This window comes from Cetorhinus maximus, unplaced genomic scaffold, assembly GCF_964194155.1.
Source record: "Cetorhinus maximus unplaced genomic scaffold, sCetMax3.hap1.1 HAP1_SCAFFOLD_1665, whole genome shotgun sequence".
Lineage (NCBI taxonomy): Eukaryota > Metazoa > Chordata > Chondrichthyes > Lamniformes > Cetorhinidae > Cetorhinus > Cetorhinus maximus.
The window spans coordinates 11,826-73,334 of NW_027597605.1; the positions used below are offsets into that span (position 1 = coordinate 11,826).

At 44.9% G+C, this 61,509-nt stretch overlaps 4 protein-coding genes, 1 pseudogene and 1 gene segment (V, D, J or C); 4 read left to right on the plus strand and 2 right to left on the minus strand.

Annotated features, from left to right (window-relative positions):
- The window catches only part of LOC144676524 (Ig heavy chain C region, membrane-bound form-like), a 12,174-nt gene extending 5,285 nt beyond the window's left edge, over positions 1-6,889 (plus strand). Inside the window, 6 exon segments of the C gene segment in view lie at positions 252-569; positions 770-1,081; positions 1,701-2,009; positions 2,726-3,055; positions 6,149-6,276; positions 6,405-6,889. Coding sequence covers positions 252-569; positions 770-1,081; positions 1,701-2,009; positions 2,726-3,055; positions 6,149-6,276; positions 6,405-6,413 — 1,406 coding nt within the window.
- Positions 6,890-24,296: 17,407 nt separating this feature from the next.
- On the plus strand, positions 24,297-34,726 carry LOC144676527 (uncharacterized). Of its 4 annotated transcripts, none has more exons than XM_078536920.1 (4): positions 24,311-24,369; positions 24,783-24,907; positions 30,569-30,668; positions 32,960-34,726. In XM_078536920.1, exon 4 carries the CDS (start codon positions 33,069-33,071, stop codon positions 33,822-33,824), a length of 756 nt encoding a protein of 251 aa, XP_078393046.1. In that variant the 5' UTR covers positions 24,311-24,369; positions 24,783-24,907; positions 30,569-30,668; positions 32,960-33,068; the 3' UTR covers positions 33,825-34,726. The 4 variants fall into 4 exon arrangements, with proteins under 4 accessions (XP_078393050.1, XP_078393046.1, XP_078393049.1 ...); XM_078536921.1 differs by having other exon boundaries at positions 24,331-24,343; XM_078536924.1 differs by lacking the exon at positions 30,569-30,668 and having other exon boundaries at positions 24,297-24,656.
- LOC144676526 (uncharacterized) lies at positions 28,202-28,893 on the plus strand (annotated as a pseudogene).
- Positions 34,727-37,626: 2,900 nt separating the features above from the next.
- Positions 37,627-39,552, plus strand: LOC144676528 (uncharacterized). The gene has a single exon (XM_078536925.1). It carries the CDS (start codon positions 37,665-37,667, stop codon positions 38,460-38,462), a length of 798 nt encoding a protein of 265 aa, XP_078393051.1. The 5' UTR covers positions 37,627-37,664; the 3' UTR covers positions 38,463-39,552.
- A 5,957-nt stretch (positions 39,553-45,509) lies between these two features.
- Positions 45,510-50,570, minus strand: LOC144676523 (uncharacterized). The gene is made up of 2 exons (XM_078536919.1): positions 50,334-50,570; positions 45,510-48,192 (listed from the first exon to the last, which is right to left on the minus strand). The coding sequence occupies exon 2, from the start codon at positions 47,880-47,882 to the stop codon at positions 47,064-47,066; it is 819 nt and encodes a 272-aa protein (XP_078393045.1). The 5' UTR covers positions 47,883-48,192; positions 50,334-50,570; the 3' UTR covers positions 45,510-47,063.
- Positions 50,571-52,092: 1,522 nt separating this feature from the next.
- LOC144676529 (uncharacterized) lies at positions 52,093-60,563 on the minus strand. The gene is made up of 3 exons (XM_078536926.1): positions 59,891-60,563; positions 55,843-55,848; positions 52,093-53,285 (listed from the first exon to the last, which is right to left on the minus strand). The coding sequence occupies exons 1-3, from the start codon at positions 60,522-60,524 to the stop codon at positions 52,216-52,218; spliced, it is 1,710 nt and encodes a 569-aa protein (XP_078393052.1). The 5' UTR covers positions 60,525-60,563; the 3' UTR covers positions 52,093-52,215.
- Positions 60,564-61,509: the final 946 nt, after the last annotated feature.

A 61,509-nucleotide genomic window follows, 5' to 3' on the forward strand; every position in this document is an offset into this window, starting at 1 on the left:
TCAGATGACATCAAAATGTTCTATTTTAGTCATGGGATAGAGGCGGGAAAAGAGGTGTGGGTTTCTAAAGAGGGAACCGACAGATGAGGATCACCAAATGATGGAAATAATAAATGATCAAATGTGGATGTGGGTTTTAGTTGGAATATATTAGGATATGTTTAGAGTTATAGTCAAATTTTGAGTTGTTTGGTTACTTAATGATCACAAATCACAGAGTCTAAATTTTTCAATCGGCCATTCTTTCCCAGCGACACCGTCTTCGCCCACTCTCTACAGCCTGGTCTCCTCCTGTCAGCAACACAACCCCGAAGGCTCCGTCACCTATGGCTGTTTGGCGATGGACTACTCCCCAGAAATCACCAGCCTGACCTGGAAGAAAGATGGGCAGCAGATCACCACTGGATTTAAGACTTACCCGTCAGTGAGAAACCAGAAGGGAACCTTCACCCTGAGCAGCCAGTTAACCATCACCGAGTCAGAGGGAGAATGCAGCAAAATCAAGTGTGAGGTTCGACACAGCGGTTCAGACAAGAGCATTGGAATGCAATGTAAGTGTTGGGGAACCTGTGAGAAACAGAAAGGCTGTGATTAACCTGTATAGGGCCTTGGTTATAACACATTTATAGTGCTCTGCATAGATTTGATCCCTGCAAATTCTAGGGTTAGTGTCTATTAACGGAAAAGAACCTATTAAAATGTAGGAATTAATTGTGTCTGTTATCAATTTCTTCTGCAAGAAATGTTTAACCTGTGTTTCTTGAATGTCCTCCTGACATCGTCCCTCCAACTATTCTCCTCACCGTGAGTTCCCGGGAAGAAATCACAACCAACAAATTTGCCACCGCCGTCTGTTCAATCATCGATTTCCGACCAAATCCAATCACCGTGAAGTGGCTGAACAATGGACAACCCATGGATTCAGGAATTGTCACCTCTCCCGCCTTTGAAGTGAACGGGAACTTCTCGGCGACCAGTCGGCTGAAAGTCTCCGCTGGGGAATGGTTCAGCGACGCGGTCTATACCTGTCAGGTCACTCACCAAGGGGTCACCCAAAGTCGAAACGCCACCAAGTGTGAGGGTAAGAAATACAAACCGAGGAAGCAATAGATCATTCTGCTCTCCGATGTTACTCAAATCAGGAATTTATTGGAGTTAGTAGACGGAACAACTTCTAATTTACTATCATGTAGTTATTGTTTAATTCCGATGTAATGGCTGCATTCGGATTGTTCACCATTCAGGATTTTATCACGTGATGTCTCGACATTGACGTCACAGAGTGAGTGAGGTGGACTTGACATTACCTTTACCCTGAGTCAGCTGATCATATTTGGAGAGGCAGAAGGTGTCTGGAACCCTTCACTGGTAACAGCTTCGGGAGAGAGTGTTGGAAAGTGCATCCACCCTATTTATAAAACGGCTTTCAGTACTGCATTCCAGGGCCCAGGAATGGTATATTTGTATTGGGACTGGGACAACATAGATTCACGAGAATGTTACCGGGGCTGAAGGACTTAAATTATGAGAACGATTTACAAAGGCCAAGCTGGTTTTCCATTGTGTAAAGAAAATTAAAGACGATATTTAGAGGTTTATATGTCCAAGGTGATTTATTCTCCTTCAGGGAGTGAAGGCTGAATACTGCTGTCCTGATTCTGAATGTGAAACTTTGGTTGATTTTCATTTCTGTCTCACAGGTGATTCCCACTGCAACGATCCCACAATTACTCTACTGCCACCGCCAATAGAACAGGTCTTACTGGAGGCGACCGTGACCTTAACCTGCATCGTTTCTAATGCTCCTTATGGAGTCCTCGTGTCCTGGAAACAAGAGAAGAAGCCTTTGAAATCAGAGATCGCCGTCCAACCGGGAGAGGATCCCGACAGTGTGGTCAGCAACGTAAACATCTCGACACAAGCCTGGCTGAGTGGGGCTGAGTTCTACTGCGTGGTGAGCCATCAGGATCTGCCGACTCCTTTAAGAAGTTCCATCCACAAGGAACCAGGTGAGCGGTGAGATTGAAGCAATAAGTAGTTCAATGTGTCTATTTCCAGTGTAAGTGTAAGAATAAATATTTACTATTCAGTGTATTTATGGTCTACTCTGATTAGCAATTTCGCCAACTAAACGCTCTGGGCCTGTGGACTTTCAGGGGGAAATTGATAAGTAGATGAATGAACAATGAACTGAAGGCTGTGCCATTGGGTTTAGATGAAGCAAGATGGGAGGAGCCTGGTGCGAAGCTGAAACACCAACACAGACCAGTTGGGCCGAATGGCCTGTTTCTGTGCTGTAAACTTTGAGAAACTTTCTCGTCCAACCCCATAAGTTCTCAGGGAAAAGGATTGTATCCACCTCTGCCCCGAGCTGGAAAACCGGACAGATCCCAAAGATTTTTATTTATTAATTCATGGCATGTGGGCGTCGCTGGCTGGGCCAGCGTTTATTGCCCACCCCTAATTGCCCTTGACAAGGTGGTGTTGAGCTGCCTTCTTGAACCGCTGCAGTCCATGTGATGTAGATACACCCACAGTGCTGTTAGGGAGGGAGTTCCAGGATTTTGATTCAGCTATAGTGAAGGATCGGTGATATATTTCCAAGAAGTGGATAATGAAAGCCCTTAATATTCATCACAAAACACGTTTCTCTCACATCTAACCAGCGGTTTCATTGTCTACGAAATTATCCAGTTTATTGACATTTATTGTACATTTTCTGCAGCTAAAGACCTGCGGGAACCGTCCATGTCTGTCCTCCTGCCCTCGGCAGAAGATGTCTCCGCTCAGAGATTCGTCTCCCTCAGCTGCTTAGTGAGAGGTTTCTCACCCCGAGAGATCTTCGTCAAGTGGACCGTCAATGACAAGCCGGTGAATCCCGGGAACTACAAGAACACCGAGGTGGTGGCGGAGAACGGCAATAGCTCCTTCGTCATGTACAGCCTGTTATCCATTGCAGCGAAGGAGTGGGCCAGCAGCGCTTCTTACTCCTGTGTGGTGGGACATGAAGCGATCCCCTTGAAGATCATCAACAGAACGGTTGATAAATCCAGCGGTAAACCGAGTTTTGTGAACATTTCCCTTGCACTGATGGACACCGTTAATTCATGTCAATGAGAATCTCTCAGTTACATTTCAAACTTCAATAAAAAATAATAAAGTCCTTTTCTCCAATCGTGATTTAAATGCACAGTCATTTAATCAATGTTGTTTTCCACTTTTGCTAATGTTAGAGCTGTTTAGTTAAAATCGGATATTTACAGGGCTCACACCCTAGACTTGTACACCCGGTGCTCCCAGATCAGATACACCCTGGGTTAGAGACAGAATAAAGCTCATTCATTACGGGATTCTGCAAAATAACATCACCAACTCTCCTCCCACTGAGGAGAAATCTGACCATTCCCATTTCTAACAAACAAACACAGCACATTTAGATCTCGGTGTTCCTGCTTCTCTTATTATCCATCCCTTTAAAATAGATGTCAGCTTTAAGCTGCTGCACCACACCCACTGGGAACTGAAGTGGTGTCGCACAGAAACATGTCCCAATAATCCCCCATCAGGGAGAGGGGGAAGAGAAATTGTTAGCCCACTGCACCTCCTCTTCCCCAACAGAGAGAGGTGGAAGGGAAGTTGTTAACCCACTGTACCCCGACTTCGCTAAAAGAGAGTTGGAGGGGAATTTTTTAACCCACTGTACCCCACTTCCCCAACAGAGGGAGGAGAAGGGAAATTGTTAACCCGCTTTACCCCCACTTCCCCAACAGAGAGAGCGGAAGGGGACATTGTTAACCCACTGCACCTCCACTTCCACAACAGCGGGTGGGGGGGAATTGTTTAGCCACTGTACTCCACTTTCCCAACAGAGAGTGGGGAAGGGAAATTGTTAACCCGCTGTACCTCCACTTCCCCAACAGAGAAAACTGAAAGGAAAATTTTAAGCCAATTTTACCTCCACTTGCTAAACAAAAAGATGAGGAAGGTCATTGGTTAACCCGATGTGTCTCCACCTTCTCATCAGAGAGAACCGAAAGGGAAATTGCTTAGACAACCAGACAGAGCAAAACTATTAGCTCACTGGACCCTCACTCACCGAGCAGTGAATCTGGAAGGGAATGGGTCTCTACTCAGTTACCAACAGTCCAAGTCGGCTTCCAGCTTACTGGCCACAGATTTTAAACTCCCATCATGCTTAGGATGTTGTAAAAACATATATTTATGCAACATAATTTGAAGATGTTTTAACACTCTTGTTCCTGTTAAGATTATGCTAAGATTGATTTCCCATAATCCGAATCTAAACTGGTGATTGACTCCTCCCTGGGTTGTTCAAGGTGCTGTCCCTGAATTTTATGAGACAGATGGTTGATTGTTTGCATTCGTTCACCTGATATCACCTTGCATCTCACAGAAAACACGTTTATACACAGAACATTGAAAATATTCACCAAAACTTTCACCATCAAGGTCAGACTCGATCATTGGTACTGGTGAAATTCGGAAAAATAGTAAAAATACACACAGCTGACAAAAATGGACAGACACAAACACGCGTACACACACACATAGGCACAGACACACAGACACAAACACACACAGGTACAGGCAGACACATTTACACCCACACATGCGCAGTCACACAAACACAGGCAGACACACATAGACAAATACAGACACACGTGCACACACACGTGCACACACGTGTGCACAATCACAAACACATGGGTGCAGATGCACAAACATACACAGACACACACGTACATAAAATCACACACATAAGCAAATACACACGCACACAATCACACACATGCAGAAATACACACACAGACACACTCGCTCACACACATACCCACAAACAGATAAAACCAGACAAGCAGACTCATACAAGGACACAAAGCACAAATGTAACTTTTAGCATATGCATTATCACACGTTCACAATGACATAAATACAGACATAACACTATCGTACACATTAAAACAAATGCATGGACACACATTAACACATGCACACATATGAGCAGGCGACACCCAGACACAAAAACACAGAGGAACAGACTAACACATTCACAGACACACATGTAGACACAAACATGAATATACTCATACACACTAGAAAACAAAAAACAAACGTTAGTACATATGAAAACATAAACACACGTTGATACATAGTTCTAAATATCGATCAACACACAAATGCACATGTTAAAAACTCTCTCTCTCTCGCTGTGTTACACCCACACACACATACACACACAGATGCTGTGACACAGACATTAATATGCTGACATATACGTGGAACACAAAAAGAAACATTAACACTCATATTAGCAGGCACACATTAAACAGGTAAACACACATTAACACAGATAGTAATAAGTAAATATGGAAATCAAAACATAAACACACACAATAACACACTCATACATCCACATTGGCAGAAAAACAAAACATACGTTAAGACGCAGACACAAAAATACACAAATCAGCACACATTGGCACATGAACACACATATTAACACATATGCACACCTATGGACACACAAACAAACAGTAATGCAAAGTGCGACATACTCATGCAGACACACACAAAAGCTAAAGCACAACACAAACGCCAGGCGATTGAAGAAAGTATAATTCAAATGTACTTTTTAAAGGGCATATCTTCTGGCGATTGTCTCTATTACCCAATAAACACACTGAAAATATGCTCTTACTGAGAAACTGATTTAAGTTAATGACGCACCAAACATTCCCATCACAAATAAACAAACAAGATGGGAAATCGCATCCGAGATTTTAAAAAGCAACGTTCACAGTTTCCAAATAAGTTGCTCAGTGAATCTCTCCCGATACCCATCATAATATTCTCCAATAATAGATCGTATGAAATTGTTCGAAAATGAACTGATACTGGAGAAATGTTGCCATATTTTCCGACACGGACTGTACAAAGATTGCAAAGGAAGAACAGCTGTGGAGATAGTTACAGAAATGGGTTACTGAGTGTCACGAACTTAATAGTAGATATACATTGAACATTGAATACATTAATAACTTAGGAAAGAGTAAAGGAAATGTTTAAAAAATGATATCCTAGATGAATAAACAATCTTAATTATATCTCCTCGGCTATATCCCTGTAGATTCCACAGATCGCATCTGGACTGAAGACTCTGAGGATGATAACGGCAATATCTGGACAACCGCTTCTACATTCATCATCCTGTTCTTCCTGAGCATTTTCTACAGCGCTGCCGTCACTCTGGCGAAGGTGAGAAGATTCAATCCATTCACACTTCAAACTGACAGGAGCGGTTTGAAAAATCTCTCAATGTTTCATTGATTAAAACTCTAACTAGATCATAAACATCTGCTTCATTATTTCATTCTCTTTTACAGATCAAGTGACCGGTTGAATTTTGGACACCGTAGATTTTCCTCAGCTCTTTATTGAGATCTCTGTATTCCGAATTTAAAATATGTCCTCTCGTTGACTCTAAAAATGAAATACCTTCAGTTTATGTTTCCGAATTTGTAACGGAGACAATCTTGGACGATATTTCCGTTTCTCTGTTTCAAATGTGCGAGATAATTATTATTGCATTGCAATAGCAGCATATAATTTCCCAGTAGTTTGAATTCCCTGTGTAAATAAGTAACTTTTCTCTTTCTTCATTCACAATTATTCCCTTCCCTTTATATTGAGCTCCTGTTTTCTCTTTCTGGTCTCTGTTACAGTTGTACACACAGTTGGCAGCTCAGAGCGAATGTGCTCTGTTCTCAATGTGACTCACAGTCATTATATTCACTTCAGTTAACTTTAAAATAAACTTCCCTGTAAAATGTTCTCTGAAATTGTTAATAAATCATGAATGTGAAACGAACTGACTTTGCTGAACTCCTTTCTCCAAGGCCCATCGACACCGCTCCATTTTCCCTATTACACTGTTTTCCCCCCTTTCCCAGGCAGGTATTTTTAACCAGTCCTGTCTGGGATGTGAAACAAAAACAGCAAATGCTGGAAAAACTCAGCAGGTCTCACAGCATATGTGGAGACAAAAAACAGAGTTAATGTTTCGAGTCCTTCTGACTCTTCTTCAGAACCCAAAGTCCTTCAGTGAAAGAGTCACCGCGCTACCCAGCGACCCATTGGTGTTACTACAGCTTTACCTCTGCCTTTTTATGGCAAACCCCAGAGCAGAATGATTGCACAGCGAGGAGAACCTCGGTGATTTCACTCATACTCAGGCCTGTCACAGTCACATGTCAGGTAATAGTAAACAGCAGGGGTCTGCTTCATCAGATGCCCATACAGGACAGCATATGGAGGACTAAAGTTTCCTTTACACTGTCCCATTAAACACTCACAGTGTCCGTGTAGCAGGGGTTAGATAGGGAGTAAAAGATTTTTTTTCTCTTTATCCTTTCATGAGATGTGGGTGTCGCTGGCAAGGCCACCCAGAACAGCCCGGCTTCCGAGGCCAATTCAGAGGGCAGTTAGGTCACATTGCTGTGGACCTGGAATCACATAACAAAAACAGAATTACCTGGAAAAACTCAGCAGGTCTGGCAGCATCGGTGGAGAAGAAAAGAGTTGACGTTTCGAGTCCACATGACCCTTCAACAGAACTGAGTGTAGTTAGGAGAGGGGTGAAATATAAGCTGGTTTAAGGTGGGGGGCGGGGGGAGAGAAGTTGAGGGTGGGGTGGTTGTAGGGACAAGCAAGCAGTGATAGGAGCAGATAATCAAAAGATGTTACAGACAAAAGGATCAAAGAGGTGTTGAAGGTGGTGATATTATCTAAGAAAAGTGCTAATTAAGAATGGATGGCAGGACACTCAAGGTACAGCTCTAGTGGGGGTGGGGTGGAAAGGCTGACAAGGTCTTAGTTGTAGATTTAAAAATAATGGAAATAGGTGGGAAAAGAAAAATCTATATAAATTATTGAAAAAAACAAAAGGGAGGGGGAAGAAACGGGCTGGGGATGGGGGGAGGGGATTTTAAGATCTAAAGTTGTTGAACTCAATATTCAGCCCGGAAGGCTGTAAAGTGCCTAGTCGGAAGATGAGGTGCTGTTCCTCCAGTTTGCGTTGGGCTTCACTGGAACAATGCAGAAAGCCAAGGACCGACATGTGGGCAAGAGAGCAGGGTGTAGTGTTAAAATGGCAAGCGACAGGGAGGTTTGGGTCTTTCTTGCGGACAGACCGCAGGTGTTCTGCAAAGCGGTCGCCCAGTTTGCGTTTGGTCTCTCCAATGTAGCGGAGACCGCATTGGGAGCAACGAATGCCGTAGACTAAGTTGGGGGAAATGCAAGTGAAATGCTGCTTTGCTTGATGTCGGCCAGGCCGGATAAAGATGGCAGATTTCCTTCACTAAAGGATATTAGTGCAGCAGATGGGTTTTTACGACAATCGGTGATAGTTGTCATGGTTACCATTACTGAGGCCAGTTTTCAATTCCAGATTTTATGAATTGAATTCAAATCCCAGCAACTGCCATGTTGGGATTTGAACCCATACCGCCAGAGTATTCGCTTGGACTCTCTCTCCCTTGTCCAATCAAACACTCACAAGGCAGAGACGTCACAGGCCACCTTCTCAAGGCAATTAGGGATGTGCAATAAATGCTGGCCCAGACAGCCACGCCCACATCGCATAAATGAATAACAAAAAGTACACATATAAGACAGAAGGAACAGCTGACACAAACCCAAGGATGACTCCCAGAAGCTGGGGCTGCTCTGACAAAGACACATTATCGAGCAGTAATCCTGCAAATTATTACCACAGTTTGGGGTTTATCAGGATCACCAGGGAACACAAATCGTGGAAATTCTCAGAACCTGCGGCCTGCCTGACGCAACAAACTACTGAACTCACTCAACATTACCCCAGGGATCCTCTCTCCCTGCTCCATTCCCTCTGATACAATCCTCCTGAACTCACTGAATATCACCTCAGGGACCCTCTCTCCCTGCTCCATTCCCTCTGATACAATCCTCCTGAACTCACTGAACATCACCCCAGAAATCCTCTCTCCCTACTCCATTCCCTTTGATACCATCCTGCTGAACTCACTGAACATCACCCCAAGGATCCTCTCTCCCTGCTCCATTCCCTCTGATACCAGCTCTGACGCGAATCTTCAACTCTCACTCCACTGATTTGCCACTGTGTTTTCAGTTTTTAACCAATAATATAAACTCTCTGTTTAAGCAGTGTGGACATGAGCAAAGAACCCTCATTCCCACACAAGGCCGAGGCGGTGAATGTGCTGAATCCTGTCCACTCGGACACCAGGGGCGTTATCACTGTGCTTTAATCAACCAGAAATTGAACCCAGGCCGCGGCAGTAGAAGTTCCGAACCCTAGCCACGAGGCCAGCAAGGAGGTTACCCCTGCAGTTTGATAAACGATACTTTTGCCATTTTTTTTTTCATTTTACACCACTTTCTCCAGAGGCAAAATGACCTATTCAGCCAATTAAAACAACCACTGCCATTGGCTAGAACATGAAATTGACAGGTTGGTGAAATAGTACCAAAAGCTGTGAAATGCAAAATTCAATTTCCAAAACCCACCAATCAAATCACTGCGGTTCTTGTAAATCTTTTAAGGCAGCACACGGCAGATATTCATGACGGAAAGTAATTGACCAACACAAAATTCTTCCACTTTCATGTCATATTTTTTAATTATTAATCTCCACCTCAGACATTTCCAGTTCGATTTAATGCCCACAAGGAGCTTTAACTCTGTTTCTCGTTGCACTGATTATGGCCGGCTTGCTATGCATTTCATGTTTTATTAAAGCCAGGAATTGGTGCTCTAATAAAAACAGGGGGGCGCTGAAGTTCACAGCAGGCCTGGCAGTATCTGTAGAGACAGAAACTGAGTTAACTTTTCCAGACAATATGATGTCTTGAGAACTGAAGGGAGATAGAAATGTGATGGGTTTTATGCTGCTGCCGAGGGAGGGTGGAGCAGATGGAGCAAAATAGAGGGTCAGAGATAGGTTGGAGGTCAGGAGGGATTCAATGACAAAAATATCATGGAACACAAGTCAAAGGAAATGTTTATGATATCATTAAAGACTAAAGCATGTGTTAATATCTAAACAAAGGTCAGCACTGACTGGAAGCAAAATAGCAGAATGTGTTAATAGCAGGAAAAGGGTCAGCGTTGTCTGAAAGCAAAACGTGAGAACAAGACGCAGACTGGCACTTGGGGTGGTGGGGGGGGGGGGGGGGGGGGGGGGCTGCAGGGAAATTAAAATGGAGGATGGAGTTCATAATGTGAACTTGTTGACCTCAATGTTGAGTCCAGAAGGCTGTAAAGTGCCTAATGAGAAGATGAGGTGCAGTTCCGCCAGTTTGCATTGGGCTTCACTGGAACATTGTAGAAGGTCGAGGACAGAAATGTGAGCGTGAGAGCAAGATGGTGACAGGCAGGCCTGGGTCATGCTTGTGGGCTGTGAATGTGTTTGGCAAAACAGGCAGTCAGTCTGTGCTTACTCTCCCTAGTGTAGAGGAGACCACATTGTGAGCAGTGAATACAACAGCCTGAATTGTAAGAAGTGCAAATAAATCTCTGCTTCATCTGGAAGGAGTGTTTGGGGCCTTGGACGATGAGAAGGGAGGAGGTAAAGGGGCAGGTTTTGCACCTCCTGCGATTGTATGGGAAGGTGCCATGGGAAGGGGATGAGGTTTTGGGGGTAACTTTTTCAAATCAGTAATTGGTTTCTGGTTGTGATATTTTTGCACAACGGCGAGACCGGGGATCAAACCTGGGCGATGAGAGCGCCGAATCCTAACCACTAGGTCACCAGGGTATTTGTGTAACATCTTGTTTCGCAAATGCAGCTGTCAACCCAAACATTGATGGTTTGATAACATCTAGGGCCAGTGGATTCACCCTATTCCGGCTTCTACGTATATTACTGACATAGTTCTGCGTTGTGTCCTTTGGCTACAAGAAAATATTGTCCAAACTTTGCCAGCCCTGCTGTTATCCCAAGTACCTTCCCAGACAAATAGTTTTACGAATGTTTATTTCAAAGAAAATAAGATAAATTAGATCAAACATATGCATAACATCCAACCCATTAGAAATATTGGGTTCAAAGCAACAAATAGAAATTGATTCTATGATTGCACATATCCATAAGACCATAAGACATAGGAGCAGAAATTAGGCCATTCGGCCCATCGAGTCTGCTCCGCCATTCAATCATGGCTGATAAGTTTCTCAACCCCATTCTCCCTCCTTCTCCCCGTAACTTTTGATCCCCTTACCAATCAAGAACCCATCTATCTCGCTCTTAAATACATTCAATGACCTGGCCTCCACAGCCTTCTGTGGCAATGAATTCCATAGATTCACCACTCTCTGGCTAAAGAAGTTTCTCCTCATCTCTGTTCTAAAAGGTCTTCCCTTTACTCTGAGGCTGTGCCCTCGGATCCTAGTCTCTCCTACTATTGGAAACATCTTCTCCACATCCACTCTATCCAGGCCTTTCAGTATTCTGTAAGTTTCAATCAGATCCCCCCTCATCCTTCTAAACTCCATCGAGTATAGACCCAGAGTCCTCAAACGTTCCTCATATGTTAAGCTTTGCATACCTGGGATCGTTCTCGTGAACCTCCTCTGGACCCTCTCCAGGGCCAGCACATCCTTCTTGAGATACTGGGCCCAAAATTGCTCACAATATTTTAAATGTGGTCTGACCAGAGCCTTATGAAGCCTCAGCAGCACATCCCTGCTTTTATATTCTAGTCCTCTCGAAATAAATGCAAACATTGCATTTGCCTTCCTAACTACCGGCTCAACCTGCAAGTTAACCTTAAGGGAATCCTGGACTAGGACTCCCAAGTCCCTTTGCACTCCAGATTTCTGAATTCTCTCCCCATTTAGAAAATAGTCTATGCATCTATTCTTCCTACCAAAGTGCATGACCTCACACTTCCCCACGTTGTATTCCATCTGCCACTTCTTTGCCCATTCTGCTAACCTGTTCAAATCCTTCTGCAGCCTCTCCGCCTCCTCAATGCTACCTGTGCCTCCACCTATCTTTGTAGCATCTGCAAACTTAGCCAGGACGCCCTCAGTTCCTTCATCTAGATCATTATCGAACTGGAACATACCATCGCATTGAATGAATCCACTGTCTGTTTACATGTTCCTCAGTGAAAATGTCAATCATCCTTTACTTTATGGCATATGGGCACTGAAAGCAGCCTGGATTCAAAGAACATGTGAAGATATGAACTAGGAGCAGGAGTAGGCAACTCGGCCATTCAAGCCTGCTTTCCGCCATTCAATAGGTTCATGCCTAATCTGATTGTAATCTCCCACCGACCTCCCGATAACTTTTCACCCCCTTGTTGCTCAATAATCTATCTAGCTCTGCCTTCAAAACATTCAAAGACTCTGCTTCCACTGCCTTTTGAGGAAGAGAGTTCCAAAAACTCAAGACCCTCTGAGAGAAAAAAAATTCTCTCATCTCTGTCTTAAATGAACGATCCCTTATTTTTAAACAGTGATCTCTAGTTCTATGTTATCCCACAAGAGGAAACATCCTCTCCACATTCACCCTGTCAAGGCCCCTCAGGACCTGAAAGATTTCGGTCAAGTTGCCTCTTAGCCTTATAAACTCCAGCGGATACAAGCCTAGCCTGTCCAGCCTTTCCTCATAAGACAACCTGACCATTCTTGGTATTAGTCCTGTAAACCTTCTCTGAACTACTTCTAACGCATTTACACCTTTCCTTAAATAAGGAGGCCAATAATCTACACAATACTCCAGATATGGTCTCACCAGTGTCCTGTACAACTGAAGCATAATCTTCTTACCTCAATTCCCCTCACATTAAATGATAACATTCTATTAGCTTTCCTAATTACTTGCTGTACCTAATAGTTCAGCTTTTTAAAAAATTCTTTCAGACCTTCTGAATCGCTTCGCACATCCCGAACCTATACTCCATGTTCCATCCTTGTTGCCCTGATCTGTCCTAAATCTCTTTACAGTCTATATACTCCCCTGTATCTTCCCCAAAGCTTACATTTCCATCGCTTTCATCAGCTAAACTTTAACCACAGGCACCAGCCATGACCGAACCCACAGCACCTGGTTTCCGAGATCAGTATTTTAACCACTGGGCTATGCCAATGGCTCTGGTATGTACAAAAAGGTCAATCCCGTCGTGCAACTTTTAAGCCGGCTGATTTTCTCTGTACCATTTACCATGAAGATACATAACGAAAGTGAATAAAGTTTGCGATGGTAAAAATGCATTTAATCGCTCAGGGAACTGAACCACACTGACACATGGCGAGGAACACACACAGACATAGACACCAATAGTGACAGAGGCCGAAGGAGAGACAAACATTCAAAAATCAAGGATGTCGCCAAATTGGCTCCATTTTTGTTCCATTTGCAACTGCAAATTTGGCGAATGCCTACGGAAATGAAAAATACACGGGATCATTTGAAAGATTCTTTAGTCAATTTCATAGATAATTAATTCTGTAACTTAAGCAAATTGATATAGGGTGTGAAAAGGTATTGGAGGTACTGGCAGGCTTAAAAGTGGACAAATCTCCAGGCCAGGGTGATCTGTGTCCCAGACTGCTGAGGGAGGCAAGGGAGGAGATCACAGGGGATCTGACCTAAATTTTTAATTCCTCCCTGGCCACGGGGGAGGTGCCAGAGGACTGGAGAACAGCTAATGTGGTTCCACTATTTAGGAAAGGTTGTAGAGATAAGCCAGGGAACTACAGGCCAGTGAGTCCCACGTCAATGGTAGGGAAACTATTGGAGAAAATTCTGAAGGAGAGTATCTATCTCCACTTGGAGAGGCAAGGTTTGATCAGGGATATTCAGCATGGTTTTGTCAGAGGGAGGTCATGCCTAACAAATTTGATTGAATTTTTTGAGGAGGTGACCAGGTGTGTAGATGAGGGGAGTGCAGTTGATGTAGTTTATATCGATTTCAGCAAAGCCTTTGACAAGGCCCCACATGGGAGACTTAGAAAGAAGGCGAATGCACATGGGATACAGGGTACTTTGTTAAGGTGGATTCAAAATTGGCTTAGTTGAAGGAGGCAGAGGGTGATGACAGAAGGATGCTTTAGTGACTGGAAGCCAGTGTCCAGTGGCATACCACAGGAATCTGTGCTCGGTCCCCTATTATTTGCCATTTATATAAATGACATAGATGACTATGTGGGGGTTAGGATTAGTAAGTTTGCGGATGGCACAAGCATTGGCCAGGTGGTTAACAGTGAGGTTGAGTGTCTTGAGCTACATGAAGATATAGATGGGATGGTCAAATGAGCAGAGAAGTGGCAGATGGAATTTAACCCTGAAAAGTGTGAGGTGATACACTTTGCAATGAGTAATTTGATAAAGAAGTATTCAAAGAACAGCACGGCACTAGGAAGTTCTGAGGAACAAAGGGATCTTGGCGTGTGTGTCCATAGATCTCTGAAGGCGGAGGGGCACGTTAGTGGGGTGGTGAAAAAGGCATATGGGACACTTGCCTTTATCAATCGAGGCATAGATTACAAAAGTAGGGAGGTCATGTTGGAGTTGTATAGAACCTTTGTGAGCGCCACAGCCGGAGTACTGTGTGCAGTTCTGGTCGCCACATTATAGGAAGGATGTGATTGAACTGGAGGGGGTGCAGAGGAGATTCACCAGGATGTTGCCTGGTATGAAACATTTAAGTTATGAAGAGAGGTTGGATAGACTTGGATTGTTTTCATTGGAGCAGAGAACACTGAGGGGTGACGTGATCGAAGTGTACAAGATTATGAGGGGCATGGACAGGGTGGATATGGAGCAGCTGTTCGCCTCAGTTGAAATGTCAGTCACAAGGGGGCATAAGTTCAAGGTGAGGGTCAGGAGTTTTAGGGGGGATGTGAGGAAAAACTTTTTTACCCAGAGGGTGGTGACGGTCTGGAATGCACTGCCTGGGAGGATGGTGGAGGCGGGTTCCCTCACATCCTTTAAAAAGTACTTGGATGAGCACTTGGTTCGTCAGAACATTCAAGGCTATGGGCCAAATGCTGATAAATGGGATTAGGTAGGTAGGTACGGTGTTTCTCACGTGTCAGTGCAGACTCGATGGGCCGAAGGTGTGATTCTGTGATTCTGTGAATTCATTCCTAAAACAGGAACAGTGAGAAATGTAGTTTGGTATGATTTGATCCTACATCAGGAAAATCCAAACGATTTCCAACCCATTTCCTGAGCAACTCAGCTCTGTACTCAGGCGCCATGTGCCTCTTAATGCTCTGTACACAAAATCAAAGAATGGCTATAGCAGAGAATGAAGACGTGGCCCTGGCTGGCCTGCAATTCCTACTGCCTCTTTTCGATCTTTCCTCCAGAATGGAGCACTGTACTTGTACCGAGCACACACTAAAGGATTTGGCTAAATTGACTGAAAATATGAACTGTCTGAAACTCTGTCAAACCCCACGCCTCCATAGAAACTGGAGCTTAAATCCAGCGCCTTCAGCCGTTCAGCTTCGCCACCACGATCAATTCCGAAATTGTCATTGCCTTGACAGAAAATTTCAATCATCCTCCACTTTGTAGCATATGGGGACTCGGTAATGGAACAGTCTCCACTGAAAAAAAACATACAGAAAGAAACAATTTCCTCTTGCATCTTTCCAACCTGCTTTTTCTCTCTGAACTTTTTTAATATGAAGCTACACAACTAATGTGAATGAAGTTTGCGATGGTAACTGTGTCCACCCCCTCGTGGAGCTGAACCACATTGATTCATTCCTGATCCGAACCACTCGCTGTGCAACACAGAAGCCCCTTTAAAATTGCAGACTTTATTTTCTGTTATCTCTCCTCTCCGACCAAAATGAATCACTTCACACTTCCTCCCATTAAATTTCAGCTGCCACTTGTCCATCCAAATGGATTTGTTGAAGGGGCCGAAAGGAGAATCGACTCGAACTGGGAATGAACGAGTGAGAATGAAAGATGAAGTGACGGGTTTTAAAGATCCTGGGGGAAAGAGACTCCGGGATCAGTTCATTGTGACAGTTCACACAGCAACAAGAAAACAACATTCCCTGATGAGGGCCAAACCCGGGCGGCAGGAGTGGGAGCGCCGAATAACAGCGTATTTACATAAAACGCAGAAGACTTGTTCAGCCAATAACAGCATCGAGTGTGTTCGACATTAACATGAAGTGAACAGTGAGGGGAAAATAGTGCCACAAGCTGCGGATGGACAACTTTCAATTTCCAAACCCACCAACAAAATCAATGCGGCTCCGCTGAAACTTTCAAGGCAAATATTGATCCTTTATAAGGTGCCGTTCCCAGAACTATCCACAGTCCTCCAGGTGTGATCTAACCAGGGCTTTGTCTCGCTGCAGCAAACCTTTCCCTCTTTTCTATAACAGCCCCTGTAACAGGTTGTATAGATTGTACAGAGCGACTGAGAAAAATGAGGACATGCTTGAACTGAATAAACTTCTTTTGAACGTTCGGTATGAAATCAGCTGCATAAGTACATTTCTTGATTCAAAAACTATATGAGAATCTCGAGTCCGACTCTTGATGTCATTGGGTCAGGGAAACTTTGTTAATGATCACACAGTGCGCATGGGCATTGCAGAAACTCCTGCACCTCTTTCAATATTGTTTCTCTTCACTCAGAGTTTACAAAAGGGAGTTGGACAATAACTTGAAAGCAAGAAAAACCAAGATTATGGAAAGCTCTTTGTAAAATGCTATCATAGACACGATGGGCCGAATTGTCTCCTAATGTGCTGTGTAATTTTATGATGACATTGTTGGATCAGTCTGACTCCAGCATTCCTATTTATAACAGCTGAATCCATTTCTTCAAAACAAAGACCCAAAGTGCTGCTGCATGGCCGCACAGGTTAACATTGTGGACAGGTCCATTGTGATCTCAGCAGTCTGTCGTTTCTGTGGTGTAGTGATTATCATGCGCACCAAACACACAGAAAGTCCTTCATTCGAAGCTCGGCAAAAAAGAAGCTTTGCCAAAAGCCGTTTGTAAAGTGTGAAGGGAAGTTCTCTAATTTACTTGTGTTATGAAAGACAGCATCATACAGCCACGCGACACGTCTTGTCGAGGTGAATAACATCCAACAAAATAAAAACAGCCGCCATTCCACCACACACGAACCACTGGAAGTTATTGAACATTTTCAACCGTCACTCGGCAGGCCGATTAGTAGTTTGTGCAGTCAACAAAAAAGGATTATTGATGCAGATTAACATACTTACTCCCCGTCTCAAAGAGTGGCTAACAGCAATGTGTGCTCCTGAAGAAAGGTGCAAGGATACTGTAACTGAAACTGAGGAAATGGCAGACATGCTGCAGAATCACTTTGCATCGGTCTTCAGAATAGAGGAAGAGGAAAAACTACCAGGGAGCCGAGGAAACCTAGACTCAGTGTAGGTCTGGTGAAACCCCTCCTTTCCTATTCAATCGGGAAAGAAGAGACATGACGGGATTTAGGCACCAGAATGTAAAAGATGCCATGAGCCTATTTGAAAGAAGAGCAGGGGAGTTCTCCCCGATTCCTGGGCAATGTCTATCCCTCAATCAACTGTTTCCATGTATCCACAATGAATGTCCCACTCTTTTGTTTGGAAGAAGGAAACTTTTTAGAACAATTGCTAATGTGGTAGCGACGATCTGAAGTTTTAAGTGGGTATCTTGCCAAGTTGCTTTGCATCAGCTTCTGTGGTGTACTTGTTCAGTATTTTGGCTATTTAGTTGGTGGTTCGAGTCCATCCACGGGTTGAGTTTTCACTTCATCGGCATTCATTCCCCCACAGCTCTGGGTTGTCAGGGTCCACTTTACCTGCAAGAAAATATTTCACAATCGAGGAAAGTGTTTCTGTTATTTAGTGAATTCCCGCACAAGCAGTTTTTTTTCTCATGTATATTCACGTCAAGTTTAATGATAAAACGATTAGACCAATTAGACCAACCATGTACCGATATCTAACCCATTGGAAATCTATGAAGTCATTGGATTCAAACAAGCCCATTCACTCCTCCTCCTCCAGCTCCACAGTGAGTGGGACAGGGAAAAGCAGAAAAGCAGCAATATTCCGGCCCCACACTCTCCAATCACCCGCTGCCAGCAGAAAGCGGTGACAGCAGCTTCAATCAACGGGTTACTGCCCATCCCTGGGATGCAAGATACTCCAACCCGGGCTAAACCTCCCAATACACCGAGCACAGGTTCAGGGAAACACAGATAGATTATATCCCGGTCACTAAACCTCCGAGCGTCATTTACAGAATACCTGAGTGAGTGAGTCACAAATAAAAACAACAACAACTTTCTAAATCTTTTCACTACGAAATTCTTTCCTTTCATTTAAAAGCTGACTGTGGTGGACCTGAAAATGAGCACCATGGGATTTGTATTACCGACTGACTTGTTTTCCATTGTTTGTCCATCAGGCTTGCAATTCAACTTGTGTTGGAGATTGAAGCGAATCTGATTTCAAAATGTGGCCACAAAGCAGGTAAATATTAAATCCAGGAACAGATCCCGAGGAAAATGGATCACAATGTTTGGAAGGAGGTGCAGCTGGGAAGCAGAAGCTGTGAATGATGTTATTGATGATTGAGGGGAAAGCATTGGAATCTTGGGCTTCTGGTGGTCAATTTCCTTCTCTACCATTGCATTCAGACAGTTATCTCATTGTGATAAGGGATATGGACATGTCATCACCACATGTCCCGCTAGCTCAGTCGATGGAGTTTGAGACCTTGAAATGTCCTCGGTTTGAGCCATTCCTCCAAGGTATCACGGGGCTCAAAGTAACTCAAAGTAAGCATTCCATTATTCATATCACAATTGCTGGTTTATGAGTTAAAACTGCCCCCAGCTTCACTGGAAGCACGGCAGACATGTGGTCCAGTGTACAATGAAAGATGATATTTGAAGGGGCAATTTCCAGTCAAACCGCTGCACCAGCAAAACTGCTCAGAGTCAAAGAGTTAGAATCGACATTTCGTGGGGAACTGAGAGAAGTGAGTGCAGTTCAAACACAATCCAGCTGAGAAAGATCAGATTTATATGATTAGGGGAAAGTATTGGAAAACTCCTGCTGAACCTTATTCACATCAAAATGAGCGAGGAGGAAAGATTGGATAGGATGGGTCTGTTTTCTTTGAACAGAGGAAGCGAAGGAGATTTAATTGAGGAATATAAAATTATAAAATCGAGATGGAGAAGATAGAAAGGACTTATTCCCGTGAGCAAAGCGATCAATAACCAGGGGCATGGATTGAGAAAGAAACAAATCTTCATATTCGTAAAGTGCCTTTCACCACCACCGGAATCCCAAAGGGTTTTATAGACAATTATGTACTTTTGAAGTGTATTCACTGTTGTAATGTAGGAAATGAAGCAAACTCCCACAAACAGCAGCGCATTGATGACCAGATAATCTGTTCTTGTAATGTTGATTGAGAGATAAATATTGGACAAGAAAAGGGACCCTGTTACAGAGTCATAGAGGTCTACAGCACAGAAAAAGGCCCTACAGCCCATCGAGTCTGTGTCGGTCAAACAAGTACCTAACTATTCTAATCCCATTTTCCAGCACTAGACCCAGAGCCATGTATGCCATGGCATCGCAAGTGCACATCCAAATACTTCTGAAATGTTATGAGGGATTCTGCCTCTACCACCCTGTCAGGCAGTGAGTTCCAGATTCCCATCACCCTCTGAGTGAAAAAAATCTTCCTCACATCCCCTCTAAACCTCCTGCCCCTTACCTTAAATCTATGCCCCCTGGTTATTGATCCCTTCAACAAGGGGAATAGTTCATTCCTGCCTACCCTATCTATGCCCTCATAATTTTATACACCTCAAACATGTCCCCCCTCAATCTCCTCTGCTCCAGGGAAAATAACCCTAGTCTATCCAATCTCTCCTCATAACTAAAACTCTCCAGCCCAGGCAACATCCTGGTAAATCTGCTCTGCACTCTCTCTAGAGCAATCACATCCTTGCAATAATGTGGATTCCAGAACTGCATGCAATACTCTAGCTGTGGCCTAACCAGCGTTTTATACAGTTCCAGCATAACCACCCTGCTCTTATATTCTATTCCTCGGCTAATAATGGCAAGTATTCCATATGCCTTCTTAACCACCTGTTCTTTGTCAAAATTGTGATTTGGGATCTTGTACATCCAAGGGCAGACGAAGCCTTAGTTTAGCATCTCGTCAAAAAGGCATATTACACTCGAAAGTGCGGGACTCCCTCCGTATTGCACTGGAATCTCAGCCTAGACGGTTATGCTCATGTCCGACAATGGTATTTGAGCTCACAATTTTCTAAGTGAGAATAAAGGGCGGTACCAGCTGACCCATGGCAGACTAAATAATTCAAATTAACGTATCTGGTGGAAGAATTAGAGAAAAGCTGTAGAGTAATTTATTTCATACAGGAGATGGTGGGGGTCTGGAACTCATTGCCTGAGCTGATCATAGAGGCAGAAACCACCATTGAAGTAAAGGAACTAACACATGGAAAAGCATTTGTGGTGCTGTAACCTGCAAGGCTATGGAGCAAGAGCTAAAACATGGGATTAGACTGGTTTGCTCCTTTTGTACTGGCATGGACATGATGGATCGAATGGTCTCCTTCTGGATCATAAAGATTTCTGTTTCATTGTTTCAATGCTTCAATTGATGATTTTCTTTCCCCTGTGCCAGTTGTGCATTTGCTCAATTAAATATCTCCATAAGGCAATGGAGGAGAAGGTTTCAGATTCCAACGTGGAGCAGAAGAGAAATGGATCAACAGTAAAATAACACATTTCCAATCAGAGCGGAAATAGGTGACAGAAACAGAATGATTCTCCCACCTTTAGTTTCTTCACTAGTCCAATTCCCATTCCATTCCATTAGCATTGCTTTTGCCTGGCATCCTCATCCCTGGTGTTATTTATTCTCTTCTGTCTTCCACCCAATCACAAAACTTCTCTCCTGCTATTAACGTCTTTAATAATAGCTTCTAACTTTTCCCTTGACATCTGTCAAGGTCACCATGATTTTCGGAAAGGGGAATCATGTTTAACCAATTTATTGGAGTTCTTTCAAGAAGTCACACGTGCTGTGGATAAAGGGGAACCAGTGGATGTACTGTACTTAGATTTCCAGAAGGCATTTGGTAAGGTGCCACATCAAAGATTATTGCTGAAAATAAAAGCTCATGGTGGAGGGGGTAACATATTGACATGAACAGATGATTGGCATGAATGGGTCATTTTCTGGTTGGCAAGATGTAACGAGTGGTGTGCCTCAGGATCAGAGCCAGGGCCTCAATTTTTTACAATTTATACAAATGACTTGAATGAAGGGACGAAAGGTGTGGTTGCTGAATTTGCTGATGACACAAAGAAAAGTAGGAAAGTGAGGTGTGAAGAGGACATAAGGAGGCTAAAAAGGGATATCGGCAGGTTACGTGAGTGAGCAAATATCTAGCAAATGGAGCATAATGTGGGCAAATATGAACTTGCCAAATGTTGGCAGGAGGAATAAAAAAGCAGCTTATTACCTAGATGGTGAGAGATTGCAGAGCACTGAGATGCAGAGGGGTCGTGGTGTCCGAATGCATGAATCACAAAAGGTATAGCAAGTAATTAGGAAAGCTAATAGAATGTTATCCTTCATTGAAAGGGGAACTGAATACAAAAGTTGGGAGGCTATGCTTCAGTTACACAGGGCAGTGGTGAGACCATTTCTAGAGTACTGTGTCCAGCGCTGTTCCCCTTGTTTAAGAAAGGATGTAAATGCGTTGGAATCAGTTCAGAAAATGTTTACTTGACTAATACTTGGGATGGGCAGATTGTCTTCTGATGGAAGGGTGGACAGGCTAAGCTTGTATCTGGAGATTAGAAGAGTAAGAAGCAACTTATTTGAAACACATAAGATCCTGAGGGGTCTTGAGAAGGTGGATGTGAAAAGGATGTTTCCTCTTGTGGAAGAATCTTGAATTAGGACTCACTGTTTAAAAATAAGTGCCGCTCATTTAAGACAGAGGTGAGAAGTCTTTTTTTCCTCTCAGAGAGCCTTGAGCCTTTGGAACTTCTTTTCCCGAAAAAGCGATGGAAGCAGAGTCTTTGAACATGTTTTTTCCTTTGAAACGGAGGTAGAGAGATTCTTGATAAGCAAGGGGATGAAAAGTTATCGGGGGTAGACAGGAATGTGGAATGTGGAGTTGTGGTTACAATCAGATTAGCCATGATCTTATTGAATGGCAGAACAGGCTTGAGGGACCGAATAGCCTTCTCCTGCTCCTAATTTGTATGTTTCTATGTTCGTATGTTTATATGTTCGTTCCCTCTCCTCCTTTCCCTGTCTGTGTACTTTCTTGAAATTTATAATACCTTTCTTTTTCTACTTCATTTGATAGTTCACGGACCTGCAGAGTGAATGTTTCAGTTCGCTGGCTTTTTATCCAAACTGGAAGAATTCAGAGATTCAATAGTTTAGCAGTAAGGACAGAGTCAGGAGTAAGAGAGAGTGAGAGGAGGGAAGAACAAATGGTCTTGTGATAGGAAGGCTGGAAAGATTAAATGACAAACGGGGTGATGATTCAAGGTAAGATTTGGTGATAATGAGACAAATAAATAAACTAATAGGACAGATGAAGAAACAAAAAACACGTCCAGAGGGGGTTCAAACGATAACAGCAGAACCATTACCAACACCTACTGTCCGAAAAAATTGGAGTGTGGTTATGATCTGAAATTGTTGAAGTGACTGTAGAGTCCATCAGGTTGTAAAGTGTCTGATCAAAGATGAGCTGCTGTTCCTCGTGCTTCCATTGAGCTTCATTGGAACAGTGCAGGAGGCCAAGGACAGAGAGGCCAGGGAATGATCAAGAGCTAGGATCACGCTTGAACACTCAACGGTGATGCTCCACAAGTCGCCCATGCCAGATTAAGTATCCTCAGTGCAAAGGAGAATGCATCGTGAGCAGTGAAAACATGATAATGAATAGCAAAGAGTAGCAATCACTGTGTCACCAAGAAAGTGTGTTTGGGGCCCTGAAATGTGGGAAAGGAGGAGGTGAAAGGGCGGGTTCTGCATCGGCTGTGCTTGCATGGAAATGATTCACTGTGATGTTCATAAGAACGTGAGAAATAGGAGCAGAGGGAGACCATACGACCATCTGAACCTACTCCACCATTAAATGATCTTGCACATCCATTGAATCGTTTAGTATACAAAAAGTAATGGATTTCTATTTGAATATACTCAGCAAGAGTGATAGATTCAATTTATTTTCATCTGGAAAATGCACAAAGTGCACATGAATTGCAAGTGCTCCCTTTCGCTGCTTGGTAATAAGATTAACAACTTAATCTGGCCTTGTGTCACCGCACTGAAATCCTGCCATTCTCAGACACGCTGTTCTTCATGTCATAATTGATGGATAAACAGTCCACTGTTCCAAGGTAAGACAAGTTTGTAGATGCTCTGTAGTGTTACAGACTAGCTCATTGGGTCTGCTCATTCTATCCCATCTTATATTCAGCTAATGGGGAAAATGAATAAAATACTGAAACATACTGCGATTTGCGGACAGTGGTGAGTTCGGTGCTCAGATTAGCTCAGGTCTCCATATTTAGAACGATGAAAGAAGCGAGCGATGGGGGCGATGCAAGAAAGGTTTATTGGACTAATGCTACAACTGACAGGTTACACCTATCAAGAAATATTGAACAGGCTGGAGACGTTTTATGTGGAAAAGTGAGTGAGGGGTGACTTGATCGAGGAATTTAAGATCACATAACTGTTTCTACAGGCCAGACAACTGAAAGGTGTTTCCACTTCTGCAAGGGCGAAAATAAATATAACTTAGTAATGAATCTAATGTGAAGTTCAAGAGAAGCTTCCTTAACCAGAGATAAAAACGGACAATGCTGGAAATACTCAGCATATCTGGCCGTATCTGGGGATTGAGAAACAGACTCAACGTCCGTCTAATGATGCAGTGCAGTTCTAATGAAAAGTCATAGACCTGAAATGTAAGTGATGTTTCCCTTTCCACAAACACAACAGATCTGCCGAGTGTTTCGATTCAACAATATCGACTCTCAATGGCTGTGTCGGTACCCAGCATTGTCCGCGGGGAAGAATGTGTCCTATCCAGCCGACAGGGGGCTGGCTGCGCAGGCGTACTACCGAGCTGGAAGTTGGGCATGCGCAATGCGGTCCCTGATTGGGGCATGCGCAGTGCGGGTTGTGCCTGGAGTGAGACGGAGAAGAGAGAAACAGTCGAGTGAGGTTGAGTAATGGGGTCGCTGGGTGGGTGGAGAGAATTAGAGCCAGGGGAGTGGGCGGGGAGGCCTCATAAACACCCGGAGAATACCTCAAACCCCCACTTAGAAGCTCCCGATCCTGCGTTTGCGCGGGATGGGGCGACAGTTGTTGGCCTGCTCTGGGTCACAGGCCTGAGTTAACGGCCGCCATCTTTCCCAGGGGCGACATGCAGCAGGGCGCATGCGCGGTCGTCCCTGTCAGCAGGAGGAGAGGATGTTGTGAATTTCTATCCTGGACTGACGGATGGATTTTGGAAACTCCTTTTACAGAGGGTGAGAAGGGGTGAATTTCCATACAGCAAACTCAAACGAAAAGTAATGTTTGTCTCTTCTAAATTTCTATCCTGGAAATTTCTATCTTGGACTGACAATGAAGGTCTTTGTAAATTTGTTTTACAGGGTTAATAGAAGTGGAGGATTGACAGACGGGAAACTCAAACCAAACGTCACATCCAGATCTGACAGAGTCACTCGATTCATCAGAACCTGAATATCATCAGCATCTGAATGTGGAATGAAAAAAGGTTTGTCTGTTCTGTCTGTGGAAAAGCACCAAGACGCACAAACCCTGGGTTAGACCACACCTAGATAATACGTTCAGTTTTGTGCAACAAACTAAGGAAGGATAGAATGGTCTTGGAGAGAGTGTAGCACAGATTTACCTGAGTGATACCTGAACTCCAAGGGTTTAATTACAAAATGAGATTACAGGAAATACCCATAGAGTCACAATGGCACAGAGGAGGCCATTTGTACCATTTAGCCCATGCCAGCTCTCCAGAGCAATCCAGTGAGACCAATTCCCCTGCTCCACATCCCTGTATCCTTGCAAGTTTATTTCCCTAAAGTGCCTATTCTCCTTCACATCCCCCTCTATCTCTTCCCCAAAAACTTAAATCTGTACCCCCTTGTACAATCAACTGATGGGAACAGATTTTCTTTGTCCACCTTGTCTAAAGCTCATAATTTAGTATACCTCTTTCAATCTACCCTCACCTCTTTGCTAGAACCATTCGTTTAAATCTCCTCTGCGCCTTCTCAAGGACCTTTACATCTTTCCTGAAATGTGGTGATCAGAACTGGACACAAATACTCGGGTTGTGGCCTAACCAGAGCCTAACAAAGATTCAGCATAACTTCCTTGCTTTTGTACTCAATAGCTCTATTTATGAAGCTCAAGATTCCATATACCTTGCTAACTGCTCTCTTAATCTATCCTGTCACCCTCAAAAAATCTCTGCACATAAAGGGCCAGATCCCTCTGACTCTGTACACTGTTTCGAGCTGTGCCATGAGGCCACTATTGTCTTTCTCTCTCTATCCTTCCTGTCAAAATCCATCACCTCGCTGTGAAGGTTGTAATCTCTGAAATTTGGAAGATTAAGAGGTGATTTGATTAATGGTTTCAGGATGTTAATTGGAATTGACAGGGTAGATAGAGAGAACTATTTCCACTGGTTGGGGAATCTAGGACAAGTGGGCGGAGTCAAACATAGAATCAGGTTCCAGCAGCTTTTCAGGGAGAGAAATGTTGTTGCAGAAACTCCTGAACTCGATGTTGAGTTCTAAAGGTCGTAAAGTGCCGAATCAAAAAATGAGCTGCTGTTCCTGGAGCTCCCACTGAGCTTCATTGGAACAGTTCAAGAGGCCAAGGACAGAGAGGTCAGAGTGGGAGTGGGGCGGAGAATTAAAATGACAAGTGACTGGAAGCTCAGGGTCAAGCTCACAGACTGAACGGAGGTTGTGCCACAAAGTGATCACCCAATCTGTTTTTCATCTTCCCAAGTATAGAGCAGACCAGATCATGAGCAGTTAATACAGTAACTCAGCTGCAAGAAGTACAAGTAAATCACTGTTTGTTTCATCCCACAAAATCTCAAATATAACCTGAAGGAATATATTTGGAGAGGAAAGGATACAAAGTAAAGCAAACCGACTGCCAGAATATTAAATTTCACCCTAGCCATAAAGATTGTGAACATCAGCAGAAATCAACCCTAATGTCAAAATCAACATGGTTCAGTCCTCGATGTGATTAACAGCAGCAATAACAGCAGTATCCTGCAGTCACTTGACAACTCACTGGTCTGCCTGCAGGTTGGATGAACGAGTGAAGCTCTTTTCACATTCAGAGCAGGTGAACAGCCCCTCCCCTGTGCGAACTCGCTGGTGTTTCAGCAGATCCCTTGTGCTTTTCAAATTCTTCTCGCAGTCAGAACATTTATACAGTCTCTCATAAGTGTGCACTCCCTGGTGTGCCCGAAGGTGTGATAAAAATCCTTTCCCACATTCAGTGCAGGTGAACAGCCTCTCCCCTGTGTGACTGTGGCATTGAGTTTCCAGATCTCAGTCAAAGAGTCACAGAGGTCTACAGCACAGAAAAAGGCCCTTCAAACAAGTACCTAACTATTCTAATCCCATTTTCCTGCACTAGCCTTGTATGCCATGGCATCGCAAGTGCACATCCAAATACTTCTGAAATGTTATGAGGATTTCTGCCTCTACCACCCTTTCGGCAGTGAGTTCTAGATCCCCACCACCCTCTGGGTGAAAAAATTCTTCCTCACATCACCTCTAAACCTCCTGCCCCTTACCTTAAATCTATGCCCCCTGGTTATTGATCCCTCCACCAAGGGGAAAAGTTCCTTTCTGCCTACCCTATCTATGCCCTTCATAATTTTATACACCTCAATCATGTCCCCCCTCAATCTCCTCTGCTCCAGGGAAAATAACCCTAGTCTATCCAATCTCCTGTCATAGCAAAAACTCTGCAGCCCAGGCAACATCCTGGTAAATCTTCTCTGCATTCTCTGTAGTGCAATCACATCCTTCCTATAATGCAGATTCCAGAACTGCACGCAATACTCTAGCTATGGCCTAATCAACGTTTATACAGTTCTAGCATAACCACCCTGCTCTTATATTCTATGCCTCAGCTAATAAAGGCAAGTATCCCATATGCCTTCTTAGCCACCTTATCAACCTGCCCCGCTACCTTAAGGAACCGGTGAACATGCACACCTAGGCCCCTCTGATCCTCGGTACTTCTCAAGGTCCTTCCATTCATCTTGTATTCCCGTGCCTTGTTTGACCTGCCCAAGTGCATCACCTCACTCTTATCCGGATTAAATTCCATTTGCCGCTGATCAGCCCATCTGACCAGCCCGTCTATATCCTCCTGTAATCTCAGGCTTTCCTCCTCACTATTTACCACCCCACCAATTTTTGTGTCATCCGCAAACTTACCGATCAACCCTTCTACATTCAAGTCTAAACCGTTTATATATATCACATGACATAATTTAATTCCTTTCAAGATCGCCACATTGACACAGCTTCTCCCTAGTGTGATTGCACTTGTGTTTTAACAAGAGAAAGGATCAGTTGAAACCTTGACAACACGCAGAACACATGCATGGTTTCTCCCTGCTGTAAATGATGCTGTTTGTGGGGCTGAAGCGAGTCACAGTCCCAGTGACCAGGAGAGAAAATGATTTACTCATTAATTTTATTCTGCTAGAGAAGAAAAAATATTCCACAGAAAGTGGAATTGTCTGCTCTGAATTTCTATCCTGGATTGACAGGGATGACTTTGTAAACTCCTTTTCCAGGGCATAAGAAGGGAAAAATTTACAGACATGAAACTCAAATCAAACATCACGTCAAGATCTGACGGTCACTCAATTCACCAGGACCTGAATATCATCGGCCTTTGAATGTAGAACGAGAAATTTTTGCCTATGGAAAGGATTTAAAACTTCAGTGTGACTGGAAAAGCAGCGAGACACACACACACCCGAGTGAGAGTGTTCCAGTGAACTGACTGTGGAAAGAGCTTTAACCAGTTACACAGCCTGAAAAACATCACACCATTCACAGCGGAGAGAAAGCGTACCCCTTTTTCTGTGTGTGGACGAGGCTTCAACTGATTATTCAACCTGGAGAAGCACAAGGACACCCGCACCATGGAGAAACCATGGAAATGTGGGGACTGTGGGAAGGGATTCAATTATCCATCCAAGCTGGAAACTCATCGGCGCAGTCACACTGGGGAGAGACCATTCATCTGTTCTGATTGTGGGAAGGGATTCACTCAGTTATCTACCTTGTTAACACACCAGCGAGTTCACACTGGGGAGAGACCATTCACCTGCTCCATATGTGGGAAGGACTTTACTAAATCATCTACCCTGACTGATCACGAGCGAGTTCACACCGGGGAGAGGCCATTCAGTTGCTCTCACTGCGGGAAGAGATTTGGCCGGTCTTCCAAACTCACTGAACATCTCCGTGTTCACACTGGGGAGAGACCGTTCACCTGCCCCGTGTGTGGGAAGGGATTCACTTGTTTAACCAACCTCACATCACACCAACTTGTTCACACTGATCAGAGACCTTTTCAATCTTCTGTCTGTGATTCTGGCTTCAAAAGCACAAGGGATCTGCTGACATAGCAACACAGTCACACCAGGGAGAGGCCCTGCTGTCTGTCCTGAATGATTCCATTTCACTAACAAATGTTGAAATGTTTGCTTCACACCCACAGGGTTTCATCTGTTTAAAGCCACAAACAGAAAGGTCCAGTTTTCTCTTGGAGTTTGAGACAAATCAGCTTCCAAAATGGTGCAGAGTTTCAGCCAATGAGGGAGACACGGGCTCAGCCCCACCCCTCATTCACTCCAATTGGTTGGAGGACCATCCGATTCCCCTCTTGGTCCTCCAGTCCTGTCCCATCTTCCTATTGGTCAGAAGCTTCCGTCAATCACTCCCCGGGCATTGTGATCTGGAGCATGCGCAGTGCGGGTGATGTCCAAGGACAGATGCTTGTTTGTCTCATCTTCAGGCGGGAAGGAGGCGGATAAGCGGAGGCAGCATTGGGGGCAATGGGTGGGAGGGGAGGCTTCACAAACACCCAGTGGAGGCCTCAACACCCCCAGTAAGAAATTACCGGGCCCGCCTGCACCGAACGGCACGGCAGCTGCGGGATTTCTCCCGGTGCCAGGCCCGAGTGGACAAATGTGGGTTAATGAAGGAAACGCAGCAATGGGTTTGTTAATGAGAAATCACCTTTAACTCACTTTACTGATCCTGGAGCAGGAGGAGAGAATGGTGTGAATTTCTATCCTGGAATGACACTGGTGGGTTTAGGAAACTCCTTTTACAGGGGGTGAGAAGGGGAGGATTTACAGGCGGGAAAGTCAAACCAAACATCACATTCAGAGCAGACCCGATTCATCAGGACCTGGATATTATCGGCCTTTGAGTGTAGGCATTGAGTTCCAGATCATTACCATTCACTGTATAAAAAAAAGTTATTCCTCACATTCCCCCTTTATCTCTTCCTAAAATCTTAAATCCCTGTCCATAATTTTTTACAATCAAATAATGGGAACAGCTTTTCTTTATCTACCTTATCTAAACCTATTATTAACTTGTACACCTCTATCAAATCTCCCCTCAATCTCCTTTGCTCCAAGGAGAACAAGCCCAGTTTCTCCAACCTAACATTGCAACTAAAATCCCTCATCCCTAGAACCATTCTGATAAACCTCCTCTGCATCCTCTCAAGGACCCTCACATCCTTCATAATATGTGGTGATCACTGGTTTGCACAGACCCAGATGTTCTGTGTTCGTGTCTGTGATGTCATCACACACGGACAGTAGCTCAGTGACATCACCCCCGCTCCCCGGGTATTTCCTCAACAGAGATTTTTCTCTGACTCCAGTGCTTCTGATATCTTTCCAGCTGCAGGCTCCAGCAAGAGATTTTAATATTGAAAACTGAAATTGTTTCAGATGTGAGTATTTTTGACCATTGCTTTTCGTGAGAGATTCCATGGCTCTGGGGCTGGTCTGATTCTTCTGCTGTGGATCTGAATCCATGTCCATCCATTGCTCTGTTTCAACTCTCTCTTCCCTGATCACCTCTCTGCCATTGTCTAACTTCCTCTGTCTCTAATAATGAACGTATTTTAGTTATGTTTAGCATTTTACTGTTCCTTCTGCTGACCATGTCTAAATGAGGTTTCCACTGCTGCCCATCCCCTGACCATGTGCTGCTGGCTTACCAGCTCTTTCACTTTTGAGCTTATATTGATCATCAAATTCTGCACCATTTGTATTGCCTGTAATTCATTCTACAGATCCTCAATCATTAACTGTTTCTCTCTCCACCAATACCAGCATATATTGCCAGTCACCAGTTGCTTGTGGAGAAGATGATGTTTGACCTTCTTGAACCGCTGCAGTTCGTGTGGTGAAGGTGCTCCCACAATGCTGTTATGTAAGGAGTTACAGGATTTTCACCCAGTAATGATGCAGGAAAGGTGATGTGTGTCCAAATCAACGGGAAGAATTTGTGTTTATCTGGCGCCTTTAACATAAAACATTCCAAGGCATTTCACAGAAATTTTACAAAGCTACATTTAATACCAAGCCACATGATGAGATATTAGGACATAAATTTGGTGAAAGAGGTTGGTTTAAGGTGTATCTTAAAAGAGGAAAGCAAGTTAGAGAGCAATTGGGAGCAATTTCCAAAGTTTGGGCCACCAATGGTGGAGCGATTAAAATCAGGAATGCTTAAGAGGGTGGAATTAGATGAGTGCAGATATTTTGGAGGGTTGTGTGGCTGGAGGAGATTACAGTGTTAGGGATGATTGTAACCATGGAGGAAAACTGGGATGAGAATTTTCAAACGTTGCTGCCTCTGAATTGGGAGCCTTTGTAGATCAGTGATCACAGGGGTGATGGGTGAACAAGACTTGGTCCAAGTAAGCACAAGAGCAGCCGAGTTTTGGATGGTGGGGGTTGAATCTGGAAGGATGGCTGGGAGCGCGTTAGGGTTGTTAAGTCCAGAGGTGACAAAGGATTGAGTGATGGCTTCAGCAGCAGATGAGCTGAGACTGGGATGCAGTCAGGCGATGTTACTGAGGTGGAAATAGGTGGTCTTTGTGATGATGCGGATATGTGAATGGAAACCCATCTTGGGGTGAAATATTTTGCCATGGTTGCTTGGTTCAGCCTCAGACAGTTCCCAGGGAGAGGGATGGGGTCAGTGACTAGGGAGTGGAATTTGTAACAGGGACTGAAGACAATGGCTTCAGTCTTCCCAGTATTTACTGAGGAAAGCTTATTTACTGATCGATGCTTATTGAGGAAAGGGGTGATATTGCAGATTTAGAGGAGAGAGGAACAGCACCTGGAGGGATCTGTTAACAATATCTGTTAACATGGGGACCAAGAGATGAGGTTGAATAGTTAGCAGTTTAGTTGACAGTAATATTGAGAAAGCAAAAGGTGGGTGTCATGGATAAGATAAGTTCGGAGAAGGAGATAGGAGAGACACGAGAGAAAGATGTTCGGGGCTAGGGCAGGGGGCAGCTTCAGAGGAAATTTGGCCAGGTGGGCTAGTGGAAGGGAAGGAAGCAGCAGAGGGAGCTGAATGGATGATGTTGATCTTAGTGACAAAAGTCTGTGAGCTCCTATCTCTTATTGTTGGAAGTGAGGGCACAGGAGACAGTGGAAGAAGGGTTAAGAAAGATGATTTGCATTCGAGAAAAAGCCTAGGGTTATATCTGCATTTGAGGATGATCCTAGAATAGTGAGCAGTTATAGCAGGCGAGAAACGAACCCTATTGTGCGTTATGTGCTTCAGCAAGATCTGGGGGTGGATGCTTAGACCAATTGTCCACCGTATCTTTTCAAGTCTGCATCCCTTGGACTTAAGGGAGCAGAGATGAGGGCTGTACTGGGGGGAGCAGCCAGGGAGAGAGAGAGTCAAGGTTTTACTGGGAACTAGAGCATCACAGATGGTGGTGAGGATATGGGTCACTGTGTAAAAATAAGAGGTCACTGATTTAACACAGAGATGAGATTTTTTTATTATCTCAGAGGTTAATGAGCCTTTGCAATTCCCTTCCTCAAAAGGCATGGAAGCAGAATCTTTGAATATTTTTAAGGCAGAGGTAGATAGATTCTTGATAAACAAGGGGGTGAAAGGTTATCAGAGGTAGGTGTGAGGTTACAGTCAGATCAGCCATGATAATATTGAATGACGGAGCAGCCTCCAGGGTCCAAGTGGCCGACTCCTGCTCCTAATTTGTATGTTCATATTTTAAATGGAGGAAATTTCTCTTCATGCAGTGCTGGATGTCAGACAAGTTAGGACAGTGTGTGAGTTGGAGAGGAACTTGTCGGTGATGGCGTTCGTATATACCTGCTACTCTGGTCCTTCTAGGTGGTGGAGGCTGAGAGTTTGGGAAATTCTGGTCAAGTTGTAGATATATAAAATCTCTCTCTCTGCACTTTTCCTCTCCCACCTCTTTCTCTCTCTCTCCTCCCATGAAGGACAGAGTCTTGTGTAGCCCAGACCGGGTGGCAGGTTCCCTTCGCTGGACGATATTAGTGGACCAGTTGTGTTTTTACGACAATCCATCAACTTTCAGGGTCACTTTTTCCTAGTGCTGGCTCCACAAATGATCAGATTAATTCAACTCAATTTCACAACCTGGCTTTGTGTGTTTTTTGTGGGTTCTCTCTCATTCCCTTTTTTCTGTTTTAAATCAATTTCAGGGTATTAGAAGAGGAGGATTTGCAGTCGGGAAACTGAAACCAAACATCACATCAGGATCTGGCAAAGTTGTCCAATTAATTGTATCCTGAATATTACCGGATTTTGAACATGGAAGGAAAAAGCACCGTTCACAGTGGAGAGAAACCGTATACGTGTTCTGTCCTGTCGGGACACAAGCAGAGTCAAACTGGGGAGAAACTGTGGAAATGTGGTGACTGTGGGAAGGGATTCAATTATCCAGTTAGGCTGGAAATTCATCGGCGCATTCACACCGGGGAGAGGCCATTTACCTGCCCCAAGTGTGGGAAGGGATTCACGACCTCATCCCATCTGCTGACGCACCAGCGCATTCACACTGGGGAGAGACCATTCACCTGCTCTGAGTGTGGGAAGGGATTCACTCAGTCATCCAACCTGCTGACACACCAGCGAGTGCACACTGGAGAGAGGCCCTTCACCTGCTCCGAGTGTGGGAAGGGATTCACCATTTCAGCCCACCTGCTGAGACACCAGCGAGTTCACTCTGACGAGAGACCTTTTAAATGCCCAGACTGTGGGAAGTGCTATAAAAGTTCTGGGGAACTGATGTCCCATCAACGTGTTCACACTGATGAAAGACCGTTCAGATGCTCCCACTGTGGGACGGGGTTCAAGCAATCATCTGACCTCACTGTACACCAGCGCACTCACACTGGGGAGAAGCCGTTCTCATGCTCCGTGTGTGAGAAGAGATTCAATCAGACATGCACCCTTCTGCGACACCAGCAAGTTCACACTGGGGAGAGGCCATTCACCTGCTCCATGTGTGGGAAGAGATTTGGTCGGTCATCCACACTGCTGAGACACCAGCAAATTCACAAGTGACTATAGTGATCGATTTTTCTGTTCATCGCATCCAGGACTGAATAAAAGAGTTGCAATCTGTGACTGTTGATAACTCAAAAGAGTTTCACGGCGTTGGCAGCAAACGCAGCCTTTCCGAGTCACCGGGACGCTCAGGCCCCGCCCACTCTCTGGTGCGTCATCAAGATGGCCGCGTAAGCCCTCCGCTGCCCGCTGGACCAAGATGGCGGCCGCTAACCTGGTGCTGGACAGGGAAAAATGTCCTGGAACTGCGAATACGAGACCTGCAGCGTCTTATTCCTGGCTTCCGGCCTACACTGAGCGTTTACGAAGCCTGCGCTTCCTCTTCACCCCGACTCCTGGCTCCATTCCTTAGTCCGCCCCATCGACACTCACCCGCTGAGAAACGCCTCTCCCTCACTCGCTCAGCTCAAATTGATAATACGCATGCTCCAGCTAGAGTACAGCACTGCGCCTGTGCACCGTGCTCCTGTAATATGAATAGGGCACTTTCACATCAGCAGGGAATCTTGCGTAACAGCAGCGCCATTTGAACTTTAAAGCGGGAATAGAACGTAATTGGAACCCAATTGCGATAAATTAATTTTTAAAATCACACATATATCCTACTGAATAGGTGCTGTGCCATTCTTTATTTCTTTAAGTGATTTAAGCCATTGCTCACTGAGCTTTTGAAAATTTTCCGACTGGTTCCCCTCTGTCTTTCCTCCCTGAAGGTGCTGACTCCAGCTCGGTTAAATCACACCATCACTGGTTCTTTTCTTTCTCTTCTATCCCCTGATACCGAATATCCACTGTTTTATAGAATGATGCAGCATAGATTGAACCCATTCGGTCCATTATGCCTATGCTAGCTTTTTGAAAGATCTATCCAATAAATTCCACAGCCCTGCTGGCACTGTCAGGACAATGTATATCTGCTGTATTAATGCAAGAGGTGAATGGATAAGGCTTTCCAGTTGCACACTTCTCAGACACACTCACCCCTGTGGAAAGATCGATTGACCAGTATATGAAGCAGATATTAATGGTTCACTGATATAAAAACAGAAAGTGCAGGAAAACTCAACATGTCTGGCAGCACCTGGTGAGAGAGAAACAGAGTCCAGGTGACGAATGGATCTAGCCATTTGTGGGGCCAGCACCAGGAACAAGTGACCTGAAAGCTGTAGGGTTGTAAAACCCAACTAATTCATTCATGCCCATCAGGGAAGGGAACCTTCCACCCAGTCTGGGCCTACTCAAGACTCTGGCCTCTATGGAAGCAGATAGAGAGGTAAAAGGTTTGGGGCCCTTGGAGGGGGGGAATGATACTGAAGGAGAGGGATCTTATACATTGTCATGTAGACAAGAACTTAGACAGAACCTTCTAACACTGTGACTTCGACCCATTTGAAAGACAGTAACAGAAGGTGCATGCAAAAACCTCCAAGTTCCCTTCAAAGTCACACACAGCATCCTGACTTGGGCATATATTACTGTTCCTTCATCATTGTTGGGTGAAAATCCTGCAACCCCTTATCTCACAGCATTGTTAAAGCACCTTCACCACAAGGACTGCCATGGATCAAGAAGGCCCACAATCACCTTAATGTGGAGTAGGTTGGATCATTTTTATTAGACTTTTGCGGGATGTGGGTATTGCTGGCGAGACCAGCGTTTATATCTCACTCCTAATTGCCCTGGAGAAGATGGTGGTGATCCACCTTCTTGAACTGCTACATTTATGTGGCATAGGTACACCCACAGTGGAGCTAGGCAGTTCCAGGGTTTTGATACACCAATAGTGAAGGAACAGTGACTTAGTTCCCAAGTCAAGATGGTGTGTGGTTTGGGGGGAGGCGGGAGGTGGGGGGTGGGAGCTTGTAGATGCTGGTGTTCACATGTGTCTGTTCGCCTTGTTCTTCTAGGTGGGAGAGGTTGTGTCTTTGAAAAGTGTTGTAGAACAAAATTAATGAGTTGCTTCAGTGCATCTCGTAGGTGGTATGCACTGTTGCCACTCTGTGTTGGTGGTGGAGGGAGTGGATGTTAAAGGTGGTGGGTGGAGTGCCCTCAAGCAGACTGCCTTGTCCAGGATGGTGCTGAGCTTCTAGAGTGTAATTGGAGCCACACTCATCCATTATGTTTGCTGGCCTTGCTCGCAAAAGCCCATGCCACAAAAATTAATTTAAGAGAACGAAATGTAAATGAATTGAAAGCCTATGCTGAAATTATTGTTCTGAAAACAATTTTTGATTACATTTTAGGGGCTGTGTCTGTTTAGCAACTGAACATCCCAGAGGAATCTACCTCCCTTGGTAGTCCCACACATTGGGAATTGTTGGGCTGCACTGGGCTGAAAACCACTCAGAAGCTTCTCCTTCATCTCCACTCCTGTTCAAACTGATGCAACACTAAAGGTCTACTCAGGAGGCCAGGGGCAGACAAGGGCATTCAACTCCAATACTGAGGCAAATACTGATAATATTAAGTAGGTTAAGCAAAATCTGTGCATCGAGAAGCAAGAAAGAATTTCATGCCGTTGACTTTTTGTCAGGATGCAGTGAAAAACTTACAGACAGCTGCTGATTAATGGCGACATTAGTCCCACAATCCCCTGCGTCCCAGAAACCGCTCTATCCAACTCGCTCCTTTCCCCAGGCGCTGAGAGTGCGCATGTTCCCCCGGACCAGCCGCGGGGCATTCTGGGCGGTTCCTTTGTTGTGAGTCGGACTCGGTGGAAATGGAGAAGAAGCCGGGAAGCGGCGGCGAGGATGGGGGAGGCGCTGCAGCATCGCTTTAATGGGCAGCCCCGACACCCGACCCCCCAGCCCGGGGAGATCACCGCACGGCCGCCGGGCCCGGCCACTCTCATTCGGCCTCTGAGAGCAGCACTCGCTGTTCCTGAGGCTGCGCTCGCCCCCCGCTCAGTTTCTCCATTGAATCCTGTTTCTCTCCTTGTTTCTCCCAACTCAGATTCACCGCCTCATTTTCTTTTCTTCCTCTGAGCCTCTGAACTCCATCTGACAGGGTCATGTTGGAGAGCGGGCATTGACTGTCCTGGGAAACAACAGCAAGAGGAGCTCAGAGGCCGGAGAAGCAAAGGAGCAGCGAGTTCAGTCACCAATCGGGGGGGATTGAGGACTGGACCCTGAGTCAGTCAGTCAGGGGAGTCAGAGTGAACCCCTGGGGAATCATTCATCTCTGAAAAATTGAATGAGTATCTCATTTATCAACAACACTATTTCATATTTGTCAGTATTTTTATTTATTCTTTGTTATCTTAATCCCAGGACATCGCTGCCGGAGTTCCTCAGGTCAGTGTTCGAGGCCTAAGCACCTTCAGCTGCTTTATCAATAACCTTTCTTCCATCATAAGTCAGACTTGGGAATATATCGCCGTTCCTTCACTGTTGCTGGGTCAAAATCCTGGTACTTTCTTTCGAACTGCACCTACACCACGTGGACTACAGGCAGTTCAAGGAAGTGGCTCACCACCGCCTTCTCAAGGCAATTCCAGATGGGCAACAAATACTGGCCTTGTAAGTGACACCAACATCGCATGAACAGATTAGAAAAAGGAAAGAAACTAGGATTGTGTTGTTCTGGATTTCTATCCTGTACTGACTTTTGTGAATCCCTTTTGTAGGATATTTGAACATGAAGATTTGCTGACAGGAAACTCAAACCAAACATCACGTCAAAGTCTGACCGATTCACTCAATACATCAGGAGCTGGGTATCATTGAATGTTTAATATGGAAGGAGAAATGTTTTAACCAATTGCACAGCCTGAAAAAGCGTCACACCTTTCACAGTGGGAATAAACTGTGTGGATGAGGTTTGATCTGATCATCCAACATGGACAGCCACGAGGACACCGGCACCACGGAGAAACCATGGAAATGTGGGGACTGTGGGAAGGGATTTGGTTCCCCATCAAAGCTGGAAATTCATCAACGCAGCCACACTGGGGAGAGGCCGTTCACCTGCTCCATGTGTGGGAAGGGATTCACTCATTCATCCAACCTTCTGAGACACCAGCGCGTTCACACTGAACAGAGTTCAGTCATCTGCTCCATGTGTGGGAAGGCAATCGGTCATTCATCAAACTTTCAGAGGCACCAGCAAACTCACAGTGGAGAGAGGCCATTCAAATGCTCCGTGTGTGGGAAGGGGTTCACTCAGTCATCCTACCTGCTGACACACCAGCGCATTCATACGAGGGAGAGTCCGTTCATCTGTTCTTTGTGTGGGGAGGGATTTAATCGATTATTTAGTCGGCCATCCAAACTACTGACACACCAGGGAATTCACACTGGGGAGAGGCCATTCACCTGCTCCATGTGTGGGAAGGGATTCACTAATTCATCTGACCTGCTAACACACCAGCGAGTTCACACTGGTGAGAGGCCATTCACATGTTCCGTGTGTGGAAAGGGATTCACTCGATCATCCCACCTTCTGACACACCAACTTGTTCATACTGATCAGAGACCCTTTGAATGTTCATACTGTGAGAAGGCCTTTAAAAGTAAAAAGGATCTGCTGACACACCAACGAGTTCACACTGAGGAGAGGCCATTCACCTGCTCCGTGTGTGGGAAGGGATTCACTCAGTCAGGCTCCTGGCTGACACACCAACGAGTTCACAAGTGACTGTAGGGGTTGGATTCTGCATTTTTTGCTGCTGTTAATCATGTTCAGGATTGAATTCTTTCATTCTGACAGTTGGGGTTGTTTCTGCAGATTTTACTGGACCATATAATTGGGCTGCTGTTTATTATTCTGTATAGATGTCGAATAGCATGTCAAGCTTTGGTTTGAACACATTGTTGTAGATTTTTATCCTTCCCACTTGAGTGTTTAACATCACCTGGTTGGAGCTCAGAAAGGACAATCTGGGGGAGGATCGCACGGCAGGAACAGAACTTCAGCCTGGACACAGTCCTTCAGGGTCATGCTGAGAGAGACAAATGGCACTTTGGCCTTACTCATTTCTCTTCACTGACAGCAAAACCCACATGTGGATTAATCCTGAGGTGTGCAAGAAATGTGTCACAGCCACTTCTGTGCAGTACATACAGCCTAAAGATGACCAAGGTCAGGTTGTGTGGAGTCCAAGGCCACATAGAAAAATGGATGGAAAAATACAAACTCCCTATAAATCTAACCCTCTGATTTCTGGTTTGTCACCATGGTGGTTCAAAGCTCCTAGGTGCAGAGCAGAAGGCTCCTTTACAACTGTGGCTATTCAACCTGAGTCAGGCAGACTGGAAATGTGCTGTTAAATCAGAGATCTGGGTAAAACTGTGCTCTATCCTTGACTGAAACTTAAACACCAGGATTAAGTTTCCAGTTTAAAAGTGACTGTGATTATTCTGTGAAGTTTTAAAGATATTTTAGTGACAGTCCTGAATCTACCACTTTAAGCCAACGTCAACAACAACTTGTATTGATATAGCACTTTTAACATAATAAAATGCAGTTCAATTATATCGTTTAAAGCCTGTATTAAAATAACACATGCAAAAGTTCGCAAGATCGTGTTAACTGCTGGGACAATTATACAACAAACATTTGATCTCCAGGTAATGAAGAACCTGCAGCATGTTTCCAGGAACTCCCTGTTTTATTCATGTGTGCATTTTAGATCCAAGGATTTTGTTGCAGTCTTGCTCAGTATTAACTGCATCAGGTCCTTGTGTCCTTGTTCAGGCAGCAACAGAATTAAAGATTTAATGAACTATGCTACAAAGTTTTGTTGATTGGGAATTCTTATCAGTGATTTACTGTAACTCTGTCCCAAATTTTAAAATTGGAGTTTCAATTTCTGGGTCCAAATCATTTATGTAAATTGTGAATAACAGTGGTCCTAGCATTGCTCCATGTGGAACACCACTTCTCACCTTTTACCAGTCTTGAGTAGCTATTCTTAACCTCTTCTGTCTGTTTTCTGTTTTGTAACCTGCTTGCTATCCATAACAGTGTGTACAATCTACAAGGTTACCAAGTAATTCACCAAGGCTCCTTTGACAGCACCTTCCAAACCCACAACCACTACCATCTAGAAGGACAAAGGCAGCAAATAGGTGGAAACACAACCCCCTGGGAGTTCCCCTCCAAGTCACTCACCATCCTGACTTGGAAATATATCATCGTTCCTTCACTTTTAATTCAACATCGGGGACTTCACACAGGAGAGAGACCATTCACCTGCTCCAAGTGTGAGAAGAGATTCAGGTCTTCGACACACCTCACAAAACACTTACGTGTGCACACTGGAGAGGCTGTTCACCTGCCCTGAGTGTGGGAAGAGATTCAGGTGTTCACCCCGCCTCACTGAACAACTACATGTGCACCCAGGGGAGAGGCCATTCACCAACTCTGAGTGTGGAAAGGGATTCACTTGTCATCCCAACTTGCTGAACACAAGCGTGTTCACACTGGAGAGAAACCTTTTGTCTGCTCCATGTGTGGGAAGGGATTCACTACGTCATCCCAGCATCTGACACACCAGCAGGTTCACACTGAGGAGAGACCATTCACCTGCTCCACGTGTGGGAAGAGACTCAGTCGTTCATCCACCTTGCAGAGACACCATCAATTTCACACTGGGGAGAGGCCATTCCTCTGCTCCAAGCGTGGGAAGGGATTCACTCAGTTATCCCACCTGCTGAGACACCAGTGAGTCCACAAGGTGTTTGATTCTGCTGATATTGCTGCTGATAATCACATCCAGGACTGAACCATGTTCATTCTGACAGAATTCTGGCTTTCTGAATTGGGGTTTGGTATCCAATGAATCACCTTTGTGTGTGCCAACTCCTTGATTTCTCCAGGATAAAAGGAGACTCATTGGCTTCTTGTTACTGACTGCTCCATTTTTGGATCTTTTTGGGATAGAAAGCTGACAAATCCCTGGATCTCACTGCCTACATTCCAGGATTCGGAAAGAGGTGGCTGCACCAATATTGGATGCACCACTTGTGATTTTCCAAAATTCCCTAGATTCTGGAATGGTGCTAATGGATTGGAAGGTGGAAAATGTAATCCCAATATTCAAGAAAAGCAGGAGAGAGGAAACAGGGAACTACAGGCCATTTAGCTGGACATCAGTCATCAGGAAAGTACTGGAATCTATTTTTAAGCAGTGGTAACAGAGCACTTAGAAAAGGACAATATGATTAGACGAAAGTCAACATGGTTTGATGAAAGGGGAACCGTGTTTGACAAAGCTGTTAGAATTTATTGAGGATGTAACTCGCAGATTTGATAATGGGGAACAAGGGAATATGTAATGATTGAATTTTGAAAAGTCATTTGATAAGGTGCCACACAAAAGGTTGTTGCACAAGGTCAGGGCTCATGGGGCTGGGGTAAAATATTAGCACGGGTGGGGGAGTGGTTAAAGGATAGAAAACAGAGATTAGGAATAATCATGTCATGTTGAGGTCAGCGAGCTGTTATTCTGGAACAGCGCAAGCAGCAGGACTGGGGTTTCAGATACTTACAGTCTATATTCAGGAATAACTTCATGGAACTGAATCCAATGTGTTCAAGTTTGTTGATCATACCAAGTTAGGTGGGTAAGTAAGCTGTGAGGAGGACACAAGGAGTCTGCAAAGGAACATGGACAGGTTGGATGAGTAGGCAAGAAGGTGGCAGATTGAGTATAATATGGGAAAATGTGAGGCTATTCACTTGGGTAAGAAGCAGAGAGAAACTGAATCTTTCTTGAATAGTGAGAAACTAAATGTTGTTGTTCAGAGGGATTTGGGTTTCCTTGTACAAGAAGCAAAGGAAATGAACATACAAGTGCAGCAAGCAATTAGAAAATAAATGATATGGTGGTGATGATTCCAAGAGGATTGGAATACAAGAGTAAGGAAGTCTTGCTACAATTGTCCAGGGCTCTGGTGAGACCACATCTGGACTGCTGTTTACAGTTTTGACCTCCTTACCTAATGAAGGATTTACTTGCTTTAGAGGGATTGTAACAAATGTTCAGTAGATTGAGTCCTGGGATGATGGGGTTGCGCTATGATCAGAGGTTGAATAGACTGGGACAATACTCTCTGTGCAGTTTAATGGAAGATTCTGAGAATGTTCACGAGATTGATTCCTGGGATGATGGGGTTGCGCTATGATGAGAGATTGAGTAGACTGAGCCTATACTCTCTATAGTTTAATGGAAGGCTCTGAGAATGTTCACCAGATTGATTCCTGGGATGATGGAATGTGCTATGATGAGAGATTGAGTAGACTGGGACTATACTCTCTGCAGTTTAATGGAAGATTCTGAGAGGCTGTTTCCAAGATTCTACAGCTAGGAGGCATCATCTCTGGCCTTTCAGACTGAGATGAGAATAACTGACTTCACTAAGAGGGATGTCAATCCTTGGAATTATCTACTCCAGAGGATTGTGGATGTTCACTTATTCACTGTGTTACAGGCTGAAATTGATTGGTTTTTGGACTCTAAGAAAATTAGGGGTTATGAGGATTGAGTGGGAAAGTGGAGTTGAAATTGAGGATCAGCCATGATCTGATTAAATGTTGGAGCAGGTTTTAGAGTCTGTATGATTTATTCCAGCTCTTGTTTCTTACGTTCTCCTATCTAACTCTGGATTATTTCAGTTCTCAGACCTTTGGTTCCTCTCATGGACAAGTCTCAGCTCCCATACCTTCCAGAGGTTCTCCACCATGCTGGGCTCAACAGCACGGAGACCACCCTCCAGAAAATTCCGCTTAGATGGCCAGGCCATGTCCCCCACATGGATGATGACAGAATCCCCAAGCAGATCGTCAATGGGGAACTGTCTCAGGGTAAACAGCATCAAGGTGGTCAGTACAAACGGTACAAGAACACCCTAAAAAAGAACCTTACAAACTTCTGCATTGCAGACCACCTCTCTGGGGAAAACACTGCAGCCGACCGGCCCATGTGGAGGCAAACACTGAAATATGGTTCAGCATGTTTCAAGGACCATCTACTCCAGACTCGCAACATCTGATGTGCCCAGAGGAAGACCAGTGGTGGAGCAGCTGCAGAAGTTCCCCCGGTACCAACAACAACAACATGAACTGCCAGTTCTGTGGGCGTCCATGTCAATCCCACATCAGACGCTTCAGTCATGAGAGGAGCCACAGAAAACAATGGAATCATTTACAGCTTGGACATACTCGAACAACAATGAGTCTACCCCAACATTATCCCTGTTCTCCAGATTGGGGGACTATACTCTGTCTGTATGATTGCAGTGTTGTTAATAAAGTCAGGAAAAGATAATCTGTTGTTGTGAGCTTGATTATCTGGTGTCTGGAACCACAAGATTCGACATTTAGAGTCAACAAGACGAACAAGGAAACACATGGCCCAATACTCCAGCTCAATATTCCCAAGAGAAAGTCTGTTACCTAACACCTGGAGTGGGCAGAACAGAGAAAGATCCCAACTGTAAGAAACCCTCGAATCAGTTGTAAATGTCTTTCAAATGCTGACAGGTTCCATTCGTCAGCTTCCATTACATTGAAGTCAATGGGAGGTGAGAGAGCGGTTATTCTAGAACAATAAAGAACAGTAGTTAGATCACAGCTAGAGTACTGAGCACAGTTCTAGTCAGGGGGCCAGATAAAGTGGGTAGGAAGGACCTATTTCATTAACAGAGAGGTCAATGACCATGTGGCAGATTTTTAAAGTTATTGGTGGAATGATTAGCAGGGAGTTGAGGAATGTTTTCACCCAGAGGGTGGTGAGGGTCTAGAACTCACTGTCTGAAAGGATGGTCGAGGCAGAAACAGTCGCATTTAAAAAGTACTCCAAAATGCACTGGAGGTGCTGTAACCTACAGAGCTTTGGATCAGGAGCTTGAAAGTGGGATTAGACTGGAGAGCTCATTTTCAGGTGGCACAGACATGATGGGCTGAATGGCCTCCTCTGTGCTGTAAATTTCCATGATTCTGTGATGACAAGTGGTCCTTGTGTTTTTATCCGAGACAGGCCTCAGGCCAGTCATTTGCTCCACGTGTTGATGTGATGGTTCGAGCTAAGAGGTGTGTTCTGGAATCTGTGGTCAGAGGTTGTAATTATTGAGACAGACCCTAATTGAAGAGGGAAACTGAGAAAGGAACTGACCCTCCCACTTTCAAAGAAAACTAAGACTGAACCTGGTTAAAATCATATAAAAGGTCACAGAGGGCCCTCAGAGCTCAGTTGGATGATGAGTTCAGTACTGCAGTCCAGGCAGGCTGAAGAAGATAGAGACTCGATACAGGAGCTGAGAATAAGGAAATATACAGTTGCCGCAGCTGTTTCTGTTACTTGGTGGATCTACACCATCCAGACCGTTGTAAGCAGAGTTGAGGTGGTTCCGCAGATGTGTGTCATTTCTGGTGAAATGGAACTCAGGTTGGTTGTGCGCTGCTGTTGGCTGGAAATCAGGCTACATCCTAGAAGAAGGGGAGCTGAAATTCCTTGTGAGGAAGACAGTGTTCTGAGTTGTGACTGAGACTGATGACATATAAGCGAGATACACTGCCAAGTCAAATCATAAGACCTGTCTTAATCATATCTGCCATTTAACGTGTAATTTATCATTTATAATTGACCATGATTTGCCTTTTAATTCATGTTGAACTAATGTTGACTTTGGGTTTTAGAGTATAGATGATTAACTAAGAAAGTGTTCAGTGTTTGCTTTGCTTGACTCCCGTACAGTAAAAATTCTTCTGTTTAAATTATGGAATCTTGTGTCTTCATCCTTTCCATAAATAACTGAGATTTCACATTTCTTCTATTTTAAATAACAAGTTACTGGTCTCTCCCGAGATTATGGCATGTGCCAGGTATCAGGAGCAGTAAATAAAGTCAGTAAGCAGTGATATGATTTATCTGTATCCAGTTCTATTTGAATACCTTTTGCTGAATGGGGCCCTCACCCAGTGCTCAGAATTGAACACAATATTTGAGCTGATCAGGGATTTATAAAGATTCAGGATAACTTCCTTGTTTTTGTATTCCATGCCTCCATTAATAAACTGAGGATCCCATTAGCATTTTTTAAAACAGTTTGATCAACTTGCCTTATCACGATGAAAGAAGTGTGTACATTGACCCCCAAGTATTTTGTTGCTACACATCTGTTTAAAATTGTACCATTTAGTTTATACAGCCTCTCCTCATTCTTCCTTCCAAAATGCATCATTGACTGTGAATCACTTTGGGATGTTCTGAGGGTGCGAAAGGTATTAAATGAACACAAGAATTTTCTTTCTCTTTTACAGCTGATTTAAAGATGTAGATTTTTCTCCAAAGATTAAATTCGGATCAATTAACTATTTTACTGCACAAACAACTTCAGGGAGTCAGTGAATTAAGAGGAAAGATCCCAGACAGCGGTTCTTCAAGGTACACTGCAGACCCAACAGCTCAATCAGCTCCACTCTCTGGTCAGGAGATCTCAACAACCCCACATACTGTCCACAGGGGAGTTCTCCTGGTGCAATGGGACCAACATTCATGTTTTAACTGACACCAAAAAAACTGGATTAATCGGTCACTGGTCTGATTGCTGTTTGTGGAATCTTAACCATGTGCAAACTGGCTATTGTGAAACAGTAACAAATTGTATTTATATAACATGTTTAATGTAATAAAACATCCCAAGGTGCTTCAGGGGAGTTATCATAAAGAAAAAATTAACACTGAGTCACATTGGTCTTTATTTGAACAGATGTCCAAAAGCTGATTGGAGAGGCAGATTTTAACAAGCATCTTTAATCAGGAGAGAGAGCTAGAAGGGTAGAGAGGTTTAAGGAGAGAATTTCAGAATTTCATGCATGGGCACAGGCACCATTGGGGGAGTAATTAAAATCAGGGATGCTCAAGAGGCCAGAATAAGAAGGGTGCAGATATCTCACAGGATGTGTGAAACTGGAGATTACAGATAGAGAGGGACATGGCAATGGAGGAATTTGAAAACAAGGATGTAAATTTTAAAGTCAAGGCATTGCTTGACCAGGAGCCAATGAAGGTCAGTGAGCACAGGGGTGATGGGTGAATGAGACATGGTCTGAGAAAGCACACGGGCAGCAGAGTTTTGGATAATCTCACGTTTCCATGTTGCGGTGTGGTGAACGTGAGACGCTGGTCAGAAATGTATTGGAATCGTCAAGTCTAAAGGTAACACGGATATAGATGAGGGTTTCAGCAGCAGATGAGGTGGGGTGAAGACAGGAGATGTTATGGAGATTGAAATATGGTGTGGATATGTGGTCAGGAGCTCATCTTGGGGTCAGATATGAGACTAAGATTGTGAAGAGTGTGGTTCAGCCTCAGACAGTTCCCAGGGAGAGGGATGGACTCGGTAGCTGGGGAACAGAATTTGTAGTGGTGACCGAAGACAATGGCTTTGATCTTCCCAATTTTTAATTGGAGGAAATTTCTGCTCATCCAGTATGGGATGTCGGATAAGCAGTTTGATAATTTAGTAATAGTGGAGGAATGGAGAGGGATGGTGGTGAAGTAGAGCTGGGCGTTCTCAGTGTACATGTGAAAACTAACACAGTGCTTTTGGGTGATGTTGCCTTGTGGCAGCTTGTAGATGAGAAATAGGAGGGGCCAAGGATAGATCCTTGGGGAACACCAACGTCAAGGACTTTGATGAGGAAAGGGAGGTTGGAGATGGGGTGGTAATATTTGCAAAGACGGTGGTGTGAAAGGTTTTTTGGGGTGGATGATGAGGGTGAATTTAAAGGGGAGAGGGACAGTATCAGAAGAGAGCCAGAGCCATTAACAATATCAGGTAACGTAGGGAAGTTGGGTGATCAGTGCTTTAAGTGGGGAAAGAGTAAAGGGAGGTCTCATGGACAAGATGAGCAATGAGGGGTATGATGGGAGATAGGAGAGAAACTGGAGAAAGATGTGAGTTCAGACAAGGGGGAAGTTTAAAGCCAGAATGAACGAGTGGGCTAATGAAAGGGAGGGAAGCAGCTGATCAGATTGTCTCAATCTTAGTGATAGAGAACCTCATACTTCTTGTTGGAGGTGAGGATGGAGGAGACGGGGGAGAGGGAGAGCCCTTCAAAAGGAACTAACTTGTTTCAGAGATATTAAAAAGACATTACACAGTGTGGTTATCACAAAGAAAACAAACTTGATCTTTGTCCAGAATATTAGCCTCTATAACGAGGGTGCAGCTTATTAACAGACCAAATGAACACAGTTCAGTCCGGGATTTGATTAACAGCAAAATCCAATCACTGTTGTGACTTGTGAGCTCGCTGGTGTCTCAGCAGGTTAGATGATTGAGTGAATCCCTTTCCACACTCAGAGCAGGTGAACGGTCTCTCCCCAGTGTGAACTCGCTGGTGTCTCAGCAGGTTGGATGACTGAGTGAATTTCTTCCCACAATTGGAGCAGGTGAACAGCCTCTCCCCACTGTGAACTCGCTGGTGTCTAAGCAGTGCAGATGACTGAGTGAAACCCTTCCCACGCTCAGAGCAGGTGAATGGCCTCTCCCCAGTGTGAACTCGATGGTGTCTCAGCAGGGTGTATGACTGAGTGAATTCCTCTCCACACTCAGAGCAGGTGAACGGTCTCTCTCCAGTGTGAGTGCGCTGGTGTACAGCGAGGTGAGATGATCGTCTGAACCCAGTCCAACATTCAGAGCACCTGAACGGTCTCTCATCAGTGTGAACTTGTTGATGGTACATCAGTTCCTGAGAACTTTTATAGCACTTCCCGCAGTCCAGACATTTAAAAGGTCTCTCGTCAGTGTGAACTCGCTGGGGTGTCATCAGGTTGGATGAATTAATGAATCCCTTCCCACACACAGAGCAGGTGAATGGTCTCTCCCTAGTGTGAACTCGATGGTGTGTCCGCAGGGTGTATGAGTGAGTGAATCCCTTCCCACACACAGAGCAGGTGAACGGTCTCTCCCTAGTGTGAACTCGATGGTGTGTCCGCAGAGTGGATGACTGAGTGAATCCCAATCCACATACAGAGCAGGTGAACGGCCTCTCCCCAGTGTGAACTCGCTGGTGTGTCAGCAGAGTGGATGACTTAGTGAACCCCATTCCACAGACAGAGCAGGTGAATGGCCTCTCTCCTGTGTGAGTGCGCTGATGAGTTTCCAGTTCTGATGGGTAATTAAATCCCTTCCCACAGTCACCACATTTCCACAGTTTCTCCCTGTTGTGACTGCATTTATGTTTTGACAGGCCAGATGATTGGTTGAAGCTTTGACCACACACAGTTGTACAGTTTCTCCCCACTGTGAACGGTGCTTGTTCCTTCCATGTTCAAATTCTGATGATACTCATGATAAGTTGGGCGACTCCATCAAATCCTGGTGTGATGTTTGGAAAATCCTCACTTTCTAATACCCTGTCAAATCGATCGAAAACAGGGAAAAAAGAGAGTGAGAGAGAACCCACAAAAACGCAAAGGCAGGTTGTGAAATTGAGCTGACTGAATCTGGCAATTTGTGAGGCCAGCACCAGGAAAAAGTGACCATGAAAACTGCTGGATTGTCATCAAAACCCAACTGGTTCATTAATGTCCTTCAGGGAAGGGAAGGGTGGGTGTGGACCTACACACAACTCTGGCCTCTATGGGAGGGGTGAAAGGGAGAGAGAAAGAGGTGGGAGAGGCAGGAGGCGAAGGAGAGGGATTCTTTATATCGACAACTTGACCAGAAATACAGAACCTCCTAAACCCTCAACCTCCACCTTCTAGAAGGACCAGAGTAGCAGGGGACCAGGGTAGCAGGTGTATGTGAACACCATCACCTCCAAGTTCCCCTCCAAGTCACAGACCGTCCTGACTTGTCTGACATCCAGTACTGGATGAACAGAAATTACCTCCACTTAAATATTGGGAAGATTGAAACCATTGTCTTCAGTCCCCATTACAAACTTCACTCCCTAATCAATGACTCCATCCCTCTCCCTGGCAACTGTCTGAGACTGAACCAGGAGCCATGGAGTCATCTTTAAAACCGAGTCGAGCTTTCAACTACATACCTGTTACATCCCCAAGACCGCCTGTATCCACCTTGTAAACATTGCCCGACTCCACCCTAGTCTCAGCTTATCTGCTGCTGAAACTCTCAACCATTCATTTGTTATCTCAAGATTTAACAATCCTAACGCACTCCCAGCCGGCCTCCCACATTCATCCTCTCTGTAATCTTGAGGTCATCCAAAACTCTGCTACCCGTGCGCTTATTCGCACCAAGTCTTGTTCACCCATCACCTCTGTCTTTTTTAAAAATTCTTTTACAAGATGTGGGTGTCACTGGCTAGGGCAGCATTTATCACCCATCCCTAACTGCCCTTGAGAAGGTGGTGGGGAGCTGCAGCTCTCATTGCAGTCCATGTGGTGCAGGTACACCCATGGTACTGTTAGGAAGGAAGTTCCAGCATTTTGACCCAGTGACAGTGAAGGAACGGCGATATATTTCCAAGTCAGGATGGCGAGCGACTTGGAGGAGTACTTCCAGCTGGTGGTGTTCCCATCTATCTGCTGCCCTTGTCCTTCTAGATGGTAGTGGTCGTGGGTTTGGAAGATGCTGTCAAAGAAGCCTTGGTGAGTTGCTGAAGAGCTCCTTGTAGATGGTACACACTGCTGCTGCTGTGCATCAGTGATGGAGGCAGTGAATGTTTAAGTGACTGGAGCGCCAGTTAAGTGAGATGCTTTGTCCTGGATGGCATTGAGCTTTGAATGTTGTTGGAGCTGCTCTCATCCAGGCAACTGGATAATCCAATATTCCATCACATTCCTGAATTGTACCTTGTAGATGGTGAATCAGCTTTGGTGAGTCAGGAGGCGAGTTATTCGCCACAGAATTCCCAGCCTCTGACCTGCCCTTGTAGCTCCAGTATTTATATGGCTGGCCCAGTTCAGTTTCTGGTCAATGGTAACCCCAGGATATTGATAATGGGGGATTCAACGATGATGATGCCACTGAATGTCACAAGGAGATTGTCAGCTTCATGCTTGTTAGTGATGGTCATTGCCTGACACTTGTGAGGCATGAATGTTCATCCTTGGACCCTGTGCTCACTAACCTACAAAGGCTCCAGGTTAAGAAACTTCAAAATTTTAAATTTCCCATCCTTGCTTTCAAATCCCTTCAAGGTGACTGCCCGCCATAACTCTGTAATCTCCTCTAACCTCACAAGCTTTCCAGATATCTGTGCTTCCTCTAATTCTGACATCCTGAGCTCTCCTGATTTTAATTGTTCCATCTTTGGTGACCACATCTTCAGCTGTGGGATTTCCTCCCTAAACCCCTCCACTTCTCGACCTCACTTTCCTCCTTTAAGAATCACCTTAAAACCTTCCTCTTTGACCAAGCATTTGGCCATCTGCTTTCATATCTCCTTAAATGTCAAATGTTGCTTTATAAAACTCCTGTGAAACACCTTGGAAAGGTCTATTACATGAATGGCACTATATAAATACAAATTGTTGTTGATTTGGGCATGTATCTCGGTTCCTTCATCATAGTTGTAACTCCTTACCTCACATCATTGTGGGAGCATCTTCACCACATGGACTGCAGCGGTTCAAGAAGGTCAAACATCATCTTCTCCACAGGTAACTGGGGATGGGTAATATCTGCTGCTGGTCTTGTTAGTGAAAGGGCAGGGGAGTGGGACGAGCTGATTTGCTCCTGCAGAGAGACAGCACGGGCACGACGGGCTGAATGGCCTCCGTCTGTATTGTAACCATTCAATGATTCAATGATAAAGAACCGACACTGGCCTTCTCTATTCTAAGGAAAACAACCCCAGCCTATTCTAAGGAAAACAACCCCAGCCTATCCAGTCTCTGAAACGCTCCAGCCCAGGTAACACCCTGGTGAATCTCCTCTGCACCCTCTCCAGTGCAATCACATCCTCCCTATAGTGTGGGTGACCAGAGCTGCACACAGTCCTCCAGCTGTGGCCAAATAGTGTTTTATCCAGCTGCAATATAACCTCCCTTAGGCTGGGGAAGGCGGCCGTTGACAGAAAGTGAGTTTTCCCAAACCAAGTGAGTGAGCTGGATGATGGGGGGGAAGAGGCGGATGGAGAAAGAATCAAATTAAATACAAAACCGGAGAGTCCAACTGGGGCTCGCGGGGAGCGGAGCGGAGAAGACAGCGGCACTCGGAAGTGACGACATAATGATGCTGTGGGGGCGGGGCCTGATCTGATGACTGACGTGCGTCCCGACCAATAGCGAGAGCGCAGGCAAAGGCTGAAGGACCGAGTGGGCGGCAGGTCCTCCGCTGAGGACTCATTGTGACGTCAGCAGAGGACGCGTTCTCAGTCCGGAAGCAAAATCCTGCAGATGCTGCAAAAGCTGAAATAAAAATTGCGAGTGCTAGAAATGCACAGCAGGTCTGGCAGCTTCTGCAGGGACAGAAACAAAGTCAACCTTTCAGCTCTACAAGTTCGAGAGGTGGGGTAAAAAACAAAAGAGGGCAGGTCTGTGGAAGGCAGGAGAGATTATTCAGCGAAAGGGATGATGGTGCAAGGCAAAATGAGATGGTGATAAAGAACATAGAAAAATTCCCAACACTGGAGAAGGCTATTCTGTATCTAACCGGTGCTGTACCTGTCCTGGGGAGTTATCGACCTTTATCCTCCGCTTAAACAACCTCCTGCTATTACATATCCAACTTCCATCAAGCTTAACCCTTCATTTATACCTCCGTAACATCACTCGTCTCCTCCCCCGTCTCAGCTCATCTGCTGCCGAATATCTCATCCACGCCTTTATCACCTCCAAACTCGACTATTCCGACACACTCTGGCTGGTCCCCCACATTCTGCCCGCTGTAACCTTGGGTCATCCAAAATTCTGCCACCCTATGTCTTAACTCACAGACAGATCCTCCATCTCCACAACCCCCTCCTCTAATTCTGGCCCCCTGTGCATCCCACATTTCAATCACTGCACCATTGGTGGTCATGCCGAGAAGCCCTAGAATAGACTACAGGGCATGATGGGAGAAGGGAGATAAACTGGAGAAAGGTGTGAGTTCAGGGCTCAGGTAAGGAGGAACTTTGGAGACAGTTTGGCCCGGTGCACTAGTATAAGGGAGGGAAGCAGCAGAGGCAGCTGATTGGATTGTTTCAATCTTAGTGACAAGGAAATTCCATGATCTCCTCATACTTGTTGGAAGGTGAGGATGGAGGAGACAGGGAGTGGGAGAAACCTTCAAAAGTGATTAACTTGTGTTAGAAATATTAGAAAGATTCAACACAATGTATTCAACACAAAGCTGATTTATTTGACTTTTATCTAAAATATTAGCCCATGTAACTGCGTTGGAAATTATTAACATCAGTAGAAACAGACCAAATGAACACGGTTCAGTCCTCTGTGATTTCCAGCAAAACCCAATCACTCTAGTTACTTATGAATTCGCTGGTGTCTCATTAGGTTGGATGACTGTGTGAATCTCTTTCCACACTTGGGGCAGATGAACGGTCTCTCCCCAGTGTGAACTCGCTGATGTGTCAGTAGGGTGGATGACTGAGTGAATCCCTTCCCACAGTTGGGACAGGTGAATGGCCTCTCCCCGGTGTGAACTCGCTGGTGTACAGTGAGATCAGATGATGTCTTGAACCCAGTCCCACACTGAGAGCACCTGAATGGTCTCTCATCAGTGTGAATACGTTGATGGCGCATCAGTTCCCCAGAACTCTTAAAACAGTTTCCGCAGTCCAGGCATTTAAAAGGTCTCTTATCAGTGTGAACACGTTGGTGGGACATCAGCTCCCTGGAATTTTTATAGCACTTTCCGCAGTCTGGGCATTTAAAAGGTCTCTTATCAGTGTGAACACTCTGGTGATTCAGCAGGGTGGATAACTGAGTGAATCCCTTCCCACAGTCAGAGCAGGTGAAAGGTCTCTCTCCAGTGTGAACTCGCTGGTGTGTCAGCAGGTTGGATGACTGAGCGAATCCCTTCCCACAGTCAGAGCAGGTGAATGGCCTCTCGCCGGTGTGAACTCGCTGGTGTTCAGTGAGTTGAGATGACTGTCTGAACCCAGACCCACAGTGCAAGCACCTGAACGGTCTCTCATCCGTGTGGACACGTTGATGGAGCATCAGGTCCCGGGAACTTTTAAAGCACTTCCCACAGTCTGAACATTTAAAAGGTCTCTCGTCAGTGTGAACTCGCTGGTGTGTCATCAAGTCAGATGACCGAGCGAATCCTTTCCCACACTTGGAGCAAGTAAATGGTCTCTCCCCAGTGTGAACTCGCTGGTGTCTCAGAAGGTTGGATGACTGAGCGAATCCCTTCCCACAGTCAGAGCAGGTGAATGGTCTCTCACCTCTGTGAACTCGCTGGTGTCTCAGCAGACTGGATGACTGAGTGAATCCCTTCCCACATACGGAGCAGGTGAATGGCCTCTCTCCAGTGTGACTGCGTCGATGAGTTTCCAGGTCAGATGGAAATCTGAATCCCTCCTCACAGTCTCCACATTTCCACAGTTTGTCTCCACTGTGAACGGTACTTTTTCCTTCCATGTTCAAAATCCGATATTCAGGTTACAACAAATTGGGTGACTCTCTCAGATTCTGATGTGATGTTTGGTTTGAGTTTCCTGACTGAAAAATTCTCCCCTTCTACTATCCTGTGAAATTGATTTAAAACAGAAAAAAATGGAGTGAGAGAGAACCCACAGAAACACAAAGGCAGGTTGTGAAATTGAATTTAATGATTCTGGTAATTTTTGGGGCCAAAACTAGGAAAAAATTACCATTAAAGCTGGTGGATTTTTTGTAAAAACCCAACTGGTTCATTAATGTCCTTCAGGGAAGGGGACCTGCCTCCAGTCTTGGCTACACAAGACTCTGGCCTCTATGAGAACACGAGGGGAAGGCGGTGGCATAGTGGTTTTGTCACTGGACTGGTAATCCAGCGATCCAGGGTAATGCTCTGGGGACCCGGGTTTGAATGCTACCACGGCAGATGGTGAAATTTGAATTCAATAAAAATCTGGAATTAAAAGTCTAATAATGACCATGAAACCATTGTTGTTTGTCGTCAAAACCCATCTGGTTCACTAATGCCCTTTAGGGAAGGAAATCTGCTGTCCTTGCCTGGTCTGGCCTACATGTGACTCCACACTCACAATGCGGTTGACTCCTAAATGCCCTCTGAACAAGGGATGGGCAATAAATGCTGCGCTAGCCAATGACACCCACATCCAATGAATAAAGAAAAAGAAATAGGAGCAGGAGTAGACCATAAGCCCCAATGAGCCTGCTCCGCCATTCAACATGATTGTGGTTGATCACAGAATCTTTACAGTGCAGAAGGAGGCCATTTGGCCCATCGAGTCTGCACTGGCTTGCTGAAAGAGCATTCTACCTCATCCCACTATCCTGCTTTAACCCCGTAACCTCACACATTCTCTCTCCTCAGGTAGCAATCCAATTCCATTTTGAATACCTCGATCGAACCTGCCTCCACCACCCTCTCAGGAAGTTCGCTCCAGACTCCAACCATCCTCTGGGTAAAAAACAAAATTCCTCACATCACTTTTACTCCTTTTGCCCATTATTTTGAATGTGTGCCCTCTAGCTCTTGATGCACTCATGAGTGTGGCAACAGTTTCTCACTATTTACTCTGTCCATACCCCTCAGAATCTTGAATACCTCTATTAAGTTTCCTCTCAGCCTTCTTTTCTCCAAGGAAAACAGACCCAACCTCTCCAATCTACCCTCGTAGCTACAGTTCTTCATCCCGGCAATCAAGAGTTAATCGACGGGGTGGGGAGGGCAGACAGGAAAGTAGAGTTGATGCCACAATGAGATCAGCCATGATGTTATTAATGATGGAACAGGCTCAAGTGGCCAAATTCCTGCTCCTAATTCTTGTGATCTTATGAGACAAAGTCCCGTCTTCACACTGAGGATACCGTCCATCATGTTGTGAGGCACTATCACTATGTTAAATGAAATAGATTCAGGATGGATCTAGATATAAATGGGCATCCATGAGGTGCTGTGGATCATCAGCAGCAGCAGAATTGTATTCATCCACAATCTGTAACCACATGGCCCACATATCCCTTACTCTACCATTACCATCAAGCCAAGGGACCAACCCTGGTTCAACACAAACTGCAGGAGAACATGTCAGAAGCAGCACCAGACATTCCTAAAACTGAGATTCCAACCCTATACCATAAGACTACATGCATTCTAAACAGTGGAAGCAGCATGCTTGAGACAGAGTGAAGCAATCCCAAAAACAATGGATCAGATCAAAGCTCTGCAGTCCTGCCACATCCAGTCAGGAAAGGTATGGATAATTAAACAACTAACAGGAAGAGTAGGCTCCACAAACATCACCATTCTCAATGATCCCAGCATATCAGTACAAAAGACTGGGTTATGTGTTTAGTGATCCCGGGAGTGTTACCGATAACTTCCCTGCATCCCGAGGCTAGGACAGACAATCTGGAAGGTATAGGGAGCTGGGACTTGTCTGTGAGAATAACTGAAGGCACGAGAACTGAAATAATCTAGAGTTAGAAAGGAGAAAAGACTCCAAAAATGGAGCAGTTCGCAACTGGACATCAATTAATCTTCTCTTATGTTGGAGAAATTAAGGTCTTGATAGTGTGCCTGAAACAATATTAGTTCATCTTTGTCTTTAACAACACTTTCCCGCACGCTCCCCATTTCCCTCGAATACCTGAGAGACCAAAAATCTCTCCATCTCAGCCTTAAATATATTTAAAGATGGAGCATCCAGAGCCCTCCGGGATGGAGAATTCTATGTGACAAGAGAAAAAGAGAGAGAGAAGTGGGAGAGACACAGAGAGAAAGAATGAGAGAAATGGGATAGAGAAAGAATGAGAGAAATAGAAGGGCACAGGAGGGACAGAAGCGGGTGGGAGAGATGGGGGCAATGGGAAGGCATTTTAGAGACTGACAACTGAACCACAATTTGATAGAATCTCCCAAACCCTCAACCTCCACCATCTGGAAGGACCAGCGTAGCAGGTGTATGTGAACACCATCACCTCCAACTCACACACTGTTCTGACTTGTCTGATATCCAGGACTGGATGAGCAGAAAGTTCCTTCATTCAAATATTGGGAAGATTAAAGTCATTGTCTTCATTCCCCAATACAAACTCCGTTCCCTAGCCAACGGCTCCATCCTTCTCCTTGACAACTCTCTGAGGATGAAACAGACTGTTCAAAGCCGTGGTGAAATATTTCACCCCAAGATGAGCTTCCAACCACATATCCACATCATCACCAAGACCACTTGTTTCCACCTCAGTAACATCACCCGACTCCACTCTAGTCTCAGCTCGTCTGAAACTGTCATCCATTCCTTTGTTATTTCTAGGCTTAACTCTGGCTGGAGGTTCTAGATTCAGGGGACACAGTCTCAAAATAAGGGGCAGGCTATTTGGAACTGAGATGAGGAGGAATTTCTTCACTCAGAGGATGGTGAATCTTTGGAATTCTCTGCCCCATAGGGCTGTGGAGGCTCAGTCGTTGAGAATGTTCAATACTGAGATCGTTAGATTTCTACATATAAAAAACATTGGGGATAAGGGGATAGTGCCAGAAAATGGTGTTGAAGTAGAAGATCAGCCGTGATCTCATTGAATGGCAGAAGGGCTCGAAGGGCTAAATGGCCTATTGCTGCTCGTATTTCTTACGTTTCTTCCTAACGCACTTCTGGCCAGTCTCCCACATTCAACCTCCCCATAATCTTTAGGTCATTCAAAACTCTGCTGTCCGTATATTTACTCGCACCCAGTCTTATTCACCCATCACCCCTGTGCTCACTGACCTATGAAAGTTCCTGTTTAAGAAGCACCAACACTTTAAATTTCTCATCCTTGTTTTCATGTTCCTCCATGGTCTCACCCCTCCCTATCTCTGTAATCTCCTCCAGCCTCACAACCCACCCAGGTCTCTGCACTCTGCTCATTCCAGCTTCCTGAGCATTCCCGATTTTAATCGCTTCATCCTTAGTATCCACATCTGAGCTCAAAGGCCAAAAGCACTGGAATTTCCTCCATAAACCTCTCCGCTCTCTTTCTTTCTTTCCTCGTTCAAGATTCTCCTTTAAACCTACATCTTTGACCAAACTTTTGGCCATCTGCCCTCTTACCTCTTTACATGATTCTGTGTCAAATGTTGCTTTTTAGCACATCTGTTAAACCTGGGAAGGTCTATTACATGAAATGTGCTATATAAACACACATTGTTGTTGTTGATTTGGACATATATCGCTGTTCCTTCATCATCACTGTAACTCTTTATCTAACAGCATTGTGGGAGCACCTTCACCACATGGACTGCAGCGGTTCAAGAAGGTCAAACATCATCTTCTCCACAGGTAACTGGGGATGGGTAATATCTGCTGCTGGTCTTGTGGTCCTGGGCAGAGGAGTGGGACCAGCTGATTTGTGCTTGCAGAGAGCCAGCACAGGCAGGACGGGCTGAATGGCCTCTGTCTGTATTGTAACCATTCAATGATTCAATGATAAAGAACCGACACTGGAGACCAGCCTCTGGAACCAATGTCCAGCCTGATACAAACCGGCTCTTCATTGATCTGGGAGCTGCGGCCCCGCTCGGTGCAAACGGGGGAGGGGGACCGGTCAGTTTATTTCCGGGGTTTGCGGTTTACACAACATGTTTCCGGAGCCTCTCCGTCCACCCGCCGGATCCATCGCTCCCTCCGCCCCGCCGTCCCCCCCTTTTAACCATTGTGGACCCGTCTCCCCATCGCCATTACCCGCACTGCGCATGCTTCAATCACAGCCCGGCCCCGCCCCTCATTCATTCCGATTGGTTGGAGGACCAGCCCCGACGCTCGGTCCTCCAGTCCAGCCCCCTCTTCCTATTGGTCCGGAGCTTCCATCAATCACCCGGGCATTGTGACGGTCACAAGCGCTGAGAGCGGCCACAGACTCAGTCTGACTTGCTGATTCTTGGCAGCATTTTCTGTTTGGGAATTAGAGCTAGAGATGGATGGTCAGTTCCCCTCTGTCCGGGGGGGATTCACACTCATTTCCCCAGTGCAGTGATTCTCACGTTTATTTTACATGAGAAAGTCCCCGGTTCAATCCCGGCTGGAAACTTTGTGTTTAACATTGTTACTGATGAGGAATTAACAGTGAGTTTAGTTTCATGTCGAACAGGGTGACAGTTACTGTTGTCTCATTCTTTAAAAGCTCCTTCTTCACCTTTAAACAGGTAACGATAAGTGAGGGAAAACTGATCCACAGTGACCCAAAAACAAGATACTGCAGATGCTGCAAATCCGATCTCAAAACGGAAAATGTTGGAAACACTCAGCAGGTCAAACAGCATCATTCACAGTGAATGTTTCAGGTCGCTGAACTTTTATCCAAACTGGAAAATTTCCCAGATTTAACAGTTTATAAACAAGTCCAGAGTCAGAGAAAACATGGACAGACAGAAGGAAACAACAAACGGTCTTGTGACAGGATGGAAGGCTGGAGAGAGTAAATGATAAAGGGGACAATGGTGCAAGGCAACATTGGGTGACCAGACAATTAAAGAAACTAATGGGACAAGGAAACAAATAAGACAGGTTCAAAGGAGGGATAAATGGTAACAGCAGAGCCATTACCAGCATCTACTGCCCTAAAAATGGGAGTGATGTTTATGATATGAAATTATTAAAATTAACGTTGAGTCTGGAAGGTTGTAAAGTGACTAATCAAAGACGAGCTGCTGTTCCTCGAGCTTCTGTTGGGCTTCATGCGGCAGTACAGGAGGCCGAGGACTAAGAGGTCAGACTTGAAGTGAGGCTGAGAATTAAAACAGTAGATGAGAAGCAGCTCAGGATCACACTTGCAATGTGAATGGTGATTTTACATGAAGCAGTCACCCAATCTGGATTTAGTCTCCACAGTGTAGCGGAGACCACAACGTGAGCAGTGAATACAGAATACTAAATTGTAAATAGTACAAGTAAATTACTGTGTCACCGGGAAAGTGTGTTTGGGAACCTGGAACGTGGAAAGGGAGGAGGTGGCAATGAATCTGTTTCAATAAGTTTGTAACTGACCAATGCACAGTTGTTCTGTTGTGCTTTATATTTTAATGGGAATTATCAAATGTTTTTAACCACTATGATCTTGGCTGGTTGACTATAATGTCTTCACATTTCTCTGTTGATCTATCCAGGAGGACTGGTGTGGTAAGAAGGACTTGTCTGTAAAATACAGTCACTGTGAGCATGATAATGGAACATTTGTATATCAAAGGGCAGTGATACCTGATCACCTATCGAGTGAGTGAGTTTGTAACAGTGTAACTCAAATAATTACAGCTACCACAGGAGATTCTCTGGCTACAAGTCAATAAGGAAGGAATCAGAACTGTGCAGTCCCACCCAGCTGGATATCAGTGGAGAGGCATTGGAGGAGGATGGAGTGGTCATTGGTGTCTGCTGCCCTTGTCCTTCTAGGTGGCAGTGGTCGTGGGTTTGGAAGATGCTGTCTAAGGAGCCTTGGTGGGTTGGAGGTGAGTACAGAGGAGACGGGAGAGGGATGCACTTAACTTGTGTTATAGATATTAAGAAGACTCGGCACACTGTGTGTTTAACACAAAGCTGATTTATTTTTATTATATCCAGAACATTAACACCTCTAACTGGCCTGGAGTTTATTAATATCAGTAGAAACAGACCCCAATGAACATGGTTCAGTCCTGGATGTAATTACCAGAAAAATCCAATTACTGTCGTCACTTGTAAACCTGATGGTGACTCAGCAGAGTCCATGACCAAGTGAATGTCTTCTTAGACTCGGAGCAGGTGTATGGCCTCTCTCAGTGTGAGCTCTCTTGTATCTCAGCACGTGGGATAACTGACCGAATCCCTTCCCTCACAAGTAGCAGGCGAATGGCCTCTCTCAGTGTGAACTCGCTGGTGCACATTGAGTTGAGATGATCGCTTGAACCTAGTCCTGCAGTGAGGACACCTGAACAGTCTCTCGACTGTGTGAACACATTGATGGGACATCAGTTCCCTGGAATATTTAAAGCACTTCCCTCAGTCTGGGCATTTAAAAGGTCTCTCCCCAGCATGAACTCGCTGGTGTGTCAGCACGTGGGATAACTGAGTGAATCTCTTCCCACACATGTAGCAGGTGAAAGGTCTCTCTCCCGTGTGAACTCGCTGGTGTCTCAGCAGGCTGGCTGAACAAGTAAATCCTTTCCCACACATGTAGCAGGTGAACGGTTTCTCGCCAGTGTGAATTCGCTGGTGCACAGTGAGGTGAGATGATCGCTTGAACCCAGTCCCACAGTGAGAGCACCTAAATGGTCTCTCGTCAGTGTGAACACGTTGATGGAGCATTATTTTCCATGAACTTTTATAGCATTTCCCACAATCTGGGCATTTAAAAGGTCTCTCCCCAGTGTGAACTCGCTGATGCCTCAGCAGGTTGGATAACTGAGTGAATCCCTTCCCACACTCGGAGCAGGTGAATGGTTTCTCCCTGGTGTGAATTCGCTGGTGTGTCGTCAGCTGGGATGATCGAGAGAATCCCTTCCCACACACGGTGCAGGTGAATGGTCTTTCCCCAGTATGAGTGCGTCGATGAGTTTCCAGCTGACACGGGTAACTGAATCTCTCCTCACAGTCTCCACATTTCCACGGTTTCTCTCCAATTTGAACAGTGCTTTTTCCTTCCATGTTCAAAATGCTATGCTGTTCAGGTTACAACGTATTGGGCGACTCCTTCAGATGCTGTTTTCTGACTGCAAATCCTCCCCTTCTAATATCCTGTGAAACTGATTTAAAACAGAAAAAGGGAGTGAGAGGGAACCCACAAAACACAAAGGCAGGTTGGGAAATAGAGCTGAATGAAAAGAGAGCAAGAGAGAAATAAAGAAAGAACACAGGGGGTAAAGGAGAGAGATTTTATATATATACAGCTTGACCAGAACTGTGTGGGAATGTCCAAAACCCTCAACCTCCACCACCGAGAAGGACCAGGGTAGCTGGTGTATGTGAAAACCATCACCTCCAAGTTCCCCTCCAAGTCACACACCGTCCTGACTTGTACGACATCCAGTGCTGGATGAGCTGAAATTTTCTCCATTTAAGTATTGGGAAGACTGAAGCCGTTTTCTTCAGTCCCCACTACAAACTCCATTCCCAGCCACCGACTCCATCCCTCTTCCTGGTAACTGCCAGAGGCTGAACCAGGCTGTTCACAACCATGGAAAAATATTTCACCCAAAGACGAGATTCCAAGCACATCCATATCATCACCAAGACCGCCAATTTCCACCTCAGTAACATCGTCCAACTCCACCCTCGTCTCAGCTCATCCTCTGCTGAAACCGTCATCCATTCCTTTGTTCCCTCTAGACATAACAATCCTAACACACTCCCTGCTGGCCTCCCACATTCAGCCTCCCTGTAATCTTGAGGTTATCCAAAACTCTGCTGCTCGTGTGTTTACTCGCATCAAGTCTTGTTCACCGTTCACCCCTTTGCTCATTGATCTTCAAAGGTTCCTGGTTAAGAAGCAGCAAAATTTAAAAATTCTCATCCTTGTTTTCCTCCCTGGCTGTGATCATCCTTATCTCTGTAGTCAACTCCACCCGCTGTCAAGATGGTATAATAATGCCTATAATGTTATTGGAAATTATTTAAAAATAGAGTTTAGTGG

Bases quoted from the DNA above. Each gene is read 5' to 3' on its own strand.
- LOC144676527 (XM_078536924.1), top strand. From the start codon at position 33,069: ATGGAAGGAAAAAGCACCGTTCACAGTGGAGAGAAACCGTATACGTGT.
- LOC144676528 (XM_078536925.1), top strand. From the start codon at position 37,665: ATGGACAGCCACGAGGACACCGGCACCACGGAGAAACCATGGAAATGT.
- LOC144676523 (XM_078536919.1), bottom strand. From the start codon at position 47,882: ATGGGGTTCACTAAGTCATCCACTCTGCTGACACACCAGCGAGTTCAC.
- LOC144676529 (XM_078536926.1), bottom strand. From the start codon at position 60,524: ATGGAAGGAAAAAGCACTGTTCAAATTGGAGAGAAACCGTGGAAATGT.